This window comes from Grammomys surdaster, unplaced genomic scaffold (assembly GCF_004785775.1).
Source record: "Grammomys surdaster isolate TR1022 unplaced genomic scaffold, NIH_TR_1.0 174, whole genome shotgun sequence".
Classification (NCBI taxonomy): Eukaryota; Metazoa; Chordata; class Mammalia; order Rodentia; family Muridae; genus Grammomys; species Grammomys surdaster.
The window spans coordinates 15124242-15196330 of NW_021604622.1; the positions used below are offsets into that span (position 1 = coordinate 15124242).

The 72089-nt window shown below is 35.0% G+C and overlaps 1 non-coding gene and 1 pseudogene across 1 annotated transcript; both read left to right on the top strand.

Annotated features, from left to right (window-relative positions):
- Nucleotides 1-30660: 30660 nt before the first annotated feature.
- Nucleotides 30661-30788, top strand: LOC114621448. Its single transcript, XR_003711430.1, has one exon. It is a non-coding gene; the product is annotated as a small nucleolar RNA SNORA17 (small nucleolar RNA).
- Nucleotides 30789-32955: 2167 nt separating this feature from the next.
- On the top strand, nucleotides 32956-35364 carry LOC114621376 (annotated as a pseudogene).
- Nucleotides 35365-72089: the final 36725 nt, after the last annotated feature.

Below are 72089 nucleotides of genomic sequence, written 5' to 3' on the forward strand. Positions count from 1 at the left end.
AACACTTTTTCAATCTACTAGATTAAGAAATCAGCCGTTTTTAGCCTGAAGTAGTGAATGGTGATTTTAATGTAGAGAAAATGCATCATGCAATTGATTTCTTATTTTAAAAAGAGATTTAGCCTACTGAGAAATACAATACAAGGACATAGGCAAGAAGAGAAGTTTAACATTTTTTCTCAGACTTGGAGCCAAAGGTTATATATAATGAAGTAAAAACAAACAAACAAACAAACATAACAGGTGCAAGGATTTTCAGATGTAGGTGTAAAAATGTACTAAATAAAGCCATGTAAGCATTTACAATGAACACATATATGCTCTATGAATTTGTCTTGATTAATAGCAGAACAGGTGTTTCTGATATCAGGATAAAGAAGACTTCTTTACAGATATTGAGTGAAGGTGGTAAATTCATTCACTTTAGGCCATGGTGATTTTGAGCCTTTAAGTGTTTATCCGTGTAAGCATTTTAAATATATATCAGGAAGTTAGATGTGGCAAGGCCATGCTAAATAATTAAAGATGACAATTTCAAAGGTCATTTAGCTTGGAAGATTTAAAAAAGATTAATAATCATACAGAGTATATTTTAAACCTAGTATTCAGTGATTTCAAAGAATCATAAAAATTAAATTTTTGAGAGAGAGAGTTCAGAGGTACAGAAATTAACCATTAAATATCTTCTGGACCTTAATGAGATAGTTATTAAGCATATTTAGGTCATTCTACTTTCATAATAATATATGTTATAATTTTATTGCTTTAAATAAAGCAGCTTTATAGATCCTTTAAAATATGTAGGACATCTCTAATACAAATGATAAACAAGGAATTGGTAATAAAATAAAATTGCAAAAATGTTTGTTTCACAAGCAGAAATGGATATTTGGGTGGGGAACATTTACATGGAATTTTGAAATCCAATCTAGTGTGGCATTGTCATGTATTACTCCTTGTAGAAACAACATGTTTATAATGTTTCCTCCTGCACATTAAAAAATATAATCCATAAAATTTAAGTAAAGTTGTAGTCTTGATGTTTCACCAATATATGGTTTTTCTTCATTGGTATGCATAATGGCCTGGAGTGCAAAACTAATCACATTCAGGTTTTTAGGGGGTCTCATTTAAATTTAAAAATATCACTTCATTTCAAAGTTGTTCTCATAACACATGTTTAATCTCAAAAGATGTAAGTATTTTTTAAGAACATGAATTCTATGATTTTAAGTTAAGAGTCTGTAGCTACCTAAAATATTCCTTTAGGCAAAGATACATATAATCAGTTAAAATTATGATGGTATTACAGGTGTCTCAATTTAACACAGATGTAACTATCAAACACAGAAATTTGAAATATTTCAAGATCAGCATAAGTTCTTTTCCAAAAATATAAATTAGGTTTGGGGGACATGACCCCACAGAAGATACACTTCTCTCTTAACAAAAAATTGAAGATAGAAGAATTCAAAGTATTAAAGATTTCATTCACACAAAAAAGTCTCAGCAAGTATATGTGTGCATATATATTTCAGCACTAAATGACCAATAAAAAATGAACACAGTCCTCTTTTGTCTCATAATGCTTTATACATGTTTACATTACTGATCTTCGTTTATGTATTATGATTTCGAGTTTTGTGCTTAAATGGGATTTGTGTATATGTGTGTGTGTGTGTAGGTGTGTGTGTGTATGTGTATGTGTGTGTGTGTGTGTGAGTCTGTGTCTGTGTGCTCTGTGAGTCTATGTTGTATTTGTCTCTCTGTCTGCATATGTGTTTCCCCTACTCTTTTTTCTCTTTCCTTTTTTCATTTACTTTTTATAAGCCATTTGTTTTTTAAAAAATGATAAAAAGAAGGCAGAAGGCATAAAATTTTGGAGGACTGGGGGGGGAGTAGAACAGATCTGAGGAGAAATGAGGAAGTGGAGACCATGATCACAATATATTATTTAAAAATAGATTTCCTATTTAAAATGTACTTTTTCCAAAATATTTCACTCACATTTGTATGAAAGCATATCACATTTGTAATTAAGGATAATTTAGAAGATTTTATTCTGATCGATATACTTATTTCTTATCAAACTTTATGTTGTATTTCACTGTGAAATCTTACAGTAACAGAAAATCAAACTCACTATGTCTCAACACAAGCTAACAATGTAGTTGATGTATGTTTCTACTTGACTAGAATTCTTTGATGGCTTTTATGCATTATTTTTCATTTTAAACTTTTCATTTTAAATTTATGTCATATTTTTAATACATGAAGATACTTTAAATGCGTAAGGATTCCTTTTGTGTGCTAACACAATTGACGTATGTTCAATTGATGCCTCATGAAAAAATATAATAAAATATTTACCTGTACATTACTTCAGATGTTAGTATTCAATAGAAACAAAACTCTTACATATTATTTGAAGATACTACAGGAAATGTTCTGAAATGTGAAAGAATTGTAGGTTCTTTTGAATCCAGGATCACCCTCTTTCATTCTATAAAAATTAGTCAAATACTATTTTTAGATATTTTCCTTAGGGCTGATTTATTCAATAATACCTCAAACTATAGAATCAAAATGAGAGGAAAATTTAATTTATTTTGTTCAAGACATTTAAGCAAACTATCAATTGAAGACCTTGCTCTATCCGTTCATTTAAAAATTACACAGTTTATTAGATAATAGCATTTTGATCTTTGCTATTTAACTTCATATGTATTGAATGTCTTTTAGGGATACCTTTTTATTATTATTTTTCCCAACTGTTCTTATATACAATTTTCATTTAATGAGTGCTATTTTTATACTGAAAAATATAGTATGACATACACAATATAATTTTTAAACCTTTTTATTTTTTATTTTTCTTGTTTTGAAATGACCAAGACTTGATATGGTGAACATTGTCTTCACTGTTCAACAACAGGTATATTCTTGACCTTTTAATGGATGGTGAAGTCTGTTCTTTGTCACTACCCTCAATGATTGGGCATATTTGATCTTTCTCTCAGTCTTAGATTTGCAAAAATGAAATGACACTAGTCATTTGACAGGGTTCTTATATGTTGACTGGCAGCTTACATTACTATGAGTTGGTCACTGAGGTTGACATGATTCTTCCTTATGCTTGTCTGAATCTCCTTTTTTGCTTCCTCTTAACCTTGCCAGAAAAAAATAAGAGAATAATATAATAAAGAGTTTAAGGTATTAACTAGACACATTAACATATTGGGGGGAGAGAAAACAAAATTTTAATGCATATTAAATGTAATAGGCTACTCAGATGGAATTAGGACTTTCATACAAAAATCATGTTATCTTCTACTTGTGTTCAGCAAAATAAAAGTATTAGCATTATTTTACATAGCACATAAAGAAGGGGACACATTAACAAATATACTTGCTATGCCTAAGAAGTACATACTATCGAATTATATATTAACCCAAATGTGAATAGATAAATGCTTTACTTCTTTTAGTTCATTATGGTCCATCAAATGTAAAGGACAGCCTCTATGGAACCAGACAAACCCATGTCTCTCTTAACATGGAGAATGCTGTAAAGCTCGTGGATATGAACTGAAGCAATTCAAGATAAGAGTTAGGATTGCTGTTCATTACGTAGAATACATGGAGGTCACTTGAATGGACTTGGAGCTCTTGTCCAGAATTTCTTCTAATGATGGATTGGTGATTGTGTTCGAAGGGGCTTGAAAACAGTAACAGCCTAAATTATTAGAGGGATGTAGGACCATGAAGAACAGCCTGTTTTCTGGTCGAGCAACAGCTGGAAATCTCGAGACCCCTCAGGGTTTCCTGCAAGGGACAAGCATTTAGTCTGTCCTCCACAAGCGGCCCAAGCCCCATGGGGGATGGGGACAGACACTGGAAGTCCACAATTTAACCTGACAGAAGTAGTCTGCCAGACAATAGGAAAACCATGTTGTTCAATGCAATGACCTGCTAAGAGTTTAAAAGAAATAGTTATAAATAGTAGATAGGTTTGTTGAAATACACATCTGCCATTACAGAAGCAAGTGAAGTAAGGTATTCAAGGCAGAGTAGAATAGGGAAAGAGGTTATAAAGACTTGATACAGAGAAATTTTTAAAAAAATAAAAAACTAGGTTTAATTTATAGTCAGGTCAGCAGGCTCATATGCTAAGTTACCAAGAAAGCACTATCTAAAGAAAGCCTTTAATGTTCTTCCTTCATATGTAGATTTCTTTTTTTTTGCCTTTTATTTATTTATTTATTTATTTACCCTCCACATTTTATTCCCCCATTGTCCACCCTCTGACTGTTCCACATCTCACACCTCCTCTCCACACCCTGTCTCCACAAGGATGTCTTCATCCCCCACCCCTACCCCAAAACACCTCTAAATTCCCTGGGGCCTCCAGTCTATTGAGGGTTAGGTATATTTTCTCTGACTGATCCCAGACTCGGCAGTCCTCTGCTGTATTTGTGTTGGGGGCCTCATATCAGCTGGTGTATGCTGCCTTTTTGGTGGCCCAGAGTTTAAGAGATCTTGGGAGTCTAGGCTGAGACTGCTGGTCCTCCTACAGGGTCGTCCTTCTCCTCAGCTTCTTCCAGCCTTTCCCTAATTCAACCACAGAGGTCAGCAGCTTCTGTCTATTGGTTGGGTGTAAATATCTGCATCTGACTCTTTCAGCTGCTTGTTGGGTCTTCCAGAATGTGGTCATGATAGGTCCCCTTTTGTGAGCACTTCATAGCCTCAGTAATAGTGTCAGGCCTTGAGACCACCTATTGTGCTACATCCCACTTTGGGCCTGTTGCTGAACCTTCTTTTCCTCAGGCTTCCCTCCATTTCCAACCCTTCAGTTCTTTCAGACAGGAACAATTATGAGTCAGAGTTTTGATTGTGGGATGGAAACCTCTTCCCTCACTTAATGCCCTGTCTTCCGGCTGGAGGTGGGCTCTATATGTTCCTTCTCCCTACTGTTTGACATTTCATCTAAGGTCCCTCCCTTTAAGTCCTGAGGGTCTCTCACCTCCCAGGACTCTGGTGCATTTCAGAGGGTCCCCACAACCTCCTAACTCCCAATTTTGCCTGTTTCCATTCTATCTGCTGGCTCTCAGGGCTTCAGCACTTTTCTCTCACCCAACACCAGGTCAGGTTCCCCTCTTCCCCAGACCCCGTACACTTTCCCTCCCAGATCCCTCCCTCCTCACTTGTGATTGCTTTCTTCCCCCTCCTAAGTAGAACTGAGGCGTCCTTATGTGGGCCCTTCAGCTTCTTGATGTTTTTTAGCTCTGTGGACTGTATCTTGGGTATTCTGTACTGGTTTTTTGTGTTTTTGTTTTCATGGCTAATATCCACTGATCAATGAGCACATATTATTCATGTCCTTTCGGGTCTAAGTTACCTCACTCAGAATGATATTTTCTAGTTCCATCCATTTGCCTGCAAAATTCAAGATGTCCTTCTTCTTAATAGCTGAATAGTATTCCATTGTGTAAATGAACCACATTTTCTGTATCCATTCTTCTGTACTGGGACATCTGGGTTGTCTCCAGCTTCTGGCTATCACAAAAGGCTACTATAAACATAGTGGAACATGTGCCCTTGTGGCATGATGGGACATCCTTTGGGTATATTCCCAAGAGTAGTATTGCTGGATCTTCAGGTAGATCTAGTTCTAATTTTCTGTGACACCTCCAGATTGATTTCAACAGTGGTTGTACCTGTTTGCAATCTTACTATCAATGGAGGAGTTTCTTCTTTCTCCACATCCTCACCAACATGTGTTGTCACCTGAGATATTGATTTTAGCTATTCTGATTAGTGTAAGTTGGGATCCCAGGGTAATTTTGATGTGCATTTCTCTGTTCACTAAGGACTTTGAATATTTCTTTAGGTGTTTCTCAGCCATTCCAGATTCCTCTGTTGTCAATTCTCAGTTTAGTCTTATCCCCAATTTTTTGATGGGATTGTTTGGAGTTTTGGTGATTAGGTTCTGGAGTTCTTTATATATTTTAGATATCAGCCCTCTATCAGATGTTTCAATACTCTTAATCTCCAAACCATCCACTGCTGGAGATGGTAAAAGCAGCTGGAACATTTAATGGAGTGCTGGATTAGAGATGTTGTTAGAGGAGAGGGCTAAAGAGAGAGTTGATGGATGAAATGCTATCTGGAAAAGCAAGGGTGTCTGAATTTGAAACAACAGAAAATATGTCAACCAACCTGAGTCTGTTATCACTTCTTTATAACGCCAGTTCTAAAGCAAAGAATGGTGGGCTTATGCCTGAATCCCTGGAACATCCAGGGCCAGCTACCCTGGCTTGCGAAGCAGTAAACACAATACTTCTGGAATGTGAGAACTTAAATCTGAGCTTGCTCACTGATTTCCACATATGTGTACTGGTACATACACACCCATACTTATACACATAAATGTGGACATACATTTATATCACATACATATTCTTTATATTCCTCAGACACACATGCACACATGCATGCACACACACACAAACACAGAAACACAAACACAAATGCACACATAAAAGAAGTGTTATTTATCCTTTACTATACAATAGAGAATATTTGTGACTAAAATATAAGCTATCATAACTCTTGTCTAATTCAGGTAGGCATTTAAAGTTATAAATTATACAAGGACAAGGAAACAGTGGGTTTTACAGAACTGTCCTATTTGGGTAATGTGGTCAAAGAACAAGGGATACATTTTATTTTGATAGTATTTGTGTATTGCTTGCTCTTCATGTTCACTGATTTAATTTAATTATTTTTATTGATCAAGAAATCATTTAAGTTCTTAATTTGATCATTTGTATTTAATTTAAAATCTCATTTAACATAAGATCATGTCCTACAATTATCTTTGTCTTTGGGAAAGTTTTATGTGGTCACTTCCCACATGTCAGTCTCAGTCACAAGGGAACTTTGTGACACTTCCTATCAATTGTTTCAGATTCTTTCTGTGTTATACGACAAAGGGCATCTTATACATTCTTTATGTCATAGAGGCAATAGGCTCTCTTGTCTATTAATTTCAAAGTTAATAAACATTTTCCACAATTAAAAGAATTGGGTTTATGCTGGGGGCCTGCCTGGCCTTTGGGGAATGAGCTGAGATGGACACAGCCTTGGGCCAACGCCAAAAGACTGATGATCTGCTCTTGTATCTGTCTCTAACTGCTTGGGATGCTATTAGCTGATGGCTTCTGGAGACTTAACACTCTCTTCCTTATTCTGTGCCTGAAAACCACTTGTCTTGGCGATTAACACAGAGCAGCAGGGAATTAGGTAAAGGATTTATTGCTAGGGCTTCCTTCTCTGTCCAGGCAGCAAGAAGCCTCTCAGATAACTAGGCTGGTTAACTCTTTGTGAACCAGAGATGAAGGAAAGTAAAAGAATTAAAATCCTTTATACAGATAAGCATGCTAAGATATACACACATTTATATCAAAGCGTAGTAAATGAGCTACTACGAGAAAGTCCACCAGGCTTAATCTTTCCTAGATAGCTTCTGACAGGTATATTAGAAGGTAGAGCTTCTATTTATTAATATTTATTTTCCAACAAGAAAACAAGAATATAAAGTATGATCTGTATATCATGTAATTAATTTTCTAAGAAATACAATTTGTGTCTGTTGATATAAAGAGTGATTAAGGTTTTCATCAATATATTTTAGGGATGAAATAATATAAAACATCATGAATTACTCTTCAAAAAATAAAATAAATCTATTATGTACTTACACAGATGTCATTACTCTGTGCAATGCTCAGATGGCATATTTACCTCTATTATAAAACATGATGCCCTCATAGGACAAGACATGTTATATGATTGTCTCTTTCTTCATTTGAAATTCTTTACCTACTGAAGGAAAGATTTGATGATATTCAGAAGTTTTTAATTAATACTTAACCAGTATCTTAAATATTCTTAAAATAGAATTTGTTATGGAGAATATATTTCTGTTTACAATTCTTTATGTCTGTCACTGAGTTCTACAACAAAAAGGAAATAAGGCTTTGGGGGATTGTAGACTCTTCCATTTTATCCAAGTCATGACTTCTTTTCAGCTAAAAGATTAAAAGCGTTCTTAAGTCAGGTAAACACTCTCTGAAGCTTTTCTAGAAAAAAACTCTAAAAATCACAAGAGAGCCTCAGTAACTTTGATCATTGAATTTTTAGGAAAAAGAAGGCTGTCAGGTGTACTCTTTTTGTAGAACTCAGACCATCAAGAAGAATAAAGGTTTTTATAGAGATAATAATTAACGTCCTGAATAGTATTTACTTAGTTATGCTATTAGGAAAATAGCAACAGAGTATCCCTGATACTTTTAGCAATGAAAATTAGATTCTTTTATTTTATGGATGTAGTAAAATGGAAACAAATGATGTATCAGTAAAATTATGCATTCTTTCATATGAGCATGTGCATACACATTCCCAGAATTAGCTTACCAGAAAACTATGTAATTTTGCAATATGATAACATGAGAAAATGAATATTTGGAGGATTGATGTTATAGATTCAGAGGGTTTTGTCTTATTTCCCCTTTAATGTTGTATAAATTTAAGCATATTTTAGTTGAAAATACTATAATGTTTTATATACTTTTATATATGTTTTATGTACTTTTATATGACTGCTATTTGTTTCTAAAACTAAGAAATCCTTGGTCCTTTACATTTATTTCAAAATCATTATTTTCAAAGTCATTAATTTCCTTTCATGAATGTGACATTCCCTATCTGCACTTAAAATTTACACACCTAAAAATCACTTAATGCATATGTTCCCACACATTTATAATTTTCACATGTATGTACTTTTGTGTGTGTATATACATGTCCAAAATTGTAAAGTCAACATTACTTTTAGTATCTCAAACTACCAAAAGCTGCACAGCAAAAGTGTGCTACAAATAAAACCAATTCATAGCACTCAGCTTGTAAACAATGTATACTGAACTTTACTCAGGATGAATTTTTTTTGATAATCATGGATAATCAGAAAATTATGCAAAACACTTAAAAAGAACAACTAAAAGTATTTATTTCAAAACGTTTATAAAGTAGACTGACAATTTCTGAATATACTGTAAATCATATCAAACGGTGAAATTAATAGCTTTGAGCTTCTGAACTGAGCTACAGAAAGGAAAGGGATTATGTTCCCAAGATCCTTTACAGTCCCCACGTTGACAATATGCAACATAATTGACAGCTGTTGCCTGAGAGTTCTTAACTATCAACTTGAATGTAATTGGTCTGCTCCTTTTAAATTTCATGAGAGGTTTGAGATTTCAAAGTCACTGTAGGCTCATTTTGTGTATGATATCTATGTCTCAGAGTTAAGACACAAGTCACTAATTGCAGAGGCAGCTTTGAACTTTTAGAAGAAGCTTCCAGGAAAGGTAGACTATGATATTTTATTGCCTTATCACAAGTTCTAATAGTAGCACAAGCATTTGTGAGAGAGGATGAGAAATGAGAAAGCTGTGTCTGGAACTGTATATAATAAAATCTAAAGCATTTGAATAAATCTAATTTTAGTGCACGGACCCTCCTAAAGCAAGAAAAAGAATCCAGATAAATAATTCTAACATGAGTGGATATTGACAATTTATATAATATCAATATGAAAAGTATACTATAGGAAGAAGTGAATGGTAGTTCATAGACACATTTAGTTGGTCACATAATACCATATTAAACAAAAACGACTACTCATTTGAGTTTCAGACTTCACACGAAAACATTTATATTTTTCTCTTTATATAATTAATATAGGAATTTGACATGTTTGACTCTTGTGAACAGCTGTTAATAACAAAGGTTCCTATCCAGTTTCATAGTCATTTTCAAACCTGAGGTTTGACTAAAAATTCAACTACATATTGACAGTAATTTCATTCTCCAAAAATATGTACAATGTAATATGTATTTTTAAATTCATTTTGAATAAGAATTTTCATGTTAAAACAAAAAATTCAATTTAATATTTTTATGTAATTTCTAAAACAATGATTTATGATGATTATTACATCACACTATAATTATTTTCTACAAGATTACTCTTGAGACAGATTAAAAAACACGTAAAATGTTTAAATAGGAAATCAGAGATAGAAAACCAGGAGAGCTGGCAGGCGGAAGATACTCAGAGGCCCATCACAGCTATGTGGTCAGCACACATTGGAAGCCAGTATGATATGCAAATATGTACTACAGAGATGAGAGAGAAAAAGAAGCAGAAGTATTTGCTGTCTGATATGAGAGGCATAACTAGAGAGAGGAGGATGGATGTGGTGTGGGTGATGGAGATCAGGAGGTAGAGAGGAGTAGATTGTTGTAAGTAGCCTGCCCTGTCACCTGAGGTCATGGTGAAGTCCTGGTTCCAGTGAGGGCCATGTCTAGGTAAGTGACCATGTAGCGGTATGTATCTGTGTTGTCAATGGCTAATGCTACCAATGGCCATGATGACACTAGGGCCTGGGCTGCCTCCAGGGACCATAATGATGTGCAAGGGCTGTGTAGTGCTGGTTCCACTCCTTCCTAGATTCAGCACTGAGGGAAGCTGACACTGTCACTCCACTGCCATGCCATAGCCTCAGCAAGGGAGAGATATCTGCCTCATTGCCAGCTGCATCAAGTAGAAGAGCTGGCCTAGAGGTTATGAGAGCCAGAGAGCTACTCTTCCCCTCACCAGGAGTGCAGACATCCTACCTGGTTATCACAGTAGAACTGCCCTTGACTTTAGTAGGCTGGGGCACTGAATGATCTAGCTAGGGCAGCATTGGGGAGTTTTCTTTGGTGGTATGGGTGCTGGAGAGTAGGCAGGCTGCTTAACTTAGCTACCACCCAGGCCCAGATCCAGGATGTTGAGTTAGCCCATCTCATCTATGAACTGCTAGAGCAGGTGAAATTCCTGGTGCTGCAGATCGAAAGCTTCAAGATCTCCATGGCATACATCAACAACAGGATATGCTAAGAGAAATCCCAGTGTGGATCTACTATTGATAGTATAGCAGAAGTCAGAGTCCTAGAACCAGATCAGTGACTTATTGCAATGAATATTTGCAAGTAATGATATGAAGACAAAATGGTATATTGTATGACATACTGTGACACACTCCAGCTTTCATGATGTATTATTTTATTTTATTTTATTTTATTTGGGATGAGTGGTTGTAAGGACGGGGGCCACACATGAAGGGATGGGTATATGAGTCAGACTGGGATGCACAATGTGAGCCTCACGAAGAATTAATAGAAATTAAGAAAGAAAGAAAGAAAAAGAAAGAAAGAAAGAAAGAAAGAAAGAAAGAGTAAGGAATTAAGCTAGAATACTACTTATAACATATGATCTTTTAGAATTGTAACAGATAGAAAATAAAACAACAAATCAACAGTTAGATCTAAACACACACACACACACACACACACACACAATTTTTTTAAAGGAGTCTTGTAATGTTCAGTTATCCTAGCCCTGAACGTAGAACCTACCCCAAGTGCACATGTTTTATTAACCTAGCACTAAACACGTTGAATTACAGAGACTGAAAACCACATGTCTATATTTACTTACCTCGTTTGTAATTGAACACTGAACATTAGTTACCTCACGTATTTTTAGAAAATATTCATAATTAAAAGCATCAGTATTTACAGTGCTGAATTTTAAATGAGAGGTTTATCACTATTAAGTTTGAGAACATAAATTGTTTCTGTGCTTTATTTTGTATGAATGAAAGAGCAGCTATTAAAAGAATTGTGTTGCCACAGTAGCTGTGATTTCATACAAACACCACAGAAATGTTGTTTCACAGAGTTCTATTAGAGCCTGAACTCTTTGAGGGAAGCCACTCACTATAATCTAGAAATTTCTAACAGAGAATTGATACATTTTTGAGAAACAATTCTGAAAAATTATAATTTTCTTCTCTCATACGATGCATCCTGTTGACAGTTTCCCTTACTTCAGCTCCTCCCAGTCCTTCTTTCTGCCTCCCACTCCTCCAGATCCACTCCTCATCTACTCCCCTTAAAAAACAACAGGTCTCCCAGGGATTTCAACCAAAGACAACATAAAAAGTTTCAATAAGACTAGGCTCAATCTCTCATATCAAGGCTGGACGGAGCAACCCAGTAGGAGGAAAAAGGTTCCAAGAGCAGGCAAAAGAGTCAGAGACAACCCCATGTTTAGATTCCCATAAGAGCACTAAGCTACACAACCATAAAATGTATGCAGAGTACCTAGGTCAGACCCACAGAGACTCTGTGGTTGTAGCTTCAGGCTCGTGAGTGCTGTGAGCCCTGCTTAATTGATTTATTTTAGTCCCATTCTCCTGGTGTCACATTCTCTACTTTTCTGACTCCTACAGTCCTTCCTCCCTTTCTGTAGAGCTAACTTGAGCTTCATCTATTCTTTGGCTTATGTCTCTGCTTCTGCTGAATGAGGCCCCTCTGATGGTGATTGGGCTAGGCATTGCTCTATGAATATAGCAGAATATCATTAAGAATCATTTCATTTACCTTTCTTTTTTTGTCAGTCAAGTTTGGCTCTATCCAGGCTACCCATCCTCATGTTCTTAGCCAGGCGATCTTGCACATGGGCTTCCAGTGGTAGTGTGGGCATCAAGTTAGAACATTTGTTGGTTGGTCATCCAGACAAGTTCTGTACCATCATTGTCCCAGCACATCGGACAGGCAGGACAGATTGCAGATCAAAGATTTTGTGGCTGAGTAAGTGTGCCAGTCTCATAACTGGAAGACTGGCCTGGTTAGAAAGGATGAACAGTGTGGGCTCTGAATCCTTCATTACTAAGATCACACTCTAGGGGCACTGACATGCATTCTAGAGCAATCTACTGCAGTAGGCTTCCACATCACACCTCAAATGGCCTCCAATTCCAGTTGTCGCTCCTTATACTCTCTCCCTTTATCTCCCCTCACCACCTGATCCCTCAGACCTTCATTTTGATAAGCCATCCCCAGTCCACCTTCAAAATCTATTCTATATTTCTTTCCCAGGCAAATCGATGCAATCTCCCTTGAGCTTACCTCACTGCTCAGCTTCTTTGGGTCTGTGGATTGTAAAATGATTATCCTAACTTAAAAGTTAAAATAGACTTACAATTGATTATTTACCAAGTTTGTCCTTCCTTGTCAGGATTACCTCACTCAGGATGATTTTTTTTCTAGTTCCAGACATTTTCTTGCAAATTTCATATTTTTTAAATAGTTGTGAAATATATTATTTTTTCACTATTCAGTTAACTTACATCTAGGTAGTTTCCAGGCTTTTGTGATTATGAATAAAGCTGCTATGAGAATAATTGAGCAAGTGTCCTTGTGACAATATTGAACATTTTTTTGAGTGTATTTCCAATAGTGATGTAAGTGGGTCTTTGGTTAGATTGATATTTACTTTTTGTTAAGCCATTACTTCAGCCCCAAATCCTCTTTTAAAACCCACTTAATTCAACTAGTGCTGTACATACATACACTGGGACTGGATCATCCACTCCAGCATGCGCAACATATTAGGGATCATGTCCTGGAAGAAAACTGATTCTCTCAAACCTTAACAGCAGTGAATTCTCAATAGTAGTACCTCTGGCAGTAGTGAGGGCTCCATTTCCTCTTTTCTGTTCATTATGAAGTCTTGCCTGGTAGGAAATCACAACTTATTTTATTTTATGTAAACAACAGCTCTACTATTTCCTAAAGTCACTAGAGAATCTGTTTTCTTACAGCAACTTCTTTCCATTAAAGTACTAGTAAATTCCATGTTTCGTTTTAATATCTACACAATATTTGCTTTGTTTATGTTATACTAAATTCCTCTCTTTAATCATTTTGAACTGTAGTTAAACAAATAAATCATAAGTAACATACATCTATTTATATGCTCCAAAACAATTCTGTATGTAACTATAAAAAAATGAAGAAAAATAAAACTCAAGTTTATCTAATGTTCATTCACTTGAAATTGTTACTGTCTAGGAAGGAGTCTTGAGCAAGTTTGTTTTCTGCACTAAATTAAAACATCAAATGGTTGACAAAATCTTAGGCACAGCAGGAAGGAACAGGCAAATATTATTAAAAATGAAAAGGCACATATATAGCAAAGTTTACAGAAATAAAGATCATCCGAAACAGAAATGGGGAAGAAGAATAGAATTCATGTTCTTCCCATCAAAGGATAGGACATTTTTAAAACTATTTTTGGTGCCCTGGGATGATTTCCTTCTCTTGGTTTTGGTTAGTCACCTAAAATAATGAAAACAAAATTGATAGTCCCATAGCTTCCTGTAAACTTGTTCAAGAATGGACTTCATCATGCCAAATCTGAACATCTCAGCCTTTGTCTTTGGTCAAGAGAGTGAGGAAAAAGCTGGAAATTGCCAACTATCTGTATCCATATTCACTCTCTGTCTGTCTTTCTGTCTGTCTTTCAGGGGTCTTTCTAGATCTAATTCACTCCAAGTGTTTTAAAATGGGAAAGCCTTAAAAATAAAGACTTTTGAAGTCCTTTTTTAGTTTAATGAAACAAAAATCTAAGGATTTAAGGATTGAAAATAATGTAATAAAAATTAAATTTCAAAGACTTATCTAGCACATGTCACTAAGTATATTGACATGGTTCTTGCGTACTATGAAACATATATTATTTATAGTAACACTCATTCTAGAATTAATTTCAAACAAGATAACTTTAGGAATATGCTTTGAGATAAATATTTCACTATGAGAGCAAAATTGCAATAATTAAATAAATGTGCTGGGACACACAAATATTTACAAGGATATTCTGTAGTAGACAAAGTAGTCAAGCAGTGACTAGGGGGCTCACCACATGTGGTTTCTTTCTTTAGGACTTGCAAAGAAATAAACAAACAAAAAACAAAACAAAATAACAACAACAAAAGACAAGTGGCCAAGGTTTTTATGAATCGGCCTCATCCATGCTGTCCTTGTTCACAAAAGTGTGCCTACCTGTAGTTTGCTAACACACAGAAAACCGAAGAATATACTTCTAATGGATCTTTAGGGCAGAGTGATGTGCAGCTCCTCAAAAAGCGTCTATAGGCTACCTGACAACAAAGAGAAACTTCCATTTTTCTAATAATCTAGAGACTGCATTAGTTGAGACTATCCTGTCTCATCTAAGTTGATTTGGCAGAATCATAATTGCCTTAAAGAGAGGGCAATAAAGGCATTGAAGCCAGTCAGGCACAATTGTGCAAAGATGGATAATTAATGGGTGTGTTAGGCAGCCATAAGCAGAGGGCCAGAGGGTTATGGGAAAGTCACTAAATCTTCTCAGCCCTCTAAGACCTTCAGAAGAAAAGCAGTAGTGCTGAACGTGGGGTTTTAGTTCAGTGAAACTGACTTTGGGATGCTGTGGTCAGATATGGCCAATTGTCAGGAGAGTCCTGTGACTTTAAGAACTATGATGGTAGCATCAAGAAGCTAAGACACATATAGATAAGCATTTACCCAGATCAGGGAGTAGGCACACAACCATAACTTTTCAATTTTATAGGGAAAGTAGCTATGAAATATACAAATGTTGTTTTCAGCTTATTGTTTCTGTAGTCATCATGTTTAGATCACTTATTAGGCATCATTCAATTGACCTCATATTTCAAATTTGTGACCATCTCCACTACACATACATTATGTTTTCATATTCTAAATAGATCTTTATAACACTATATAGTACATAAAGAAATGTTCCTGAAATAAGTATGGAATGGGTAGTTTAATGGCATACTAGTACATTTAATCCTTGCAATATATTAATTTTTAAAGAACTTACTCTTAATGGTTAAGAGTAAACATGAGACATAAGCTATCAAACATGAAACTTAGCTTCATGACAGTGGGTTGGCAAATGGAAGGATTATCATAGTAAGAATAATAAAAAACTATTATGAACCAGTATTATTACTATCAATTATGCTACTTTAACGGTGACAGCTTGAAATGTAAATAAAAATAGTACATGAATGCTACTGTCTTATAGAGAAAACCGTTATTTGTTTTTAATTGGTAACCTGTACTTTTATTCTGTATTTCCTGACTATGGTTCTCCCTCCTCAAACTCCATTCACAACCTCTCCACCTATACTCCCATCCTAATCTACACCCACTTTGATCTCTTTGCTTTAGATGAATACCAGAACATGTTCTTTGATTAGGAGAAGCTTACTGTTCATCTAAAGCAACCATAAGACATCACCACATTCTCAGTAAATTTATAATTGTACTCAGTACTTTATAATAGAAAGATTTTAACTCTTCCATGGATATTCTCATGTTCAGTGTACCCCTCCCAACACACTTGTAGATTAAATAAATTGTTGCCATTTTACCTGATACATGCACATAAAATTGTGCCTTGACATTCAAAAATACTGCACAAATATTCCCTGTTATGGGTCAATATTCATCATACAGGAAATATTAAAATACCTCTGTATATCTAGCAAATTCTCTCAATTTATTCTTTATAAACTAAAATATTTAACTTTTCCTCTTGATGAAATATAATCTTTTCTCATACAATTTATCCTAATTCCACTTTTCTCTCCATTACTCCCATTTCCTTTCCTATGGTTCTTTCCTTTCAGATCTACTATATTTCTGTCTCTTATTAGAAAAAAATATAGATTTCTAAGGGAGAGTAATAAAATATAATAAATAAATCATAATAAGATAAAAAATTATATCAGAGATGTGTAAGACAAATAAGCAGAAGAAAAAGTCTAAGAGAAGACACAAGAATCAGAGACCCACTTATCCGTACAATCAGGGATTCCATAAAGACAATAAACCAGAAGTGATAGCATATACTATGAGGTCTGATGAAGACCTATGCAGGCCCTATGTTGGCCTTCCACATCTCTGTAAGTTCATGTAAACTATAATCATATTAACTTACAGGTTCTTGACTTCATCCTATTCTTCATCTCCTCTGGCTCTTAAACTCTTTTCCCTACACTTCCAAGGTGTTCCCTGAGCTCTGGTGCGAGGCAGTTTTTGGAGACAACCCCTTTAAGGCTGAGTGTTCCAAGACATCTCAGCATAATATCTGGCTATGTGTCTCTAGAGATATTTTTTCCCATCTATTTCAGGAGGGAGCTTCTCTGGTAGTGGTTGGGCAAGACTCTAATCTATGAGTAAAAATGAGTGTAATTAAGCGACATTTGATCCAAAATATCACTACAGTTTATTTATTCATCTGTTTGTTCTAAACCAGAAATATGTTTTTGTTTTACTCTAGGATCCTGGGTTATCTTGTTTCTGGTTCTTGGTCATCTTAACAATGCAGGGCATAAGTTACACTTTGTGGAGTGAGCCTAATGTGAAATCAGATGTTATTTTTTAAAAACATTTTATATATATTCAGATATTAGCTCTATATTAGCTGTTTGGTGGGTAAAAACATTTTCCCATTCTATAGCCTACTATTTTGTATAAATAGTGGTATTTTAGTTTCATGAGTTCCTATTTATTTATTTATTTATTTATTTATTTATTTATTTATTGTTGATGCTAGTGACTGTGTTAACAGGATTCTGGTCAGAAACTCCTTTTCAGTGCCAATGAGTTCAAGAGTTTTTCTTGATATATCTTCTACCATACTTAGTACATCTGGTCTTTCTTTAGTTTTGTGCAAGGGTATGGATATAGATAAGTTTGGATTTTGCACCATTCATTAAAGATACTATCTTTCTTTCCATGGTGTATTTCTGGAATTTTTTTTGTTTGTTTATATATGTGTTGGCTTATTTCTGGGTCTTAATTTTGATTCCATAGATCGATAGGCCTTTTCTTATACCAATACCATGTTGTTGTTTGCTGATATTGCTGTGTAGTACAATTTGAGGCGATATGTCTGTTTTTGTTAGTTTTATTGATTATTTTTTTAATTAATTTTCAGGATTCTTCTTACTATTCTTGGATTTTCTCTCTGTGTGTGTATGTGTGTGTGTGTGTGTTTCAATATGATATTAAAAATTTGCCTTACAAGTTATGTGAAGAATATTGTTGGGATTTTGATAGCGATTGCATTGATTGTGTTTGGTAGGCTGACAAATTTTGCTATATTAATACTATTTATACATGAGCTTGGAAGACCTTTCTATAACCACACAATTTTTAGGGTTTTCTTTTTTATATATAAGTTGTCAGTTTTAATTTTTTGGATAAGATAAATATTACTTTCTGATTCCTAAATTCAATTGGGTTTAATTTATTTATTTAAATGGTTGTTTATATTAACCAGATAATATTGTTGATTTAGTTACCTAAATTCAGAAGTCATAGGAAAATTTGAAACCCACCTCTTTACTTATCTTATTTTCAATGATGTAATTAATTTGATGTTTAGATTACATTGTGTATGTACATATGGCCAATATCAAACAGTTGTCTTAATTAAATCTAACCAATCAAAAAGAACATAATTCTCCCTCCCTCCCTACCCTGTCTTTCTCTGTCTCTCTGTCTCTGTCCCTCTCTCTCTCTCTCTGTCTCTCTCTCTCTCTCTCTCTCTGTGTGTGTGTGTGTGTGTGTGTGTGTGTGTGTGTGTGGTGTATGCTTCTGTGTGAGTATGAGGCGTAGATTGAGTCTTTTTATTTCTATTTTTTTACTAAGTGAGCTTTGAGGCTGAGCCCCGACTGACCCCTTACCATGCATATTGATTGGACTGTGAGAGCCAGAGAACCACCTCTCTCTGCATCCCTCTATTCAGTGTGTGTGTGTGTGTGTGTGTGTGTGTGTGTATGTGTGTTGCCATCCTTGGCTTTTTGTAGGTATATTTGGGATCTATCTGTACTTTTTCATGCTGGGATAGAGTATAGTTAGTCCCAGAATAACCTGAATTTGTTTTATGTTTCACAAACACAGAGAAATAAGATACTACTGTCATTTTATCATTTCTATACCATTACTTTTATGTTATATACTAATTTTTCTAATTTTAAGTTTACTTTTAAAACAATTTTCCATTTTCACTTCAAAATCAAAACTGTAGTTAAGAATTCCAAGTTATGAATTGTTTTCTTTCTTTTCTTTTCTTTTTTTTGTTTTTTTGGGTTTTTTTTTGTTTTTTTGAGACAGGGTTTCTCTGTGTAGCCCTGGCTGTCCTGGAACTCACTCTGTAGATCAGGCTAGCCTCGGACTCTTGAACTCAGAAATCCGTCTGCCTCTGCCTCCCAAGTGCTAGGATTAAATGCATGCGCCACCACCGCATGGCAATTATTTTATTTCTAAACCTGATAATTTTATCATGCTAATAAGATAAGAATTACACCATTCAATTGTTCTATTTTTAATTCAGAATATTTATTCCAAATCTAATGCAGAAATTGTTGGACATATAACAGTTTAAATTTGGAGGTCTATAGAGTGCAAATAAGGTCTCAAATTGTTAAATATACTAATTTAATTGTAATTTAAACAAAGATAATAAAATGACTGAATGATAATCATATTTAAAGTGGATATAAGTATAAGAGTCCAAGGCTGTGTTTCAGGTGAAGACTTTTTATTAATTTTTAAGCTAATGATGCTACCTCTCTGAGCAGGAATAAATTCATAATTTAATCACATCACATTACATAAGAGGTGCAAATTCCATGATACACTGTGCAATGTGATTCAGTTGCAATAAGTAATCCATTATCTGTTCTCCTGTTTTGACATTGTACACAGTGATGCCAGTAATGCCACCGAGAGTTATTCAGTTAAAGTTGTGACAAGTGCACTGGAACAAACCCAAAAGTCCAATGACAGTGTTTGAGAGAGTACATCAGAACAGGTGAGGAAAAATGGAACCAAGTTTCACTGAGAATGAAGGTGAAGAAAATTCTACATAAAACTGTTCACACCAAAGTTATTGCCAAGTTTGACAGCACTATAGACACAAAAAGATTTTAGTACGCATCAAAAGTCTGGGATAAAATTTCAACACAATCTTCTCCCTCCCAAGTGGGATTGAAGCATCCTCACTTGGGCACTTCTGCCTGTTAACCTTCTCAAGTTCTGTGGATAGTGTCTTAGTATTCTGTACTTTTTTGTCTAATATCCACTTATTAGTGAGTACTATGATGCATGTCATTTTGGGTCTGAGTTATCTCACTCAAAGTAATATTTTCTAGTTCCATCCATCTTCCCTCAAAACTCAGGGGGCAGAAGGAGGGAGGGATCTGAATGAGAGAGTGGAGGGTGAGGGGAAAAGGGGGACTTGTTCAAGAATGGGAGTGGAGGAGAAGACAGAAGAGAAGCCATGAGAATCAGCAGAATGAATGGAAATATGCAACCTCAGGGATTGGGAGATAGGAGGACCCTCTAAAAAGTTCCAGAGACCTGGGAGGGGAGAGACTCTCAGGACTCAAAGGGAGGGAGCATAGATGAAATTCCCAACAATAATGAGAGGGAACTTGTACAGTCTACTTCTGGTAGAAAGATAGGGCGTCAAGTATAGGGATGGGGTTGTCATCCGTCAGACAAAATTACTGACCCAGAATTGTTCTTGTCTAAAAGAACTGCAAGGACAAAAATGGGGAAGAGACTGAGGGAAAGAAGGGTCAATGACCAGCCCAACTTGGAATCCATCTCAAGTAGAAGGCTCTAAGGCTATGTATTGTCTGGTTACAGACAGGAGACAACATGAGTGTCCTCTGAGAGGCTCAACAATCACTTGACTGAGAGAGATGTAGATACCTACACCCAACCATTGGTCTGAAGTTGGAGACCCAGTGGTTGAATTAGGGAAAGGCTGGAAGAACCTGAGAAGGATAGAGGAGTTAATTGTGTACTTGCTAGGTCCCAAACGAAAAGATATACTTAACTGTAGAGTTGAACAATCACAAATAAACGATGAAAGTATAATATTAAATTCAATTTCATTGGGTAAAGTACATGTATAAATGTTGGGGGAGAAACAATCTTGTGTAATAAAATATGAGGCATATTTTTTAAATAGCAATTCCAATTAGTCCATTGAAATATATGTGAAAGTTTGATCGACATTATGATATAATATTCTATTAATGTATATTTTTTAATGATATGTGCTACCTAAAACCAAATGAAAATTTAGACATAAACAAAAGTTATATTGAATATATTTCAGTGAGAATCAGGAATATTTGGAAAAAATAGTAAGGGTTTTAAGGCCTATAATTCATCTTCCAAAGGATTTTATTTATATGAGGATTTTACTTATCCTCATAGTTATAGATTCTTAAATATGTCTTTGTAATAACTAATATAGTTTATAAGTAAGCACTTGTAACTTGCTTAGAAAATGAGAAAATAAGCATTATTTCTAGTTTAAAATTTTCTAAACAAGAAGTGAAAATAATTATAGAAAATCATACTTGTCTTTGACTAATTTTTATAAGATTTTGAAAATCAAAAGATAGAATTGAATATCCCATGGGATAATATAGAAAAATAAATGATTACTACATACAGTATTTTCATAGATTTGTAAAAATAATGGAAAGCTTTTATGTGTTTAAAGTTTTACTTCATGGTGTTATCAAATTATTCAGAGAGGAGGGACACGGAAGGAGGCAACATTTGTGGTGTCAATAAAGGAAACAATTAAAAATTAGGAAAATAAAGAAGTTCTATTCTTCAGTAGAAATATTATAACAACATTGGTAAATAGTAATGTTATTGAAACATAGGTATCAGTCCTAAATAAAGGCAGTATCACAAGTTATGTATGAGAAGAAAATATTTAAGAACACTGTTTTATTTAATTTGTTTGTTTGCTTTTTAATTTTATTTATTTTTTTACACTCCATATTTTCTTCCTGTCCTGGTTGATACACCCTCTGACTGTTCCCCATCCCATACCTCCTCCCTTCCCCCTGTATCCACGATGATGTCCCAACCCCCAACCCCACTCCAAAAGACCTTTAAAATCCCTGGGCCTCCAGTCTCTTGAGGGTTGGGTACATCTTCTCTGAATGAACCCAGACACGATAGTCCTCTGCTATATGTGTGTTGGTGGCCTCATATCACCTGGTGTATGCTGCCTGTTTGGTGATCCAGTTTCTGAGAGCTATTGAGGGTCCAGATTAATTGAGACTGCTGATCCTCCTACAGGGACAACCTCCAACTCAGCCTTTTCCAGCTTTTCCCTAATTCAACCACAGAGGTCAGAAGCTTCTAACCATTGCTTGGGTGCAAATATCTGCATCTGATTCTGTCAGCTGCTTGGTGGGTATTCTGGAGTGCAATCATGATAGATCCCTTTTTGTGAGCACTCCATAGCTTCATAATTGTGTCAGGTCTTGGGACCACCCCTTAAGCTTGATCCTAATTTGGGCCTGTCGCTGGACCTCCTTTTCCTCAGGCTCCTCTCCATTTCCATTCCTCCAGTTCTTTCAGACAGGAACAATTATGGGTCATAGTTTTGACTGTGAGATAGCAAGCCCCTCGATCATTTGATGCCCTGTCTTTCTGCTGGAGGTGGGCTCTACAATTTTCCTCTTCCCACTATATGGGATTTCACCTGAGTCCCTCCCTTTGAATCCTAAGAGTATCTCACTTCCCAGGTCTATAGTACATTCTGGAGGGTCCCATCAACCACCAACCTCCCGAGGTTACCCTTTTCCATTCTTTCTGCTAGCACTCAGGGCTTCAGTCCTTTTCCCCAACCTAATAAATAACACTGTTTTCAAATTTATTTATTTAAATACCCTTTATACAATAAAGTTTGTATATGTTTTCCCCTTCCCACTTACTCCTAGAACATAACAATCATATTTTCTCTCTCAATCTCTTCCTCCCTCCTCCCTCCCTCCCTCCTTCCCTCTCTCCTTCTCTCCCTCCCTCCCTTTCTCCTTCTTCTCTCTCTCTCTGTCTCTCTCTCTTTCTCCTCTCTCTCTCCCTCCCTCCCTCCCTCCTTCCCTCCCTCTTTCTCTCTCTCTTTCTCTACCTCACTCTCGCTCTCGTTCTCTCTTAATCTCTCTCTCCCTCCCTCTCTCTCTCTCTCTCTCTCTCTCTCTCTCTCTCAACAAAATGAGTATCAAAAAATAATGAGGCAAAAATTAAACCAAGGAGACCACAGAAAGAAAATGGAGGCTCTTTAAGCTTCTTGCAATAGCTTTAAAAAACCACAAAGACCCACAACTAGACCGTGTTCAGAGAGGGATTGCCTCTGGAGCACTCAGTAGTACTAAATGTGTCAACTTTATTATACACATTACACACATACATTGTCAAGACTAAGGAATCTTAGGAAGAACAGAATGTGGAGAGATTATAAGAGCAGAGGTGATGGATGACTCCAAGGAAACATTGTCTGCCAGATACAAAAGGACTGATGTCCATATGAACCCAAGATGGCTGACAAGACTCACAAGATCTAACCAAGTTCAAAGTAGACAAAATCTAAGCACAGAGAAGGGGTAGTGGACACAAACTTCCATCCCTTACTAAGAATATTCTTGCAATTGATACCTGTTGTCAAAGAGAAAATTATGAATATAAAAATAGTAAAGAGTTTACGAAAGTAAAAGCAACTGAGAAATTTTACACTGTATAAATATAAAGAGAAATAGTCCATATTTTCTTTCTTCTCAAGAACATTGCAAATATAGAAGTCTATTTCAATTTAAAGTGTTTTTGTTCGTTAACATAAGTAGGGCAAACCTTGATCTGCCTGATGAATGTTTAAATTTTACTGTCTTTAATGTAAAGGAACATCAACAACACACTGTGAAGAAACCTCTGAGGAATGTTAAACTTGCAGGCAGTTTGACAGGAGGGACTTTCCAACCATAACAAGGACATAATTTCTAATTTTAGAATCTTGGCAAATGAGAACAAACTGAAATCATTAGTGGTTAGGCCATGGTATAGTGCTGTTTGTTCCAGTTAAGACATCGAATAGGTAGGTAACAGTTTGTTGCAGTGTACCTGTAGCAAACATTGAGAGCAGCGTGTTGCAGGAAATATAAGAAAGGTAGATGTAGATTTGTACCTGATTTTCAACAACTGAAGTAATCTGGGGAAAGAAAATAATTAAGAAGGAAATTCTAAAACAGTAGCTTCAAAACACTGGATAATTAAAACAATTCTCATGATTTTTGCATCTTGCTTCTACAAAGCATTCAAGTGAGATCTCCCAATACTTCTGATACTTGTCATCTTTTTATTACTTTCTTAGATGTGAATGAGCCACGTTTTTTTCTACTTTACCAAAGATAGATCATGGATCTTTGAGCTCTTCTTTTTTTCTCCCTAATTTTTTGCATGTACCTGGTAGTCTGAGAAATCCTCTGGGGTTCAAGTTGTCCTCGTCATTTCTGGAAGGCATGACTAATTTAAATAGCTATAGTTTCTAGAGCATGCAAAGCACACACCATACTCTGGTGGGTGATTACTTCTAACAAACAGATTTAGCAGAAAACCACCCCCTCACTGTAATTACCAGGTCTACAAGTATTTCCTCAAGTAGTAGATACTCTTGAAAACATGTAACAAAGGAAATGGAAAACTAATCTTGCTTAAAATAAATAGCAAACCTTTAACTGCTCTGCCTCACTGCATCAGTTCTGCAGTAGATTTCCTTCACTCTCGCTCACTCTTTGGTCGTCAGCACTAATTGCATTCTCTTTATTTCTTGTGCAAACAAGCTACAGCTTCAAACGAGCTGATTTATAGTAGAGAACCGAACAAGTTCTTCAGTATCAAAGATTTTTAAAATATGAGATTTTTGAAATAAGGCAATTTTTTGCATAACTTAATGTGAAATGGAGTCTGACATGGAGTACTTACAATGAAGCATTTGAACCTAAAATAATGCAGTTTCTAAACAAGGTCTTATTACATTGTTCCAATGAATTCATGTTGAGTCTATGGAAAATTCACTGAGACAAAATGAATACAAAACAAAAAAGCAAACAAGCAAAAAACAGTATTAAATAAAGATATGTTGCAATGGATACGGGAAATAATGTTGTTCTAAAGGAGAGATGTAAATGGAAAGAGAAGAAAACTAGCAGAATAGAAAGATAATTCAAATTAGATAAAGTAATTTTTTCAAGTTAATTTTCTCCAGAGGTTGATTTTGTAGAAAGTTTTCAAAAAGAACGTTGAATATTGATTGATCTGATAATTAGTGCTTAGAAATAAGTCAGTAGCTTCAGAAATGTATATTATCGCTGATTTACATGAAGACTGGAGTGAGATAGCTTTGCTCTCGAATTTCAATAAAAATGTTATATGAAAGAAAACATAGTACGGTTGTTTTAGTATAAATCTTAAAGTATTGAAGAGCATATGATTTGATTTGAAGTAATTAGACTCATCCACGTATTCATAAAGCAAGCTATTCTCTCAGGTTAATGTGAAATGCCATTAGTCTATTGTGTAAGAATGCTAGAAAAAAGAACTGAACATACTTAAACTCAATACCAGCTGAGTATCCAGCTTCTGCTAGTCCCCTGCTTGTTGGAGTTGAAATATAACTACTTATATTTACATCTACTTCTTTATGCTTTAATGCTTTATTCAGGATCCAGAATAAAATAACCAGTCAACCTCTTTAAAATTTCTCCCCAAAATCTTTCTCCTCAACCATGTGTGTTTGTGTGTGTGTGTGTTTGTGTGTGTGTTTGTTTGTGTGTGTGTCTGTCTCTCTCCTCTCTTTTTCCTCTTCTCCTGTCTCTCTTTTTCCTCTTCTGTCTCCTCACTCTCCCTCTCTTTGTCTCTGTGTCATTCTCTTCTCCCTCTCCTATTCCTGTCTTTCTCTTTTCTCTCTCCTTTCCTCTGATCTTCTCCTCTCTCTCTCACTCTCTCTCTCCCTTTTCCCCTCCTCCTCTCCCTCCCCATTTTTCCCTCCCTCCCTCTCCCTCTTTCTTGCCCTGTCATTCTTCTCTTCTCTTCTTTCTCTCTCACTCTTCTTTCTCTCCTACTCTCTCACCTCCCTTACCCACCACTCTCTTTCTCCTCAATATTTGACTAACTTCTATCAGATTAATTTTTGCAGACAGTACTTCTACAGGCTAGTATACATACACTCACACAAATAAATTCAGCTGAATGATCAAGAGTATTTTTCAATGAAACTCAGTTTTTTATTTATAAAATAAGATTATTATTAACCTTACCAATGCTTTTTGATAATTAAGAATGGCATATAGTTATTTTTTATGATAAATGGACTGTTAGAAAACTCAACACTGTAAACACATTCAATCTGATTAAACTATTCTCCATGTATTTCAGAGAGATGATTACTTATTTCAAACTACATTCCTATATGTATGTTTATAATTTTTTGATAAATACACTATAGTAAAACTATATATTGGTCTTGCTTGCACAAATTGGAAAATAATGGAATATTATAAAAGGCTATTTAAAGAATATAAAAAAAAGCTCTTGTTTTCCAAATCAGTTACAAATTCAATAACTAAAGAATCAAACTATGCAACTTCAGAAATATTATAACATAATTTGATTCTGTAATTTCATGGGTAACTATTTTATAAAACAAACATATATATAGATATAGATACAGATATAGATATAGATATATAGATATAGTTAGAGATATAGATAGAGATAGAGATAGTATATAGATATAGTTATAGATATAGGTATCATATGACATATAATTAGTATTCTTAGGGAGCTACATGTTTAGAAATGGAAGAATAGCTATTCAAACATATCCATAATTATTCCATCACAAATTTAAAAATAAATCTTCATCAAAGTACATGGTATAAAATGTTTTCCAACCACCAATTCTTAATCTAACTTAACAAATTCTATTTAACACCTCTTAAATTTTAGTTGGTTATTATTTTAAGAACATAATGAAGAAATTTTCTAATACTTGTCTTTGATTCCTCAAGTCAATATATTAATTACTCTGTCAAAGACTGACAGGGGAATACTTTTTTTTTTTTAATTTCATTCTCATCAATTCTTTTCCATAGGTCTGACTGTGTTTAATAATGTATGAATATATGAATAGGATCACTCATTAAAATCAATTCCAATTTATTCTCACTTTATATTTTCTTTATATTTTCCTATTAAAAGTTCTGGGTTCGATTATTTTTATCTCTTTGCCATTGACAGCATTTGGATTTAGTTTGTTCTTGCTTTCCCAAGTTTATGACTTGCACATCAAATAATTTATTTGTATTCTTTTTGAAGACTTAATTTAGTTTTTTATAGCAACAACATATACACATATGTGTGTATACATATACATATGTATATGCATAATTTACAAATTTGCTTTATCCTTTGATGGTCCCTTTGTTCATATGACGACACTTTTTTCAGATTCTGGCCTAACTTTCCTTTGTGGTTCAAAGCTGATTCTTTCCTGTTCTTGGACTCATGTGTAGGCTGGCCATAGCCATGTTCAGGTGATATGTATCATGCTGATCTTCCAACTCCTTTGTTTTTGTCTCCTGTGAAACCTTGAGATGTCTCTATTCTCTCCCAATTTGTTTGCATAAAACCTAATATAGCCTATCTCTTTTTGAGCATAATATGTTTTAAGAGAATAATCATGTCAAATTTAGCATCATAATTGTTATTAGAATGATATGGGGTTCTGTTGCCTGCTTGTTTTAGTACCAGTAATACAATTTATATGTCAATTTTTGTTGAGCCCCTGTGATATTGTTAATGATACTTTAAATCCTTATTATCATATTATGAAGAAATAATAATATTTTATACTTTAAGAGTTCTCACTGAATATCACTATCTAGTATAATAATTACTTCACTATCCTGTGATTAGTGGTAAATGGCTCAAATATTGTTCTCCAGAACTCTGCCGCTTCAGTTCAAAACCTTTAGTACATCTTACTCCAGTCAGTCACTTACAATGATGGGGGACATTAGTAGGTTTACATGATTCAATGTCTTATTAATATCCAAGATTACTTTTAACTTTTAGAAATAAGGTTGTATAGTATATTAAAGTGGCAGAAGTTCATTTTGGCCATTGGCATGGGATTTTATTGCAAGAAAGAGGAGAGGAATGTGAGTTTCGTATTATGTGATTATTTTATTCTAAACTATAAAGTATGCTAATCTAAACCAAATAAATGTCACCCTTAGCTTTGAAAAATAGGTCAATTTTCAGCCAATATTAAATTATGGTGGAATATAAAAGAAGTAGTATATAGGGTACCTTCTCTATTATTATATTGGTCATGGCCTCTTCTTTTATAAAACCATATAATTTTATACATCCACCAAGACCAGAAGCTCATTCTGGAACACAGTGTGTTCATAAGAAAAGCAGAATATAAAGCATGTAGGAAAGGAGATGGAAGAGGCTTCTCTAAGATCAGAAAAATACATAAATTTATAGGTGTTAAAGGCTTATCAGTCACACACGTGCACAAATATTCTTCTAAGATCACAGCTGTTTGAGTGTACTTCAACCCTTTGAGACCGTAACGGAAAAGATCTTATTCAAGTTACTTATTTCCCATTGGGAATAAAATGCACAACACTTTTGAAGCAAATCTTTATGAATGGCTATCTGTACTTGAGTAGCTTTTGGAAATTTTCCATTATTATATTAAACTCAATATCCTGTATATCAACACATGATATTCCAGGTGTGTTGATTGAGAGATGTTAAGACTGGTTAGTCTAGCAATTTTCACTTCAGTGTGCAAACATAAATTTACATCAGCATCCACATCATATATAAGTAGAATTTTATTGGAATTGTAAAAATAATCTATATAATATATAAACATGAATAATGTACAAGAGAAATACATATAATAATGGTATAATATATGAAAAGATAATGTATATAAGACACAATTTGAATCCTGCAATATTTTTAAAACTAAATAATATTTTTTAGATTCCTTCTATTACGTGTCATAAGATACTGAAGTATTTCAAATAACATGATTTCTAGTTCTACTAAACTGCACATTGATTAGTTCAGTTATAATGAGATTGACTATTTGAAAATACTCAGTAAGAAAAAAGAAGAAACAGAATCTTTCTGGATTGAGTTTTTCTTTTTTGTCACAGTGTGGGCATTTTTATAGATAATGTGTCTGACAATATGTGTAATTTCTTTTGATCAAGCATTTCGCGTTGTTATCAGTGGATTAAAAGTAAAAATCACATTATTCTGCTATGAATTTTGCCTATTGGTGCCATCAAACAATACAACATACCCTGACGAATTTATCAACATGGTAAAGGTTAAACACTTAGTGACATCTCAAAACAGAATCTGATAATGGGCATAAATAGAGGTAAATTCTATAAGGTATTGTAGTTAATAAGGGAACGCAAACATGTTGTCTCATCAGACACTGTTCTGCAGAGTGTCAAACAATCAGAGCTAAAACAAAAAAACAAACCCAATAAACCACTTTAATGGAAAAAATCCATACTTTTCAATCCTTTCAATACTTTGCAGACTGGAACACTTCATAAAAATAAGCCACGGTATATGTAGTTCAGCAGAATAATGTTGCATAGATTGTATGTTGACTGATTATTGGAGATAAACAAAAAAAACTAACACTTTAATTAAACAATAGACTACGTGTTATTATTGTCAGGGCACAGGAACCTAGATTCAGTTCCCCTATCACAGAGAAATACAGGGAGGATGGATGAGGAAGAGGAGCAGAAAAAGAGGGAGGGAGGAAGGTGAAGGGTGAGATGAGCAGCAAGTTAATTACCGAGGAATAACATTTAGAATTAGGAGATAGTTTAGTAATTTAAAGAATAAATAACATTAATATTGAATAGCAATGATAGTATGAAGGAAAAAAGGAAAAGTTGGTGCTAATGTACTGGGCACATACTATATATTTAGTGGCACCTTAAGAGCTACTGACAGATGAGTAGATTGAGAGGTATACTTTAAGGATTAATGTGCCTCTCACTCACATACACAACCCTAAGAGCATACACTATGAAGAGAGTTGGGAATTCTTTCCTTGTAGTTCACTGAAATGCCAATGGCTCATGCAAGAACAGTCTACTAGCTGATAGATAGAGAGGATTATATTGATTTACAACTCCACTAATAGATGCAGGTTAGATTCATTTCTTTCTGGCAGTAGCCAACAAAATAGAAATAAGATGAAGCAAAGATTTTAATTTTATATTTTCCCAGTGTTGTGTAAACGCTAGCAGCTAGACATGAATAAAATTCTTGACATTTACTCTGACTTACCGTCATTCGTATTTATATATTTACTTTTTTCTTCCCAGTATGCATTTGTGTGAATATTTTGCTACACTTTCTCAAGACAAGGGTTGTTATCCATTTTATATCTTTATATATACAGATTCCTTCAAATATATCATAGTTTCTGTAATGGTGTTTTACAAAGAGCTATCTTTAAATGATCCACACTTAAAAAAAAATGAATGTAACATTTGTCTCTATTATCTCAAACTCGTCTATTCTAATTTTGTAAATTTATTCTCTGAATAGCTTCCAAACATATATTTCAGTATTAGTATATAACTGTCTTTATTTTAGTCTGTTGCAACTCAGAGGGAAGAATGTTATTGTTTTTAATCTCAATGTTATTCAGCTTTTTTTCTATTATAATAAATACTTGAAACTGGCCACAGAAATGTCCCAGGAGTAGCTGCTGTGTACCATGTGCATTACTAGGTGACAGAGAATAGGCTATGTCTGTGCAAAATATTCTGACACGTGAACATTTAAATAATTAGTAGTCTAATGTTCTTAAAAAACAGAAAACAAAACAAAACAAACAAACAAACAAAACACAAGCCCGAGAGGACCACCAGTCCAGTGACTCATGGGCCTGAGAGGACAGACATGCTAGAGATGACAACTGCCTGGTGCCATACTGAACAGGTAGGAGGCATAGCATTCCTGAAATCACTACCAAGACTAAGCACAAAAAATCAGAAACTCAGGGCGCAAGTAAGTGGCGCCTCTACAAGTAGCAAGTAAGTGGTAGAGAAATTGAAGGGAATGAAAAGCAGCAGCATGTGGGCACAATGAAAAGAGGCAGAAATGGAGACCTGAGGATAGTGAGGAGCATCCTGATATGAGCAGCCTGTGATGCCATCCGCATCTGTTAGTTTGAGGTTACCAAGTTATAGGGCAGCTTCAAGCGAAAGGGGAAATGAGTAGGCTTGGGGTACATGAGGTGAAATTCACAAAAATCCAATAGATTTTTTTAAATATCTAAACACCTGAGATAAAATAAATTATTCAGAAGAAATGTTTAAGTTGCTTCAGAGTTTTAGAGAGGTTAGTCCATGTCCATGGACCCTCCTTGTAAATCTTTATTATAAATATTTCAGTAAAGTAACTCGGCAGCTGTATATCTTTAATTTATGCTAGTCCCGAATAACTGTCCAGAGAAGCTGAGGTTATTGAAAACTTTACCTCACTACCTGAGCAGAAATTAAATGATCTATCTTTACTTTCTGTCTATTACTCAGCCCAATCCCGTGATAGATGTATGTTATTATTGATCTCACACTATAGGCTTCAAGTGTGTTTCCATGATCTCTCTCTGTCTTTCTCGGTCTTGCTCTGTCTCACTCTCTCTGTCTCTCTGTCTCTCTGTCTCTCTGCCTCTGTCTCTCTCTCTGTCTCTCTCTCTGTATCTCTCTCTCTGTCTCTGTCTCTGTCTCTCTGTCTCTTTCTCTGTCTCTCTCTCTGTCTCTCTCTATGTCTCTCTCTCTGTCTCTGTCTCTGTCTCTCTCTCTCTCTCTCTCTCTCTCTCTCTCTCATTCTCTCGACCCCTTTTTTACTTCTTTACAGCTCCAAATCATCCATCCTCTTCCTGATCTGAATCCTCTTCTCTCTCCTCCCTTCTTTCTCTGGTTTGCAGAGGTCCTGCCCTAATTTCTATTCTGTCAAGCCGTTGGGTGATCAGCATTTATTGAGACGGCAGAGAATAAATGGTAAGAACTATTTACACAAACTTGAGACAGAAGATTCTTGGTATAAGCATTGCAATACTATGTCACCATTAAAACAATATATGAAGGCAGAGAAATCAGCATTTAAATAACACAAGGGTAAACTACACATTGTCCACAAATATCATGCCTACACTTCCTGTCTGTAGTACAAGAGTGGATGGCAAATGATCCCCATTCTCTTTATGACTGGATGCAAATAAGAAGAAGAGGAGGAATGAAGAAGTGTCCCATGATATGTACAATCACAAAGTGCTTCATCTGGGAAGGCTCCTCAATATCTAAACATGCTCAGCGTCAGGCCTGAGCACTTAAAACATAAGGAATCATAGCAGTCTCTGATGGAAAAATAATTACATTGAGGCAGCTTAAACTTTTTCTCCTATTAATGTGTCACTATAATATGAATTTTGGAGTATAGTATGTACATTGTAGCATTATACCTAATGACTTTACATTGAATATGTAGCCTTAATTACATTCCTGTACATTGGAGTATAGGAAGTTTGCTGAAATGACAAGATCTGGCCCTTGAGAGAAGACTCCCATATTTTCCATTAGCATTCTGCTTTATCTATGGCCCCAAATTTTTGTCTTTTATAATAATGACAAAGGCAATGGATATAGAAAGGACAATTGATTTTAAATATAGCTGGTAAAAAGAATAAAATGATTACTGACACTTTATTAGTAGAGTCTATGATCTGCATCTGAAACATATGTGTGAAGAAATCTGAATCCAGCATTGTCTTTGCTTTCTTTCGCGATGCACAACCACCAGATTGACTGGTGTGACAAGGCTGACTTCATTCTGTCAGAACTAAGTCATGTGACTGATTAAAAATAGATTTATCGAGTCACCCCCGCACAACCTAGGTTTGCCGTGCGAGTCGGACGTGGTCCGGGCCCACCACCCTGCTCTCTACTACCACTCGGCTTTCCCGTCAAGATGCCTGAGGAAGTGCACCATGGAGAGGAAGAGGTGGATACCTTTGCCTTTCAGGCAGAAATTGCCCAGCTGATGTCTCTCATCATCAACACTTTCTATTCAAACAAGGAGATTTTTCTCCGGGAGTTGATCTCTAATGCTTCTGATGCCCTGGACAAGATTCGGTATGAGAGCCTCACAGACCCTTCCAAGCTGGACAGCGGGAAAGAGCTGAAAATTGACATCATCCCCAACCCTCAGGAGCGCACGTTGACCTTGATGGACACTGGCATTGGCATGACCAAGGCTGACCTCATTAATAACTTGGGAACCATTGCTAAGTCTGGCACAAAGGCCTTCATGGAGGCTCTCCAGGCTGGTGCAGACATCTCCATGATTGGCCAGTTTGGTGTCGGCTTCTACTCGGCCTACCTTGTGGCAGAGAAAGTGGTTGTGATCACAAAGCACAACAACGATGAGCAGTACGCCTGGGAGTCTGCTGCTGGCAGATCCTTCACCGTCCGTGCTGACCATGGTGAGCCCATTGGCCGGGGTACCAAAGTCATTCTTCACCTCAAAGAAGACCAGACAGAGTATTTGGAGGAGAGGAGGGTCAAGGAAGTGGTGAAGAAGCACTCCCAGTTCACAGGCTACCCCATCACCCTCTACTTGGAGAAGGAGCGAGAGAAGGAGATCAGTGATGATGAGGCAGAGGAAGAGAAAGGTGAGAAAGAGGAGGAAGAGAAGGATGATGAGGAAAAGCCTAAGATTGAAGATGTGGGATCTGATGAGGAGGATGACAGCAGCAAAGATAAGAAAAAGAAAACAAAGAAGATCAAGGAGAAGTACATTGACCAGGAAGAGCTGAACAAGACGAAGCCTATCTGGACCAGAAACCCAGATGACATTACTCAGGAGGAATATGGTGAATTCTACAAGAGCCTCACCAATGATTGGGAAGACCACTTGGCAGTCAAGCATTTCTCTGTAGAAGGTCAATTGGAATTCAGGGCATTGCTCTTCATTCCCCGGCGAGCTCCCTTTGACCTTTTTGAGAACAAGAAGAAGAAGAACAACATCAAATTGTACATCCGTGGTGTGTTCATCATGGGCAGCTGTGATGAGCTGATCCCCGAGTACCTCAACTTTATCCGTGGTGTGGTTGACTCTGAGGACCTGCCTCTGAACATCTCCCGAGAAATGCTCCAGCAGAGCAAGATCCTGAAAGTCATCCGCAAAAACATTGTGAAGAAGTGCCTTGAGCTCTTCTCAGAGTTGGCTGAAGACAAAGAGAACTACAAGAAGTTTTATGAGGCGTTCTCCAAGAATTTAAAGCTTGGAATCCATGAAGATTCCACGAACCGTCGCCGCCTCTCTGAGCTCCTTCGCTATCACACCTCTCAGTCTGGAGATGAGATGACTTCCCTGTCAGAGTATGTGTCTCGCATGAAGGAGACACAGAAGTCCATCTACTATATCACTGGTGAGAGCAAAGAGCAAGTGGCTAACTCTGCCTTTGTGGAGCGTGTGCGGAAGCGGGGCTTTGAGGTGGTGTATATGACTGAGCCTATCGATGAGTACTGCGTGCAGCAGCTCAAGGAATTTGATGGAAAGAGCCTGGTCTCAGTGACTAAGGAGGGCCTGGAGCTACCAGAGGATGAGGAAGAGAAGAAGAAGATGGAGGAGAGCAAGGCAAAGTTTGAGAATCTCTGCAAGCTCATGAAGGAGATCTTGGACAAGAAGGTTGAAAAAGTGACAATCTCCAATAGGCTTTTGTCTTCCCCCTGCTGCATTGTGACAAGCACCTATGGCTGGACAGCCAACATGGAACGGATCATGAAGGCTCAGGCACTTCGAGACAACTCTACAATGGGCTACGTGATGGCCAAGAAACACCTAGAGATCAACCCTGACCATCCCATTGTGGAGACCCTGCGGCAGAAGGCCGAGGCGGACAAAAACGACAAAGCTGTCAAGGATCTGGTCGTGCTGCTGTTTGAAACTGCCCTGCTCTCCTCTGGTTTCTCACTTGAGGATCCCCAAACCCACTCGAACCGCATCTACCGCATGATTAAACTGGGCCTGGGCATTGATGAAGATGAGGTCACTGCGGAAGAGCCCAGTGCTGCTGTTCCTGATGAGATCCCCCCACTGGAAGGTGATGAGGATGTCTTTCGCATGGAAGAAGTGGATTAAAGGCTCCCAGCAACCCCTGCCCTCTGTATAGTATCCCTGCGGCTCCCCCAGCAGCCTTGACTGGCCCTGACCCACTGGCTCATGTCTACAAGAATCTCCTATCCTGTTCTTGAGCCTTAAGGCAGGAAGACCCCCTCCCACAGAATAGCAGGGTTGGGTGTTGTGTATTGTGGTTTTTTGTTTGTTTTATTTTGTTCTGAACTTAAAAGTATGCAAATAAAGAAGATGCAGTTTAAAAAAAATAGATTTATCATTTTTTAACACCCTATTGCCTCCTATAACGATAATATTTTATCTCATGCAAACATGCTCAGGATTTGAATTATTTACTTTAATTGTATTTCTATTTTCGGAATTTGGCTTGGTGTGGGGGGGTGTCTTATACATGAACTGGTAACATGCATGAGATTTCAAGAGGTCATAAAAACATAACAACTAATGTTGGAAAAGGTTAATTTTTGTGTCAATTGTATAAAGGTGCGAGGATTTTAGAAGAATAGTTTATATGTATCTTTAGTATATTATGATCAAGCTACTAAGAAAGTATGGGTATAAATTTTAGTTAGATCACATGCTAGATATAGTAAGTAGAGTTTGCCCACACCCTCATATGATTTTGACAGAGTATAGTGTGATCAAGTAGAATTAACTTTAAAATATCTCTCATGGTTAACTTTTATTTTCACATTGAATGTTTTATAACAGACAATTTTTATAACTCCACTACAGGCTGCTGATAGTACACAGGACAGGCATAGAGCTACTGTCATTCTTGGATGTATGTCTCTAATTGCAAGTGATGTTTCCTCAAATGAGCTTCTTTCATAAGTATTCTCTACTTACTCGTTTCTAGAAGCATCATGCTGTACGATAGATCAAGTTAAAGGTTAGTCATTATTTTGATCCATGGGCTTCATTTTACTGGTTAGAAAGCCATAGCTGCTATAGATGTTTTTAATCAAATGCATAACTTAGGCAAATGCGTAAAAATGTTTATCTATGTATTAATACTCTTTTGATGATGCTTCTCTTACAAGCTAACAAGAATTGAGAAAATAGAGTGATTCTAGCCAAGATATATAGATGAAAGTTTGCAAAGCCATAATCTATTACTAAAATGAACACTGAAGTTTCTAACATGTAAAATTATACTGGTTTTATGTTATACTAAAAATGTTTAAAAACAAAGGGATCTGAAGATTTTTAATTTTAAGAACTCTATTATAACCTATAGTCTCTGAAAATTGTAGATGCAGAATATTCAACTCTACTCAAGACAAAGGTTTGTTCCCAAATTGTAAAATTAATAACTAATGATGTTACACTTACCTGCATGGGGGTGGAAGAAATGAATATATACAAACATACACAGACATATACAGAGAGAGAGACACACACACAAACAGAGAGTTTTCCAGTGCTTACTATTGGATATATTACACAATACATCTAATGAAATTGCCTTTCTAATCAGTGTTTTGGGAAAAGACTAATATTTACATCACATTTAAAGTTCTTCAATCATTAAATCCTCTTCTACAAGAAATTCATGCTACTACATAAAATGAGATAGTCAAATACTATCTTATTACATTATATTTAAAATATAAATTAATTTGTAGAAACCATTTTTCCTTTGTGATTGAGGATTTATTTTATTTTGTTTGCTCAGTCCTATTTGGGTTTGTTTTAATTTTATTTTATATTATTTTAGGTTTGTAGATGACTCTTTGTCTTATAATGAGAGAGAAAGAAAAGATGTGATTATGAGTGGAATGAGGCCAGATGAGGAGGATCTAGGAGAATTTTGGGAAAGGAAAAGCATAGATAGCATTAAAATGTGGTTTAATACAAAATAGAAAAGATACATATATCATAAATAGACATATTTAGAATTTTTAAATGTTAAAGCAATGCACCTGAATGAAAAGGACAGTCCATAATTTAGTTTCATTTTGTTTCCTAACAACTGGTTATGACTGAGCTAAACAGATGGAAACCATATTCTAGTCTTCTAATTGAATGGTAAATGCTTCCTGTTTGGCTTCTTTTTAAGGATACATAAGAAATTCATTCTATAGAAATCTTCTCATTCAGCAGTGATTCTGGGTTTTAGACTCTACACTCTTTATCCCTTACTGGGAAGCCATATCAGTACTAGTGTGGTCACGTGGTACTTTTCTCCTTTCCATCATTCCTCTTTCCTCTCTGACCAAGATGATGGTGTTCCTTTTGAGTCTCCTTACAAATATTGATGGGTTATTTTTCACAAGACTATCAACATAGTGAAAAAAGAAATTAACGTTCAGTTTCAGACTGATCCTTTCTCTATTTTCAGCATCCTAGTGGGTTGCTTGGAATTAGAGATCACATACATTGCTACTCAACCGTATATTGGGTACCCCTTAAATCCTGTTTAAAATGTGTATTTATAATATTTCATCTGTGTAATATCCTAATTTTAATATTATTTTACTCCTGATTATATTGATATCTTCAACCTGATCAAACAGTAGTTCCTTTTTACTAGATTTAATATGCAAATTTGGGAAAGTAGAAACAGAGTCTCATATTGTAGCCAAGGTTCCAGTGGAACACATGGAAACCCTCCTTTTTGCGTCCTCTCAAATATAAGAATTACAAGTGTGAACTCAAGTGAAATATCACTTGAGTATATTACTTCAGATTGAGACAGGGGCATTCTGATTGCTAAAGCGAGTCTACAGAAACCATGTCAAGTTGACGATGAAGAGTAAGAATCTCTCTGGTCAGGAAGGAGTAAGTTCAGAATTTGGTTGATGATTGAATTTATCAAGTACTATTGATTATTTAACAAGCAGTAACTCTTGCTCTAGTAGGTTTTATCAAAAATATTTGTATGTACAGTGGGTTTTCTTGTATAATATCATATTTTAAACTATTTCTTATGTAAAATCTTCTCAACATAAAAATGAACATAATTGTTGCAGTTACAATTCAATGTATATTTTCCTATCATTCTTTGCACATAATTGTACTTAGGTAATGGGTACCTCATTGAAAACCTGCATTCAGAAGAGGAAGAATAGGAAGTACAAGGTGGACATTAGTATGGGAAAGAATTGAAGGCTCCTTGCTCTGGCAGTGCACTTTATTCCTGTTAGACCATCTGTTAGCATCTGGATTTGCTCTCTGGCAGGAAATATAGTTTTCATTGTCCTCAATGGCCTCTGGATCCTCCTTTCTGGAAGGCTTGTTTTGCTCCGTTATGTGCTTTGTCCACATTCAAGGCTGGCAATGAAACAGATGTCCTTTGTTAGGACTGAAAGCACTCAAATGATACTTTAATGGATGGAGGTTTATTGTTCTGAGGACTTTCAGGGTACGCTTCAAATATTTTAAATTGTGTTTTATTTTGTTTTTTTTGCAATGAGATTCAAGCAGAGGCAACATTAAAATAATTCTTGTATATTTCACTTTTTGTATTATCCATTGGAGGATGTATGAATTTGTTACCTGTGAAATTGTGAAAAATTTGTGAAATTTGCCTGTCTTGTATGAAGACCAGAGATAGGAATATAGTTGGTAGGTAAGTAGCTAGCTTTCTAGCTGCCTATATATTTGATAGAGAGACAGGCAGGCAAATAGATGATAGAAATCAATACACAAAATTATAGGCAAATATGTACATACACACACTTATTCACAGGCACACAATTACTCAAGCTAAAGTATTTGTCACTATGGATAATTTTGAAAGAATTCTTAAATTTCATAACAGATGCCTTAATGCTACTGCTCTTCCTTCTGCCCCGATCTTCCAAAGCCAACGTCACAAAACTGAAAGACATCTTCTATGTACAAAGTGAACTTCAGCACAGACTTTCTAAAATTCATTTTAATAAAATCAAATTTAACTTATAATAATATTATAACTTAAAATTTACAACTTCAATATTATGTGATCTGCCCTATAAAAGAACACCAAAAAAAAAAAAAAAAGGATTTACTACGAATCTCTGCAGTGTTAGAGGGTCAAATTATATGGTCTGCCATGTGACTCTTTGCCATCTGTTGTTGGACCTCATCCATTAAGCCAGTGGCATGTATTATTTAACTTGCATCAAGACAGTTAAATGTAAGATCTGTATTAATTAAGGTTGGATTTAAATATAAACAACAAAGACTCTCAACTAATTAAAAGAAGCCAGTCCACACTTACAGCTTGATAAGCAAGGTCATAATCATAAGGCTTGTCTTGTCTCTGTATCTTCTGAGGGACTCAAATGCTTTTGTTTTGTTATTTCTCTATGAGAAGCTCAGTTTGTAAGGCTGGCATTGTGTCCACACACCAGCCACTGTGAAAGGATGAAGGGTGATGGGAACTTTACTGTCATTATTTTACAGGATCTATAGAAATTCTGTCACAAAATTATCCATTCATTTCATTAACCATGTGACATAATTTGGTTTACACATAGTCACAGGAGAGAGAAAAAGGACATATTTTTAACCTTTGGGTCACAAATGTCTAGCTCACAAAGAAAAGAGAGAATATAGAATATTGATTCTAACCAGCATCCTATAATATTTAAAACATTATACTCCTAAAAGATTAGAAGAAAACATGATTATTTTAATGATACATTGATCTAGAGAGAATACAAGGCAGTGAACCATGAAGGAAGATTTCAAGCCAAGTAAAACATATTAAAAAAAAAAAACTATGGAGATGATTTGTGATGTCATGAACTGATGGTGACTAGATATATTTGGTTCAATCAGATTTCCAATATCTTCATTAACCTCAAAAGGTTTCCGCACAGTATCTTCTATGCCCGTCTTTCATGGGTACTAGAAATTCTGGAAAAAACACGAAAAGGGAATACTTTTTATGATATTGTTATGATTTTCTTGGTTGAAGTTACAGACTATTTGTTCATGAGTTATTTAGAAATGTTAAAAATACAATACAAATCCAGCATGACACATTCATAAGATGTGCAAAAGCATCCATCATCTATACAAAAGAAGGAATGTATGAACATTAATTCTAACTTCAGTGATTTTAACCCAATGTTACAAGATGGACAAATGAGTAAGGCTAAGATAGAATGTGAGAGACAAAGTTAAAGACAGACATGAGGTTAATTGAGAACTAATGAAGTGAGTTGAGAGTGAAAACAAATACAGATCCTCACTGTCTTTCCTAATTCTTTGCCACATTCACAGTTTATCTTCTTTTTCTAATTTATACTGCTTTAATCAGGACAGCACAGTTTTATTATCTGAGTATCTTAAAATATCTTCTCAGTTGTAATGTTTCCCTCATTAATTTCCTTCGGTTTGGCATTTCCACTGACATTTTGAATCCATAAACTGCCTATCTAACAAACGTATTTGATTATTTTAATGTTACAGGTGCATAGCCTAATACACCTGAAAGAAAATCATTGATTTATATCACCCAAATAACAAAATTATTTTCAGGTTTTTTGACAAGCCTCCTCAGATAAATAGGCCTGAGGGAAGATTAAGTGTGAAGTGATTTTATTGGGTTGTTCTGGCTCCTGTGGCTCTCATGACAAATTACCCCAAACTAGGTAGTTTAAAACAAAAGGAAATTTTTTGAAGTGTCTAAGGCAATATGCTTTTATTTTATTTTTAAATTTTCTTTTATTGGATATTTTGTTTATTTACAATACAGATGTCATCCTCTTTCTCCATTTCTCCTCCCTAGAACCTCCATCCCACTCCCCCTCCTCCTTTTTGCTTTCATACCATTTTAATTACATGCATATATTAAGGTCAGTTCTAGGTTGAAGGACTAGCAATATAATAGATGCAAATAGTCAAGTAACAAGCAAGACAATCAACACAAATAGTCAAAGAACAAGCATAGCATTAAACCCATTTACTAAACACTCCCGTGATCTGGAACTTTCTGCTGAGTGTCTATGGGATTCTATAACTAGGCATACTTATGCATAGGTGAAAGGGAAGTATCCATTTACTGGCATAAGGCATGACTTCAATCAGGTATTAAATATGGGGAAGAGGGCATGTTCGTGTTTTTTCTGCAGGATGCTGAAGGAGCATGGTAGCCACCAGAGTGATAGGTGAGACATGCTGATGCCAGGACAAAGAATAGTACTGATCTGTGAGCTTGCTAAGCGCCCTGACAATGGTGACTGGGAAGATGTATTGGACATATAGTCCCGATCCACTTTTGCTTATCTATACCTCTGATGGGACAAGCTGCCTTGCCTCAAGTTTTTAGACCTTGTGGAACAGAGAATGAAAAAGAGAAGTCACAATGCCTCTTGTATTGTTATTAAATGTGACCAGTTATTCAGACTCAATCATGGACTGGTCTAGAATTCAATCCAATATTGGAAATAGAAGTCTTCATTAGGAAGTCTGGTTGTGAACATTTTCAGAGACGTATTTGGAAATTAGCTGCAGTTCTCTATGATGTTATGTTAGCAAGAGATAAAGTTGGGGCAGGATCTGGATTTCAAACATGTGTCAGCACATGCGTTAAGGCTCTTTCATTGTCAAGTTAACAATACTTTTGTTTTTTCTACAGTATTTAATGTAAGTTGCATTGATTGTACACTTTCTAATTGTGTTTGTGTTTTGAAATACGGCATGTCAGTTATGGAGTTCTATCAACAAAAGGAATTTTTATCTGCAACTATGTAATGTGAGTTCATAAAGGGCCTTGCTAAGGGTTTGTTCTGTATAGTTTTTCAGTGCTTGCCATTTCCAGCTTTTGGTAGATAGTAGCATGTCTTGACTTATCACCTATACTAATATGAATATCATGATAAAACCACATTTTATCTATGGCTGCTTGTTGTGCACTGTCAGAGTCTGTCTTCTTCTTCTTTTTCTTCTATATCATGCCATTTTCTGTAGAAATTTGAAGGTCCCCATATTTTTTTAGATGTGATCTTAGTAGTGGAATGGCAATGATCTGGGAAGATTCGGAGGACAGATAAGTAATATAATCAAAATACATTGTATATGTTTTGCAAGTTCTTTAACCATGCATGTATTTTTTTCTTGAAAGAAATTATTATCTACTACTTTCAAGGTTAGAAGAAGAAGCTATATTGATAGCAATGACTCTGAGCTCCTTGCATTCTGTCTTTAGCCCCTCTAGATTCATTTACATCTCCAGATGTCCTGACCCATTACCACAGGAATTTTAAGCCCATAAACTCATTTATCTGTCACCAGTTCAAACTTATTCTTAAAAATGTATACATGATATGCAGCATATGATAAACTCTCAAGCAACATCTGTGTTCCTGTATGGACCTGTGATACTGGAAAATAAGGTGTTTGCTCTTAAAATACAGAAGCGTTGTTGTAATAGTTTACCCATATTCATTCCAAGGGGAGAGATCAAATGTAAATGTAATTGCAACCTATCTTGAAATCTAGCAAGATAGTTATATTGACTTTCATATTCACAGTGACACATTCCTGTCGGGCTCTGCATGCAGTGCCATTCTCTAAGAGCAAGCTATCCTTCCTGTCTTCAGAGTTCATCTACCTAACTCTTTCTGCTCACGGATGCACCAGTCTTTGTTTTCCTACAGGAATCACACATATTGTAGCTAATTATACCTGTAGGCGTATTTCTGGCTTAGAGACATTAAGATGTCTAAAACCTTCTGTCAAGACCTTGTGTTCTATTCCGCCCATGCTGTTGGTATTTTGCTAAGATTCCAATCTATTAGACAGGAGATTTGTCTATGTATATTTCTAAATATCCAATTTCTATTATGCTTCCTGAAAAAAAATCCTCAAATAGATTCACAATTTACCAAGATTTAATGTCAAATTTGTCCTAACTCACCTTACACATTTTGGCCGAAAAAAGTTAACGTTGGCAAAACTTCCCAAATAATTAACTGTCAGTTCATTTTGTTTGTACTTCTTTGTTTATGTCTGACATTTATTTTGAGAAGCTTGCGAAATAATGAGTCAGGTTGTATTTTAGCAGTTTGCTGAGAATCTCCTCAGTTAAGGTTCACCACTTACTTGTCTTTGTATAAAATAGGGCATCAACAAGTTACTGAGCCTTCTGGCTGGAAGTGGCAAATGTAGTATGGACTCATTCAACATCACTGTCATCATGAAGTGGTGTAACAGTCTGTGGGAAACACTCTGAGACTTAAACTGCTCTACCACAGTCAGATGAAGGTGGTAAAACTGCTTTGCTGCTCGACTCAATATTATATCTTATACAGACTCTAGTCGCATCCATTCTCTCTCTCTACTTGCTCCCTAGAACACAGGTTGTGTATTGCATTCTCTGCTGTGTCATTAGCAAATTTTAGATATCTTTATTCAACAGTTATTAATGAAATAAAAAGTGGGTGCCATTCAATATTGCTGATTTAAAGAAGTTACTAAATAAGACTTACTTGTTATTTATTTAATAACATGCAAGGAGGCTTTACTCTTTGCCAAGTAAAACTGACACTATTTAAATATCAATGAAATTATCTTAACCCTAACAATTCTTTAGTTTTACATATGAACACATTGATAGAGGGTAAATTTCTTTGACTTCCTAATGCTTTCATCAGATTAGAATTAACCATTCTGACCTTGGGCTTCTCAACAAAGAACAGAGACAGGGTGGCTAATAGACACCACAGAGGAAGCTGACCTCTACAAGTCAGTGTTTATTCCCCAGTCATTCTTTGGTCAGACAGTTTTACTTTCCTGGAACTGACTAAATAAAGGGTTAGAAGCAAGACCTGAAATGTAACAGAAAAAACATCAATCTCTCTAGAAAGAGGGAGCCACAGTATTCTCACTAGACACTTCTACTGGATGTATTCAATTTTTAATCCATTTGCTAACTTTCATTCCTGTCTCACAGAATGCATAAAATTTCTCATTTAGTATCTAAAAGGTTTAGTTTATGTAGTGGCACAAAGACCTCACTGCTGGTGATTCTGTTTTATTTTAATTTTTCATTTCTAATATTTATTACAAGAGATCCACCTGCCTATCAATCTCCCCAACATTGTGACTTCATCTTTTTAAAAGCTAAGTACAATCATAATGTCTATATGTTCTTATATACCCTTATAGTGGAGCATGGTTGACATATCGGATCTAATTTTTAAAATTATTTTATTTATTTACATTCCAGTTGTTGCGCCCCATATTTTCAGTCCTACCTCCCACATTTATTCATCCCATTCCTCCTTCCACCTTTCCTAAGAGAGAATGCTCCTTACCAGACCTTCCCGTTCCTTGGGGCCTCATGTCTCTTGAGGATTAAGCACTTCTTCTCCCACTGAGGCCTCACCAGGCAGATCTCTACTATATTTGTGCCAGGGGCCTTGGATCAGACCATGTGTGTTCCTAGTTTCTGGCTCAGTCTCTGGGAGCTCCCTAGGGTCTGTGTAAGTTGAGACTGCTGGTCTTTCTATGGGGTTGCTTCTCTTTTCAGCTTCTTTTTTTTTTATTAAATAATTTATTTATTTTTTCTCAAATTGTAGTTCATTCACACAGGGGTTATAAACACAGAAAGGCAGGAAGTGGGAAAGGGGATGACACTGAAGTGTGGGTGTTCAGGGGGAATACAGATATCTTTCAGAACCGGGTATTGGCTGGGTGAAGGTTCAGGGGACAGGTCGCTATGACTCTGCCTATGACTCACTTGTCCTTATCTAAGTTGGTATTGTCTGCCAAGGCTACCTATTTACAAGGTCTATGACTACTCGGGCTGGTAAATTTCCACAGAATCTGCCTGTTTACAATAGCTTATACCCATCTGTTTCAATGTTTTGTTTTTTTGTTTTTTGTTTTTTGTTTTTTTTTTTACACAGACTCAAAACTTGGTGATAGTATACATGTATGACAGGCCTATTTCTGATTTTAGGCCTATGGCTGATTTTAGGCCTTCAGTGTGTAAGCAGGGATGTCCCTGACATCTCCTCCCTTTTCTAAGTATAGAAGGGCTGTGGCAATTCTAATCTTGCGAAGGCAGGGATAGAGGCCTGATCTCCATTAATTGAAGGGGACATTGTAATGGCTCCTGTCCCCCTGAAGTTGTCCAGTGTGGCATGAGGGCCATACCCATCCCGATGTCTTTTTCCTGGAGAGGGGATACTTTTGACATCAACCCCTATGCAGTCAGGCTTGTCCCTCAGGGAACTCAAAGACATATTTTTAAGTTTTATTTATATTCTCTTGAGTGCTTAGCCTCGCAGCCTAAGCAAGAATTCAGATTGCCAATCAGAGGGGGTTCTGGGTGGCCCCTCTCTGCTTGGTCTAGGAGCAGAAGTCCCCTCTTTTAGGTTGGGTGGAGATGGGTTTTGGGAGCATCCTGTATAAAGTAACAACCTCATCTTGAGTCTCGTTTTCCTCCATAGCTAACTTTATAATAATGTTGCTGAACAGAGTTTGCTACCAAATTATTTATCTGTTGTTTCGCAGAGTTAGTCAGCCTATTTGAGGCCCAGTGACCAGCAGAAATAAGGAAAAAGAACCAAAATAGGGGTCCCAAGATGGGAGGAAGTAGGTTTGACAACATTGGAGAAGTTGAAAACCAATTCTTGTACCAGCATTCATCTGTCAGCTTCTTCAATCCTTCCCCTAATTCAACTTAAGTTCAATGGTTGGGTGTAAGTACCTGCTTCTATCTCAGTCAGATGTTCGTATGGCCTATCAGAGGACATCCAGGCTATGTTCCTGTCTGTAAGCACATCATAGAATCTGTAACAGTGTCAGGCCTTGGTGACACCCCATAAGATGGATTCCAAGTTGGACCTCTTTTCCATCAGTCTCTTCTCCATTTTTAGCCCTGTAATTCTCTTAGACAGGAACATTCCTAGGTCAGAAATTTTGAATGTGGGATTGTAACCCTGTCCCTCTGCTTGAGGTCCTGTCTGTCTATAAAAGTGGACTCTTTGAGTTTCCTTTCCCCAGAATTTGACGTTTAAATCAATGGAGGTGACAGTCCTGACTTTTAAAGAATATTGATTCTTCCTTTCTGAACATCTCTCAATTGCCAATAGCTACTCATCTAGGGATAGGACTGTGTTAACCTTGCCTCTCTATCCTGAGACTCACTTCTTGCTTCATGCTCTATTCCTGTTGGAATGCCTAGACCTGGTTTTCCTCAATGGGCGACTTCAGTCTGTAAGCTGAAACAAGTCCTATTCTTTCTTAAGCAGCCTTGGTCAGTGCTTATCACAGATGCAGATGATTTATTCTTCTAGATTTGGCTGTGTCACACAATTTACCATCACTGTAAACTAACAACATCTAAAGCCACTCTGTGTCATCAATAAGTAGAACACCCTTTTCTTTCTCTATGTATGTGTGTGAGTGTGTATGTATGTTCCTTGTGTGAGCTCGTGTGGATGAATATACGTTTGCATGTGGGTGCTTGCAATCATGTATATGTACACAAAGGCCACAAGTACATGTCGAGTGTCTCACTGAATTATTCTCTACTATATTAGACAGAGTGTCTGAATCTAGAACACACATCTCTAGCTATGTTTCTTGGCCTATGGGCTCCAAGTATGTGTGATATATATTCATATGAAACTTCCAAACAATACAACCTATCATAAGTTACCTTGGACTTTTCCCATTAGGATTTTTTTCTCTTTCTCAAAAAGTAAAATAAATGAAGAAAACATGGTATTGTTAAGGTCACATTAATCAGTAATAAATTAGCTTTTAATGTGCTAAATATTAAGTCCACCTTAAAAGCTCATCACTATTCATTTTATGCTTCAGGTAAATGAGTCTGGGAGACATATAGCCAGCTAGGAAGACATCAGTCTTCAATGCCCAGATGTAGCATAAAGGAAATGGACATTACTTTCAGATTACACTAATCTCAGAGGATCTGTATAAGTATCAGCTCAGCCATAAATTGACAAAGAACCTTGTTTGCCCTCACCTGTCGAGAACTATAAAAAAAAAAAGATGTTTAAAATGTTTTTGGAAAATGAATGGATGGACATTTCTTTAAACTGCATTTCTTGTATCATTTCCTTTTCTTGGAAACACCATTAAAAGTGGGGATTAAAGTTTCAAATACAATCATTCATAGTGAAAAATATTGCATCCACAGTTCTAAGCAATCATCAAAAGAGTTATCAGAAGAGTTATACTGAAGATATTTAACTTAATATTTAGGAATACATGTATCTAACATTAAGTAGTAATGTATTTCTGAAATTAAAGTCATTCTTTTTTAAAAACTGTTAAAATTAGCTATATGCTATAAATAAACTGTTTTATAGACTGTATTGCGGGTTCCATCCAACATAGGTGAATCAAATCAGTATCTTAACAATATCCCAAAAGACCAAGGGCCTCTCCTCCCATTGGTTCTCGACAATGCCATCCTCTGCTACATATGTGGCTGGAGCCCTGGGTCTCTCCATGTGTACTCCTTGATTGGTGGTTTAGGTCCTGTGCCATTTTTCTACTCATCTTGCATGTTCTAGAAGATTGATTGCTAGATCTCCTAAAACAGTGACATTATCAAACTCATCATCAGAAGGTTTTTAAACTTGGTTATTAATCTTTTAAACACACATTTGTAGAAACAATACTTTAAATTAAATATATACTGCCTTAACAGAGAATGACCTTAATTATATTGTTATAGGTTTGTTTTATACTGAATGAAACAAAACAAATTATAAAATACAAGCACAGGAAATAGGATTGTTCAATATCATCAAGTTCCCCTTCTGTGGATTTTCTGGATTGGTGCTAGGACATTTATGTATTTTACCTAGACACTTTTGTCTTTGCCTTGCAAGTGATGTGTATGATTAAGTATTCCAATGAATATTGCATGAGAACACCAACTTTCCTCCCATCGGCTGCATGTCACCCGACCTGATAACCCAGACAGCTATACAAGACAAAATAGAGAATGGTTTTAATCAATGAGATGATTTAGAACTAGAACAGACAACGCAAGCAGAGGTGGTTGGTTGGTTTGGGAATGAGGGCTTCCTAATTGATCCTAACAAAAGATAGGCTCCTGTTTTCTTCCAGTGTAATGGAAGAAGAAGCTCTACTTCCCCTACTAATTATTATTCAAAGCAGCATTGCTACAATAGCTCATTTTGTAACGAAAGTAGAAATCTTTAGAAATTTATATTTAATAAATAATTATATTTGAATAGTTCAGTGGCCAAGCTATCTATAAACCAAGAAAGAAATCAAATTTATATGTATTTAAATGATTAATAGCTATATATTTTTCTTTGTTTGTAAGTAATGTAAGTATCTAAATGACTGCAATTTTTTTTCTGAATCTTAGTTGTTTATCAGTGGTTGCTAAATAACCTAATGTTGATGCTAGGGTTGTGAGAATAGGAACATTAGAGTTTCTATATCTCTAATCAGTTAAAAAGTTTATTGTATTCACCTATAAAAACTTGATACTGAATTGACCCAAGGTCTTATCAGGTCCAACCACTGGCAGTAATGTAAATTCATGTTCCTTTGATGTTCATCATTAACAGTGAATTTTGTTCTATTCTCTTTACCTACAAAGACGGATTGGTATTTAAACTTGATGAGTTGTGAATATGAATACGAACTTGTTCCCCTATGATAATCTGATTATATATTATGTAATGTCATAAACCAACATTGACAGTAAAACCATGAAAGTGAAAAAGAGATGGCAAAAATAGCTAGGAAGATGAGAAATCTGCATCTAGAAATGGCAGAAAGAAACCCAAGATAGCATGGGGGATACACTGTGGTATGAGGCACCCCTGGGGGTTATAGAAGTCTCTCAATGCTTGTTGTTGAAGATTAGTTCAGGAGGAGAGTAAAGGATGCACTTTCAAGTTAATTTGTTGAAGTTATACATTAATATTATCGTGTATGCTTATTATATTTTTTATGCAATATTTTTCTTCTTTTCCCAACTTTTATGTTTTTGCATGGGCCATCTCAGGCTATCTTGAAAATTGAAGCTGCATTTTTTTTAAGGTGGGACTCAGTATGTAGTCTTAGATGGTGTGACACTCACAACATAGACCAGATTGGACTCTATTTCACCTAGATCCTCCTGCCTCTGTCTCTGAAGTTTGAAATTAAAGTGTGCACCCTCATGCCAGGGACCTTTAAATTTAATTATTGTACAAAATGTTGGCAGTAAATTGGAATTAGAAAGAATCAAGTAGTTTTGATGACCAGTGTCTAAAATAAAAACATTTGGAAAAAAATAATTTCACACTGAAATTTGAATCCTCCAAAATTTGTATCCCCAAACTATAATTTAATAGAGAATATATTAACCTTGATAAAAGATTATTTTCTATGGGTATTTGGGACATTCTTTGTCCAGAGCAACAAAATGGACAATCTGCTACTTCAATAGTATTTTAAAAATAACAGCTACATAATATAGAATATATGTTGTATAAAATAAAAACCAGGAGCAAAACAAATCAAATTGTCTATCATAATATATAACTTCTTACTGGACATGGTAAGTAGTGGCCAACTGAAAGGTTGAAAATGGAATAAAATTGAAGATAACTTCTCATGTTTTCATGAATGAATATTCTTCCTTCAGGTTTTATATAATTTATTGACACTTTTAAGATATTGAAAGTAAGGCAGTCCAATCATAGGTATGATTTTTAGATTAGACAATTTTTAAGATGGTATTGCTCAGTGGACCCATCTGATTTGAAATTTTAGATTTGAGTATCATCTTGAATTGATATTAAGTCAGCATTTCAATGTATGGATAATATCTTCCAAAGTTATAAAGGCAATCGGCAAGTAAGACAATCTTACTCCAATTAAATTTTGATGAACACATCTCAGAATGACACTTTCTCTTAGGAAAAATAGAATAAATTTTATTATATTCATACATATCAGTTTTTTCTTTATATCAAGATCAATTGTCTTTTGTTATTTAGATGAACATTGCCACAATTTGTCTTCTTTATTACCACAGAGGAAACTAGCATCCCAGGATTATATTCCCTAATATTTCTTACACAATACCTTCTTGAATCTCATTTACATGTCTATGAATGTATTTAGTGTACTTAAGGCTAATTATCTAATGTTTTCTAAATTGTTCAAGGAAGTAAGCCAGACTTTTTCCCTAACTTATAAGAATATTCATTTTGACAGTTGATAGCCTTTGAGATTTCTGTATTAATTACTGTTATTATATAAAATGAGCCTCATATCATTGTGATTCTTATTACACACATTGTAAAATTATGCAGATTGCTTAAACAGTAAGAGATGACTAATTTAATTTACTGTGATGTAAATATATCATTGTTTATGTATCATAAAATAGAATCATTAGACTAGTACTAATGGCTGATTTTAAGAGCTAGTGTTTCTAAATATAGATGACATGGAAAAGTAATGATTTCATTATAAAAATATAAAGTAATATTTATTTGGTTTCATTAATGTTATATCATCATCATCATCATCACCAAATAACGAGTTGTTAAATTTGCAGGGTCAACACACATGGAAAATAATTTGTTAAATACAATTATGTTGATAAATTTGACACAAAAAAGTGCGTGATACTTTTTTTTTTGTGATACTTTTTTGTATCCCAGAGAGACATAATAAAAAGTATTTTAGAATAAATAATTTAACTAAAACAAATAAATTTTCATAAGTTAATGATTTAGGCATAAGGAGTATAATGAATGCTTAAAATTTCTCCAGTGGGTGTTTTTGTTTGGTGTTATTAATCAATTATTTTGGTGTTAAGTATTTATAATATTACCATTTCCTAGGAACTCAAAAGTCTGTCTCAGTGCTCTAAGAGGTTTCCCATTTCGTCTCGCTGAGTAGCCTTAAGCCTAAGCCATATTCTAAAACTATTGTCGTAGTGCAAATATCACAGTTTGACATGGTATTTATAAAGTTAAACAGGGCTTCGTAATTTATCCAAATATTAAACACATTCTGCTGCTAGATCATCCACTAGTCCTTCACAAAGTATATGATTCCTCCAGTTCACTGCTACAGGTATCAGAAAGAGAAGACAGAATGTTCTCTGCCTGAAAGCCTACGGCTTGAAGCACCAAAGTTATGAACTTGGTAGCTACAAAAGTCATGTTTTCTAACATAGTCAATCACTTGTGTCAGAGACGTGCCAGGTGACCACAGCAACTTTCTTTCCTTTGTATATGTCATTCATTCAGATATAACATCTGGACAGCCTTTTCTCATCCTGTCTCTCCTCTTGATCCTTCCTTCCTTCATCTCTCCTCTGTGTCAGATCTACTTCTCCTCCATTTCCCTCTGGAAAAGGCAGGCTCCCGAGATTTGAGGAATTTCCCTCTTATTTGGTTGCCTCTTCCAGCCATAGTATCAGAGTGTGTGCCTAGTCTTACTGTAACTTGGTATGTGGTGACCACAGATCATAACTGTAATATTAACACTAGTGCAATTTTAAAAGACCTTTGAGGCTTACAGCTAGATAAAAGGAGGAACTGGGAAAATTCATAGACATGCTCAGACACAAATTATGGAGGTCTTAGGAATCTCCTAAATCAATACCAAAGAGATAACTTCAGCATTTGACACAGGGAAAGTTAAGGCACTCAGTTTCTTTTTCTATCTAACGAGCTGTGTTCCTTCTCTAAATACTGACAGTACTCTCTTTTCCCAAATTTCATTGCACAGCGTAATGGAATCTCAATTCCATTCACAAATATGTGGATCTTCTTGATGAATTACCCTCATCTCGAAAGATTTTACTTTAACTTATTCTCATGGGTTTTATATTTCTATGAATACATTAAATTTCTTCCTTAAATTTTTGAACTGTCTTTCAATATCTGTCTTTCTAATATATTTCAACTCCAATACCTATTTGGTCTTGAATTAATCCATATACTAAAAACTGTTCGTATAAAATAATATATCTAATAAGTGATAAACACTCAATACTAATTAATTGTTTGACTAACCTCACAATGTACTTCAAAACATTTACTCAAATAATATATGCACGTATTTGAATCCCCAGTTTTTTTTATTGATAATTATTTTTCAAGTTGAAGACCAATCATATTTGGTTATTTGAAAAGAGCTTACATTGAATTCTTCTAACATATAATGATACATGCACTTTATTTTAATACAAATGTAGTCTCTAAGTTTAAAGGATCCATGATTGATATGAAAAGATTCAGTTCATTATTATTAAGTTAAAAAAATGACCTAAGAGCTATTTTAAATGTAAATATTTATAAAAGAATCTTAATTTTTTCTTTAAAAAAATTAACAGTGATCATTTTACATAACTTTAGTCCTCACTTATAGTTATTTATTTTCATCTTCCTAAGGCAAAATTTTGTATTTCTTCCAGGTTTATACCCCCTTTATGATTCTACATATCAAAACTACTTTTCATTCATATATATGCCTGCTGTGGTTGAGTTATGACAGTGCCTCTTCAGTTAATGGTAGCATTGCAAACTATTTATCATTAACCAACCCCCAAAATACTACATAAATATCTGCAAGGAAATAGTTTTTGGTCAAACTGTAGTAATCTATAAGATTTATATTTATCAGCAATACTATGAATTTTGAGAATGAGGCAAAAGTCCTTCAGCTTATTCCCTTGCAAAACATTAACACATTTTTTTCTTGAATTTCATGGCACCTGAAATAACTGACTCTCTTTTCACATAGTACGACTGCTTGTAGATGTTGCAATAGCTGCTGTTCGGAATTATAATGTTTTTCATCAAGACTTAAAGATAATAAAATATAATGTTGAAGCAATTTTTACTAGTATTGGGGGGAAAATGATTATTTTCCACAAATAGCTATCCAAATCTTAATATTGTCAATTTTAAAATAGTATTCCTTACTAATAAGTGAAATATTATTACCTTGTTCCTTAATATTTACAAGGTCTCCAGAAAACTTTAGTGGGCTATTCAGGCAACGAAGTACAGATTTCTGATGCTCCATGTCACCTTCAGTCCTCGCTGGCACATTATTTCAAATGAAACCTTAGTGAGCTCTTACAGATAAGGTGTAGAACAATTTCATCCTGTTTTCTTTATGTGCTGCAGAAGTACGGCACAACTATGACACAACAACTGAGAAATTCAATGCTTTTCTCAAGTGCTAATCAAAATCAAAGACACCACGCTGGAGGATTTTACTGAAAAGGGCTGGCTATGGTAGACTATGGAGACCTAAAGGCTTTGGGAGGGAACGAGGAGGTAAGAGAGATGTCAGGGACATCCCTGCTTACACACTGAAGGCCTAAAATCAGCCATAGGCCTAAAATCAGCAATAGGCCTGTCATACATGTATACTAACACCAAGTCTTGGGTCTCTGAGGAAAAACATTGAAACAGATGGCTATAAGCTATTGTAAACAGGCAGCTTTCGTGGAAATTTACCAGCCTGAGTAGTCATAGACCTTGTAAATAGGTAGCCTAGACAGACAATACCAACTTAGATAAGGACTAGTGAATCATAGGCAGAGTCATAGTGATCTGTCCCCTGAACCTTAACCCAGTCAATACCCTGTTCTGTAAGATATCTGTATTCCCCCTGAACACCCACACTCCAGTGTCATCCCCTTCCACACATCCTGCCTTTCTGTATTTATAACCCCTGTGTGAATGAATTATGATTTGAAAAAAATAAATAAATTATTTTTTAAAAAAGAGGTTTTCGTTCAGCAGTGAGAGGTACTTTGTTCCACTAGTTCAGCGAGAGGAGAGCTCAGGGCTATTTGTTTATGTTGCCCCAGTTCTTGCACAGGCAGATGCAAATGAGCAGGCAGTAAACTCTCACTGTGCTGGAAGTCATCCTATTCAACCAGGAAAGCTCATTTTAGAGTAAAGCTAGCAGACTCCATGACAGTCTGGAAGATGAACTGGACAGGTATGACCTTGTTAAGCTAATGAATTGGCAAACTTTTATAAAGTCTGTACTTATCCACGTTCTCTTTCTTTTGAGCCAATAAATAGCATTTAATATGAACGTTTTCCTAGATAAGAGAAGTCCACTTATAGAGCATGTTAAATTGTAGGCACGAAGGACAGGATGGTGTAAACATAATGGTTCAGTGCCCGCATTAATATTGAACTAAATCACTACATGACTCAAAGCACAAAGTTTCACATTCTCTCTGAAAACATACTGAACATCTTCCTATAATCCAACAGTAAAAAAATCATGGGGAAGTCTTTGCTTGTTTCCTTCAGAAGATGCCATAATATCTCTGTTGTTAAGACATAATACTAATTAATTAAACTAAATTTATGTTTCTGTTTACATGAATTCTAAACCATGTTTATTAATATACTTGCATTTGTTAACATCATAGTCACCTTTAAATAAGCTGTTATTGCCTCTGGATCAAGTGACTTACAAAAGTTTCTATTTTAAATAATCCTAAAATTTCATACAGTACTATTTTAAAACTGTACCTTAAAAAAAAACTGGTATATAGAGAATCTAAACATTTCACTAATTTTCTTAAGTTTCAAATGTTTTCCAAATATTTAATAATGAAGTACAAAAGCTTTATACATTCCTAAACTATTGCTTGTGGCATAGTTTCTTTCCACACTTAAAATTTCCCTATGCATTTTGCTTTAGACAAAGTTTCCTTCTAAGTCCTTCAGTGTTTTTAACTTCTCTTGTGTTAGTTGTTTGGTACATAATAATCTATAGGTCTTTTCAGTAGAATTGCTTCTAAAGCCAGTTAACACATATAATGCAGAGAACAAAAATATTTTGCATTTAAAAATATTAATATTTATTATTGATTAACTAAAATATTGAACAAACACTACTTAAACCATTAATATATAATAATCAAAGTTTAAAAATCAAAAAAATATGAAAAAGATAATTTGATAGGAAACCCCAAATTATGCTAATGTTTCTATTGGAAAACACCATAAATTTTGCTACTCTGTTAATAAAAGAAAAGTAATTAATTTAAGGTCTAAAACTAATGAATTATTTCCACTATGTTATGCTAAATTATGTTATTTAAAAGAAACATGATATTTATTGATATAATTCAGTATTGGTTTTACACTGTTATATGCATAAGTATATAAAATACATGTATTAGGGAAAAATTCTACTTGAAATTAGAAGTGATTCCAAGTTGATTCTGAGTTCAGCAGTTAATGATTATTACAATTCCAAGCTTAAATTTTCAAGAAAATATAATCATTAAAGCTGAGAGCAATTGAAATAAAGCTTTAAGGAGAAATATTTTCATCTGCAAAGATTTTTTTGAACTTTATATTAGTATACTTTTTTGTTTTATCTAATTCTAAAACTTTTCTACCTATTGTTTTCTTGCTTTTGACAGAGGATAAGGGCAAATATTTTTTACATTCATCAACTGTACAAATGGCTTTTTAGTTTTTGATTATAGTTTATTTTTATCCAGCTTTCTAAAAAAAAGAAGTTTTCTTTTGATTTTAGCACTAGATTACATCCATGTTGTTTCTTTCATCTTGAATAAATCATTCTAGGAACATAACCGTCAGAATTTTGAATTTTCAAATTTATGAATATATAACACAGAGATAAAGCTTCATTGAATAACACTCTGTATTCACAATACACTGGAGTTTCTAGCACTGCACAATGAGAAAAAAAGGAATAAAAATGATAAAATCTATAAATACTGAACATTATTTTTATTTAGAAAATATTCAAATGATTATTCAATGAATTCAAGGAGAATGATTGTGAATGTGTGTAGTGGAAAGTATAAATGAACAGAAGGAATACTTTTCATGAACAGTCATTCATAAATCTATTAATATGGTGTCACTATTACTTATCTACTTAGTTAATGTCTTCTTTGCTCAAAGTTATCAGTGAGTTCGTAACATAAAATTTGAAATGTAAATATTCAAAACAAGCTATAAAGTCCCATACTTTTCAGGAGAGTGATGGAATAAAATTGAAAACACCACTTGATTAGACACACTCTTCAAAGAAATGGGGTGAGGAACAGTCAGAGAACAAACCAGGAGGGGAATAATGAATGGATTGTAAAAAAAAAAAAGATATAATAATAATAGTAATAATAACAAAGAAAAAACAGAGATCAAATCTTTCTTCAAGGACTGCGGTGATACCTATACACTATTTCTCAAAATGCCCACACTCTTGAGGTGGAATCCCATTTCTCTGGCTTTAACACCATGCCCAGTACTCCTCTGCCTCCACTTCCATCCTCCTTCCCACCATGGAAACCTGTTCAGTGATATTCCCTGAAACTAAGGGCTTTGAGTTATATGGTATATATAACAACTGTTGGGAAACCCAAGGTTATGTATTCTCTGTATTTTGACCAATTGTGAGTCTCTGTAGTGGTCTCAGTTTACTTCAATAGAAGTCAATTTGATGAACTTCAATAAAAATGGTACTCTTCAGAGAAACATGACGATAAGCATTAGAACATAGTTATAGGCTTTGTTGACTTAGGAAAATGTTAGTAATATTTTAGTAATACAATTCCCCCCTTAACTGTCTGTGATATCTTCACTCTTGTGTAGAAGAGTTATACAATCCCAAATATGAAGGAGTTCTTGATATGTTTTCTCAAGCAATGAGAATATTACCCAATCCCAGCTCTAAACACATATTGGAATAACAGTGAATAGACTTAGTAGGTTTTATTTATATGTTAAAATAGTGTTGTGAATCAGAGAGGGGGTAAGAATAATGTAAATATATCTTCATGCAAGAAATTCTCAACACACTTTAAAATTTTTAAATCTTAAATCACAACAAGAATGTTCAAGTTACCAACCATTTGTCAGTTTGGGGTGTAATATTGTCATAAAGGAAGGCTCCCCAATGTTAGCGGCCATATCAAGGGTGGCCTTGGTTTAGGAAAAAGCCAATTTTTGTTGTGGTGATCAAGAGGCCAAGCTCTCTAGCGAGAGAAATGAGGGCAAAGCCAGGCATACCAGGAACCCTTCTGGAGGGCGTGGAAGTCTAGGGGTCGACCGTAGGGGGAGGCAGGGGAGCTGACAGCTGTGTTCTCTAACTAAACAGAGAAGGGGGAGATGCCAGAAGCCAGGACCCTCGCCCTTACCCTTACCCCCTACCTTTCCCCACCTGCACAATGTCCTCTGAAGCTTGGCAACTGCAAGATCCTGCTTAGCAACTGCAGATATACTCAAAGCAGAGTACCATGTCTTCTTAAGAATAGCAGGGAGACCATAACTCAAGCAGTGTACCATATCTTCTGAAGAACTGCAGGTAGATCATAATTCAAGGCAGTGTACCATATAGACCATGACATGTTTCAAGGCACAGGCCAAGAAGATTTTGTACTTTTCCACCACCTGGACCCTCTTACCCCCTCCCCTTGTAAAACATGCTATAAAAAAAAGCATTTCATGTTCAAAAAAAAAAAGAAATTAAAAAAAAAAAGAAAAAAAAATCACAACAAGATAGTGGCATTTCATTTTGTCACCTCTTAATGTGGACTTACACTTTTTAGGCAATATTTCTCTAGCAATAATGAAAAGGTAACTTGTAATTTATAATATGTGACTTGTAAGCCATTGCATCTTCTTATATTTATACTATGTTTAAGAGATCCTCAATCCACGAACCCACCTTAGTTTTCTGGTTTGCATTTTATGGGATTCCTCCATGTGGGAAAGTTTTCCCATACCACTTCTTGTCTCCACTCAGAACTATTAGTTGTGCTCTTATGAACTATTTCTTGGCTTGTAGACTGCTAGGTGTGTGTTGGATTTCAAAGCTTCCAAAGGGTCATCTCACTAATTGTTATAGCATAGAATGAGAATTCAATCGATCTTTAAGCTAACTGACAAACTTTTTTTTAAATAATTTTTTTTTTTCAAATTGTAATTTATTCACACAGGGGTTATAAACACAGAAAGGCAGGATGTGGGGGAGGGGGTGACACTGGAGGGCGGGTATTCAGGGGGAATATAGTATCTTTCAGAACAGGGTATTGGCTGGGTGAAGGTTCAGGGGACAAGTCACTATGACTCTCTGCCTATGATTCACTTGTCCTTATCTAAGTTAGTATTGTCGGCCAAGGCTACCTATTTACAGGGTCTATGACTACTCAGGCTAGTAAATTTCCATGAAAGCTGCCTGTTGACATTAGCTTATAGCCATCTGTTTCAATGTTTTTCCACAGAGACCCAAGACTTGGTGTTAGTATACATGTATGACAGGCCTATTGCTGATTTTAGGTCTATGGCTGATTTTAGGCCTTCAGTGGGTAAGCAGGGATGTCCCTGACAAACTTAATAGTAAAGGAAACTTATTAAATTCACTGTAGCCAGGAACAAAATCTGATTAGTGCTTCACAAGTCAGCAAAGTCAAGTTCACTTGGAGATTTTCTTCTGAGCCCCATCTGACTTAAGGGAGATGTTTACAGTAAGAAATCTCTCAAGGGTTGGGCAGAGTCAATGTCATAAATTTCCAAATAAAAAGTTAGATATACACATGAGGGACTGGAGAATTTGCTCTGAGGTTATAGTCATTGTTGTCCTAGAGATCCCTGGTTTCTAACACCCATATTAGGTAGCTCACAAACACCTCTAACTCTGTTTCCAAGAAATATGATGGCCTCTTAGGTACTTTGCAGACATTTGCACCCATAAGCATTTACCCTCCCAAAATATACACAAGATTAAGAAATAATTAAAGTAAACTTTTAAAATAACACTTGAAATTTTTACTAAGAATAAAAAGAAAATTTTGAAGTTGAAGTGTGGGAAAAGGTTTCAAGTCGTAGAAGGGAGATATGTTGTGTCTGCCTGTATTGTGTAGCATTCACCCAGCTGAAGCAGGGTTGTTTGCTAATGTGATGATAGGAAGGAAAGAAGGAAGGAAGGAAGGAAGGAAGGAAGGAAGGAAGGAAGGAAGGAAAGAAGGAAGGAAAGAAGGAGAGGAGGGAGGCAGAGAGGAAGGTGCATGTATGACAAAAACAGAGAAATTGAGAGAGAGAGAGAGAGACAGAGAGACAGAGAGACAGAGAGACAGAGAGAGACAGAGACAGAGAGACAGAGAGAGCGTATGCAGTTTCCTAGACAGCAACATGTGACTCATCCTCAGCTTCTCTTTCTGCAGAAAGTAGAGCACAGGCAGAACCTTCTAAAAAGGAAAGAAGTCATTGGATGGATAAGATCAACTTTCACCTGTTTGAAAATATAAAACAAAATTAAGCTTAAAAGAACATGCAAATAAACAATATATTTGTCTAAGTGATTACATGCAGTCAGTTATGATATTATTTTATTTGGGTTTTGCTTTCCATTTCATTATAACAAATTAAATTAAATTAGTCAATTTAATTAATCATTGGAAATACCTCATTCTAAAGCATCTTCTCAGTTTCTCTTTTTCACAGTTTCTTACATATATTCTATGCGTTTTGATTCTATTCATCCTTCCCCAAATATCTTCTGGTATTCCTCTTATTGTGACCTGCTACTTCTTACTATGTAGTCATTAGGTAGCTTCACCATTAGAGAAAATGACACCCTTTCTTTCAACAACCAATATCAGTCTTTATGTCTCCCCCATTCCCCGCTCCCAGAAAATGTATGAATTCAAGAAGCTATGACATTTACAAAAATAGCTAAAAATGGGAAGTTTTATAAAGTGTGTGTTAAGTTAATCTCAACAAGATGAAGCATTTTTCTCTGTGAGAAGTATTTGAAAAGTTACTAGGAATCTACTGGGTTTTTGTACACCAATTAGTTTGGACTTGATTTGGGCTGCATTTATTTGAGAGTAAAACTTAAGTCCATAGAGATATAACTAATCTGTCAGTGAAAATTTTCTACTGTGAGTATACATAGAACTTCATTTAATTTTGTTCATGGTGAGACAATTATCAGAATCTATTTATCATCTACTTATTTATGTGTGTAATTTATCTCCAAGAGGACTAGAAGCACTTTGAAAACTGACAGAGTGTCTGATTTATCTTGCATAAGTCAGGAGCTGACATCAAAATGTTACTTAATAATATCATTGACTGAACATCTCTGTCAAGATTGTTTTCCAAACATCACAATCTCAATGTACCATGTAACCCTTGAGATAAGATGATTTTATCAAACCAGGAGCCTTGACTATCTACACCGGTAGCAGACAGTGTTTGACAAGCACTTAAGATCTTCTTTCTCCTTCTCCACAATCAACACAAATATTAAAATGCACAAGCATAATATTGCATTCATCTCCACTCTTAGAAAATGACTTATTGGCCAACACTATTACCAAAAAGGGAATACACCATATATTAATACAAAGTGGTTTACTTGGTCTGTCTGTTATGAAAAAATATTTATTATTTTCAGTTCAGGAAACTGGATGATAATACATTGTTTGTTCTACCGTTAATCTATACTCTAGTAGGAACTGCTGTTTCACTTTAAAGGAAATAAATTGTGTTTTACTATCTCTATTGTTTCCTTTCTTTGATGAGTGTTTTGTTGCTGTGAAATTGTAAAATAATATTAAATTCTTGAAACTCATTACTTATTGCCTTCAAATTTCAACACGCTTTGATTCATTATGTAGATATACATATTGAGGCACCATAATATGACTGATCCCATATCAAACTGATACAGATATTTATGTTCATGTCATAGGTGGATAAAGCAATATTAGTGTACTATATTTTTGTTTAAAAACTTTGGGGATAACAAATTATTTACTCAAAAGTGAATGCCACAAATTTCAAAACGTTTGAGTCACAACTTTTCCCACGTTGTGGTTGTCTTACCATGAAACCTCATTATTCTCTAATGTACTTCATCCATTCCTCATCCTTTCAATGGTTCCTGTAAGTGGTCGTGGATGGGAACTGTCCTGTGAAACTTCAGATTTGCCTACTAATCATGCCCATTAAGTGTTTTGCTTTTTTAATCATATCAGTCCTAATATTTACTGTCATTCCATGGAGTGAACATAGACTAGCCCTTTTAAACTTTCTTTTATTCATCTTAATCACATCTCACTATAAACAAAAATAGTCAAAATATTAAAATAATAAAGCAAGACAAATTACATAGTATCCTCTGTTTGATATCAGTATGAAAGCCTTAGTTTTATCTTATTATACTTTATTTTGTTACTTTTTTTTAAAGGAATGAATGAATGAATGAATGTTCACCTAACCAGTGTAGTAAAGAGGAACTATGGAACTGACTTTTATACCTGCTAGGAGAGAGAAAGTCAGTTTTCACCTCCAATGGAATGACATTGTATTTATCAAACATTCCAGCAAAGATAGCTTATGTTCATGAGTAGTTGATAAATAAATATGGACGCCATGGTTCCTTTTGTTGTTTTATATGTCTGCTTTTGTTTTGATGCAGTTTTGTTTATTTGTGTTTCTTTTTAGGTGATATCTTCTTTTTCCTAGCTTTTGGCACATTTTGTTGTATAGTGTTTCAGTTTTGCTTTTAGAGAAATAACTTAAAGCTGAGTGAATAGGGAGAAAGAAGATATCTGAATAAAATTGAGAGAAGAGAATTTTAATAGTATTAAATATATTTAAATTTAACAATTATTTTAAATAATAAAAGTTAAAAAAACAGAAAAGAGAGAAAAGGATTTGCTGTATTATTTTTAGTATATCTCTTTCTAAATAAAACAGCTTCATAATGCTCAGACTATGAGTTAAAAGATAAACATGGAATTTATATGAGATTGAGTTCTTTCAAGCATTTTCTGAGGAAAGACCTTCCTTCCTGGGTACACATGAAAGTTGGAAAGAAATGGGTAACAACAAACAAACAAGTAATGAAAAATCCATATATTATTTGTATATTCAGTGTGCCTCAGTGATATAATTAGTTTTATTGGTCATATCTTCAAAGCCCATTTGTAAATAAAGAGAAATTAAATGTGAATGGTGATATTACTGGCTTTGTATTTCATTGTTTGATTTGCAAGAAAACACTCATTTATAAATAGCAAATTTCATCCTAACAGGACTTGGTTTATAGCTCTAGTTTTCATCCTTGATGCATTGATATGTAAGTAGCATCAGTAATATCAACTTAATGATTTATTTGTGTTTATTCTGTAGCTAAGAAGATAATTCAACAACTTTTATCTGTTAATGATTAGCATGAATGTATTAGCTGCTTGCTGAATTATGTATCTCCTTTGAGAATAGAATATATTTCCCTTTACTTGGATTCGTGCTACAGGGCTATCTCTTAGCAAAACACATAAAGGGAAGACCAAGGTTATATATCAACAGCCATGTTCTCCCAGTCTACATTAACTAAAGGACATGTTTGTCTGAATGAAATTTTCTTTCTTTATTTTTTATTTTTCTCACTTTTCAATTTTTCTTTTTATATTTTGATAAAAGCATTTTCTCCTATTTGAAATATTAAATTGATACTTAGTATTAGAATACTTTTGATATAATTTATATAAATTAAGTTAAGAAGAAATTAAGTTTCTATAAATTAAGTTGTAAAGGTATCAATTTTAAAATAGATGTCAACTGTCCATTTGTAGAGAAACAAATATAGAACTAAACACCAGAAACCAGAAATAATTGACAGTAGCCGCAGGAATAAATATTGTGCTATTACACATGAGAATACACTACCAAGCCAAGTTTGAAATTCTATTGGGTATTTTTCTGTTTCTGTAATGCTCACTGTTGATTTCTCAGAAATAACTATATTATCAGTTTGTGCTTGTTACTAAAGCACTGTCCATATCAACCAGTCCTCCTCATTACATATAAAAAATGGCTTACACACACACACACACACACACACACACACACACAAACTTGCTCAACCAATGTCTTCCAAAGATTCAAAAATAACTATTTTTCAACTGTTTCAAATAGATAATATTCCAATTTTAGTTACTTATAATGATTTATCTGACAGATATTTTCTCAGTTTTTCCAACCAACATTTGGTAGTCTTAGCAATCCTACTTTTACCTCTCTATGTGCATAGTTCGTCTCACATAGAACATATTTAAATTATTAAAAGCAATGGAAATTTTTGGCCTGAAATTAGAGACTGCAGTCTTCATCACAGTGGTAGTGAGGTTCAGGTGATTATGGGTTGGTATGAAGATACATTTGTATTTTATCACACTTTAGTGACAATTAGCAATAGACCTATGTCAATGTTCAATTAAGATTTGCCAAATTAATTATAGAGGATATATCCCAAGTAGTATCCATGTCTGCTTTTACCATATATTTAATTTAAGAATGTATACATATATGTATCTATTAGTGTACACATCTTATATCAGACAACTCCAGCTGAAGTTTCACTGATCTGATTTTATTTATAATTTAAGAAGTTTAGCTTGGTCTTGTTAGAAACAAGTGCGATATACACATATTTTATATATACAAAGCAATGAGATATAGATATGTGTATATAAGGCAGGTATTTAGACACTGGGTAACTGTCAAAACTGATCAGATAATAATTACTAAGTGAATATCAGGTGTACCTCAACTATCCTAGGAAATGGGATAAGAGGTTCACTATGATCCCTCCTATACAGGAGGAATTGTATACATTAAAATTTTAATCACATGGTCTGTTCATTCTAATAAAAATGTAACATTTAAAATGGCATGTTAATTAGATTTGATTTCTTGTTAACAACATCATAAAGTAAGAAAATGAATATGTTTTTTAATGTATAGGTATTGTTATGAAAATGAATATTCTGTTTGTGTGATGTTTAATCTCTCATTGTCTTAAGGACTCAAGTAAATGGTCAAATTTGTGAAGGAGTAGACATTAAATGGTAATATGGATATGGCTATGTTTAGGTTCTTTTTCCTTATGATAACATGTAAGTAGTTCTAGTTTCCATGCTTCTGGTGTCATTTTAATGTTAATATTTATTGCTAAGACTATATAGCCTAGGGACCTATGGTAAAACCAAATACTCCTGTTCTAAAACAGGAAAGTGGACAAATGAACAACATCAACAAAAACAATAAATTGATTCCTAATGACATTTTTTTATACTCAGAGATCAGTGCCTTGCTCAGCCATCATCAGAGAAGTTGCTTCTTAAGTCATATGTAAACAAATACAGAGACACAGAGCCAGATGTTATGTAGGGACTCAAGAGACTTTGCAACACTCAGTGCTAAATAGGATGTCCTCATCAAATCCCTTTTTCTTGGGGCTCAGGGAAAACTACAGAAGAGGAGTCAGAAAGAGTGTAAGAACTAAAGGGGATAAAAGACACTTAGGAAACAGGACTCATTAAATCAAAGTGAGCAATTCACATATGAACTCATAGAAAGTGAATCAGCATGCAAGGGGCTTGCATAGATATGTACCACATCATCTGCATATATATTAGTGCATATATATTAGTTCCAGTTTAGTGTGTTTATGGGATTATTAAGTATGCCAGAAAGAATGTGTTTTTGTTGTTGTTCCTTCTCCTGGGCTTTTTTTCTTATTGTTAGTTTTATTGAAAAGTAATATTTTAGTTATGTTTTGTGTTATGATTTTATTTAATTTTTATTTATTATTGTTCTGTAGAAACATGTTTTTATTTGTGTGTGTGTGTTTATAAGAGAAGGAGATTGAATGATGATGGTATGAGGGATGGGAAGGAACTGAGTGGGTTGGGGAGAGAAAAGAGTCATCAGGATAGATTATATGAGAAAAAAACTATTTTCAATAAAAGCAAAGATATGAAATAGATTTCTCTCCATAGAATCCAAACAGAGAAGACTAAAGGAGATGAAAGGGTTTGAGGCCCCATGAGGAGAGCAACAATACCAACCAACCAGACCTCCCAGGGCCTAAACCACCAGCCTGGGAGCACAGAGGGTGAAACCTGTGGCTCCAGCTGTATATGTAGGGGAGGATGACAGTGTCAGGTATAGGTGAGTGAGAAAGTCCTTGGTCCAGTGAAGGCTGGATGCCCCAGTGTAGGGGAAATCATGGGTTGGGAGAAGAGAGTGGGAGGATGGGTGGGGGCATATACTCATAGAAACAGGAAGAGTGGATGGGATAGGGGGCTCCTGGGTGGAGGGGAAAGAGAATTACACCTGACATGTAAATAAAATATCCAATAAAAAAAGAAAAACCAAAAAAAAAATTTGATTAGAGCTTTTTCAAAAGATATAACTAGTAAGTGTACAAAAAGATGCTCACTGTCATTAAAACTGAACGAAACAAATCTGATATTACTCACTAATTATGATAGGTATTATGAAGACTAAAAGAATGCAGACCAGCATAGTAAGAAGATGACTTCTTATGTGGTAATGTAAATTAATACAAGCTGATGGAAAGTAGTGTGATACTTTAGCAAGACCTGATTATTTGGTGAAATAACATGGCTATGAATGGTTCACATCTTTATTTTACATTTAGAAGTCTAGGCCAGAGGACTGTAATGTGTTTGAGGGTAGCCTGAGCTAAATAGTGAAGTGTAGGACTGTCTGAGCTAGAGAGTAAGATTATATCTCAAGGAAAGTAAAATAGAAATAAAAACCAAAACAGCCCATCAAAATTCATTGTATAAAAATACACATAAAGCAAATATATATAAAACTAGTATAATGTATATGGCCTACATATAACATCTAAAACATATATATACATATATCATAAATAACTGTTATATACACTCATATATAATTACACACACACACATACACACACACACACACATACACACACACACATATGTGATTTTCAAAGGAAATTGCAGTTTCAGACCATGAACTTTAAATTATTATAACCTGGTCCCAACAAAAAGTATTAGTTAAAATAGACACCATTAAGATCAATAAACATTTGCCTGTGAAATTTTAATTTGTCCATTTCAATAGCATAAATATTTGTGCTTTAGCAGTCAGTGAACTCTTGAAAAGTATTTTCTATTGGCTTCTCTTTTAAAAAAAGTTTTTGAGATGCTTGAAAAAGTAGTTTTTAATTCATAAGAAGTCAGACAATTATAGTGAATGAGTAAAACTTGGGAGTCAAATTCATTCAACTTTGAAGCACTGGTTGTAACATGAGGTTGGACATTGTAATGGAGAGAAATGGGCTCTTCCTGTTGCTTCACTCTGATTGTGTGAGCATACTTCTTAAATGCCATGATTTTGCTGGAATCCGTAAAGCTTAGTGGATCACAGCAGTGACCCAACAAACAGTGGCCATGATCATTTTAGTGTTAGTTTGGCTTTGGGAATTGCTTTGGAGCTTTTTAATGGCCCAACCACTGAGCTTGTAATTATAGTTTGTTACATAAACTCTACTTTTGTCCCAGATTACTGACCAAAGAAGATGCAGTCTGTCCTTGTGTAGACCCAGATAGGGTAGTAGTTCAAAGGAGTTTTTTATTTGAATTCTCAATCATTTTTAGAAGTACTCAGTTACAGAATTTTTTCATCTTTCCAAATCACTTCAAATGCCTATCTTTGACTGGTTTTGTTGAATTCCTTGACAGATTATCATGAGGTTGTAAGAGAATCAGCTACAGTGATTCCTACCACATCATCATTGTCAACTTCTGTTTACTTGGCCACTGTACTCCTCACCTTCAATGCTCCGGTTTTTTATTGAAACATCATGAATTGTCACTGTTCTGTGAGTTCAATAGTAGTTACTGGTCCAAATGTGCAGATGTTGTTTGGAGTACTCTCTGATGTTCTCTCGTGCATTTTTGAACTCAAATAAAAAATTCAGTTTTGCTTTTGCTTAATATAATTTCCACAATAGAAAATAAACAGCAGGTTGTAAGCTATCAGAATTGTAACACAAAGTGAGAAGTGCATATTGATAATGTAACAGAAACATATTTATTAAAAAGATGCCATGCATTTGAAGACAGGCCAGGAGTGATATATAAAACAATCTGGAGTCAAGAAATAGAAAGAGAAAATCTAATTAAAGTATATCTTATGACCATTATATATATTGCATTTCAATGGGGCATCACTCGACAATGCAAAAGCATAGCTACTTTTGTTCATTCTAACCTATGTAAGTGGGTCATCTTCTAGGCTTCATAGCGGCACTCATTGGTAATTATATTTCACAATTATCCTGCATTTCAAAATAGCTATAAACATGGCTTTTTAATCCTCCCTTCTAGCACACACATAAATATTGTTATTTAATTGGATGAATATATAAATTTGATTTTTATACCTTTTATACGTGTTATATTCTGTAGACATGCAAATCATATATCGATCTAAGGTGATACTGCTAAATTTTCACTATTAAAGATTTTGAAAGATGTTGGAATGATAAGACATCTTTAAACATATCTTTGAGTCCATAATAATAGATATAGTAACTTTTCATGCTACAACAACAAAATAATAACATAGCCATTCTTTAACCCTTTAATTGCTTTATTAATGCCTCAGACTATCAGGGTTACTTCTAGGTGACAATTTCTTTCACTGAAGACAAGATATTTTCTAATATTCAGGATTTTGAGAGTTCATTTTTACATGGAAATCACACAATGAAATAAAACCCCTTTTGGCAGATATTAGTCTCAAGAAGAGCATATCATAAGCCATGCTAGTAACTATAAATTTGTTTAGTAATGGCTGGCATTTCAATCTCCAAATAAGATGGTCCTATGAAATCATTTATTAGTGTGGATCAATCACAGACAAATAATTGTTCCATTGTTAGTCATCAGTTTTCTTACTGAGTCATGTGGTTATGAGACATGACATGCTACATGGATTAAATATTCACAAATAGATGTTTCCTAGTTCCGTTGAAACCCCTTTAATTTCTAGCAACTGATTTAAATTCACAGTTTGTTATAGAATATTTTCTTTTTTCTTTGATATAATACTCAAGCCAATTCAAATTGAGGCATAAGTTACTTATATCAAATTTAAGATACAGTCCATCCTGACAGGAAGTAAAGGCAATGGGAACTTAGATCAGGTAGCCATATTGTATCCACTGTCAAGAAATAGAGCAGGTGTATGTACTCTATTGTTCAGTTCCCTTTACCCACGTATAATACTCAGGGCCCCAGTCAGGGAATGGTACCAGTTGACTCACCTTTAGGCTTATATTAGTAGCGTCAATATAATCCGTCTAGGCTAGATGCAGAGATGGAAATCCCTGGTAACTCAAGATGATATCAAAATGATGATTGACATTGATAATCACAACACCATCCCTTTTCCATTTACAACCCATCTCACAATTTAACCCATAGCCACTGACTCTGTTTCTCCATAGACTCATAAAAGTGTTGTGTTGTAAAATGCACTCAGTCCAACCAAAGGTCCCATATGCTTCAATTATTTTAACACCTTAAGAATCCAAAGTCTCTTAATTATGAGTGCCTATAAAAATGCTAACAAAAACAAATGCAAGTTGGACACAATAAATCATCTATACTCCCTGCAAAAAATGAATATATTTAAGATAAAACATATTGCAACCTTGAACACATTTTACTGAGTCTATTTATGCACCGTGATTATACAAAATGTTTGTACCTATTAATATATTAACTTATTCTACCTAAAATATTCTATCAGATTTTAAATTCAAAATAACTTTTACTTTCCTAGATTGGAATTATGTGTGATATAATAATTGCAGAATCACTATTTAGGGGAAAACAACATCATTGTTTTTTGACATTATAATTTATTTATCATATTTCTCCTTTTCCTCTCCTCCCTCCAAGCCTTCCATATATACTGTCCTACACTCTTTCAAATCCATGGCGTTTTAAAAAAACTATTTGCTGATCTATGTCTTTATCTATGTCTATGTCTATTTCTATCTCTCCATGTCTTTATCTCTATCACCATCTCTATCTCTCTCTATATATATATATTTCTAAATGTAATCTTTTCAGAACATATATTACTATCTGTATTATGTTTTCCCAGATTGCCATCTGACACGAGTCAATCTATTTTACTTTTCTTGTCAGGACTACTTACTTCTCACACTCCCAGCTTTCCTGAATTGCTTATAGTTCTCTGTGTAAGCTCCAGGCTTTGTGAGCACTTTTCCATCCAATTTGACATGTTGCTTTATGGGTGTAACTTCTGATATTACTAAGAGACATTCACACAGTAAACTCCTGATTCTCTGGCCCTTACAGCCTTCCTGTCTCCTTCATTGGCAGTGTTCTCTGATTCTTAAGTGTGGGAGTATCCATTGGAACTGGGCCCTACATCTTTGCATTTTGATTGGTTGTGGTTTTCTGTATTGATCTCTGTTGAGATTCAGACCAGAAACACATGATTGAGGTTCATACTTTACATACCAAAGCAGCCATGGCCTCCAGGTTCTCCCAGGATCCTTCAGTCCTTACCTGTTACAGGGCATGACTGACATACCCTACCCTCTGCCCTGAACTTTCCAGCTGAGGGACTAGGCTTCCCCTCCCTCAGAAACTCTTCTCTTTATAAATCATATCTCTCTCCCTCCCCTCGCTCTCTCCCCTCCCCTCCCTCCTTCCCTCCCACCCTCCCTACCTCCCTCCCTCCCTCCCTCCCCCCCCTCTCTCTGTCTCTATCTCTCTCTCTCCGTCCCTCCCCTCCCCTCCCCTCCCCTCCCCTCCCCTCCCCTCTCCTCTCCTCTCCTCTCCTCTCCTGTCTCTCCCTTTTGTCTCTCTCCCTACATGCATATGTTCTGCCTTTTCTCTTTCTCTTCCTCCTCACCTCTATAGCCCTCCCCTTGGTAACTTTCCTGGCCTCAGGGTGAACTCCCTGGAAAGCAGCCTCCCAATAAATCTGTCTTTATATAACTTTAATTTGCCTTGAATTGGCTCACTTCGTCTTCAGAGCATTACTTATCAGTCTCTGTTACAAAGAGAAGTGTCTTTGAAATGAGACAAGAGTACAATTCTATGGTTGCAGATTGTCATTAAGGATTGTGCTGGTTTAATGAATTAGTGATATGCAGATAATCACGAGTTGGGTAGCACTGAGTAGTTAGCTTTTCCAGCCATAGAGTGAACTTCTTCTCTTTCCGTTTGTTATAGTAGATCATCTCATTATCATGAGTGAAGATCTATTTAGTTTCACATTTGTCATAGACTTTGATAAAAATCACAGGAATGATACTGAGCTGCCCATTGCTCTAGAGTAGGTGTAAAGGGGCTGAATCACATCCTATCATTTGAATCAGATTCTTAGCAGGTTGTAACACAAGCCTCAGTTGTGTTTAGGGCAAAGTCCAGAGGCTTTTACATTGCAGCACTGGAGGTCACCTGGCTGCTGCACAGAGCTCCACCTCTAGGCTCCCGATCAGCCCTGAACAGAGAAGCTCATGATAAACCACTTTGGTTTTACAACTTACTAACCATTAATTGGATTCAGAATTGACTCTTTTGTTCAACACTCCACAGATGACTCATTGGTTAAAATGTATAATATTGTTTTCTGTCATCTATTTTTTTTCATCAGTATTCTTGACCAGCCCCATAAACTCAGCAAGCCAGCAAGCTAACTCTATTAGAATTCAATCTTTTTTTCCCTAGTCACTCTACTTCCAGAAAACAGCTTCTGTATTACAATAATACCTTTTATTTTCTTATTTATTTCAAAGTATCATTATATTTCATAACTTGTATCATTGCTGTGTCTCTCAAAATTATATAATGCACAAGAAAACAGGTTCAGTAACAGGAGAGGCCCACAGGGTAAATTACTTAAAAGAACCAACAGAAAAACAAAGGCTAAAAGTCAGGAACAGATTCACTTTTATTGCCCATGCATACCAACGATAATAATAATGATAATAATGATAATAATAATAATAATTTAGTTTTCTGACAACATAAATAGAAAGCAGATAATAAAGATGGAAAAAAGTTTACTGGATTCCTAACCAAAAAAAAAAGTATCTTAAAATTATATTCCATACTTCAAACAGATAATTACATATCAATGAGTTTCATGAATTTAATTTTTTAATTAATTATTGGTTGGTAATTCAAATTCCTATTAGCTGTTAAATCAAATTTCTATTATATTCTAAACAAAGACATTGTGACATCTGAAATTTAATACATTATAATAATTATAATATGTACTGTTTTTTGCAGAATTTTCTGCTGTCTTTTTCAAAGTGACATGTTCTATGAATTATTTTCCTTTCAGGTAGACCTAAAGAATGGAAGATAATAATAGAGAAATAAACTATTACTAAAAACTACCCATTTGTATTCTGATAATCTATAACTTCTTTCTTTTGGATATTTTATTTACATTTCAGATGTTATCCCCTTAGCCCATCCCCCCCCCCACAGGAACCTCCTATCCCATAACTTCTAAAGTTATTTTATATATTAAAATAAGATGTAGAATATATGAGGCACCTGCTCAACTATCAATATTAAATACATAATAATAAACATACATTAAATAACTAGAAAATAAAATATCATTGGCACCATGAGACTGTCATTACAAAATTATCATAATAAAATTATATTTGTATTATCAAAAACACTAAAATGAATACGAGATGTTATCCTAAAAAATAAAGGCTATATAGTATTAAAGAAATCACACAGCATGTGTAAAGCTGTAGATACAAAGGTCAATAAATATAAAACATCAAAAGCAAAATGAAACAAATGAAACATCAAAAGAATTCACTACTATAATCTTATCTTTCATAGTGAGTGCTGCCACTATATTTTTGCTGTTTGAAACTGTGTAAGTATAGATAAATCTTAGAATTGCATTTTAGGCAGTATGATATCATCTTAAATAATCATTAATTTATTTTTAAATGGTGAACAACACAATTTTGAAACACTGTAGCTATTGACTCAGGTCAGCATATGCTCGTATAATAATCAATAAGCCTGAGGCAACATTGGAGAATATCAATTTATTTTATTTTTGGTGTTACTTCATGAAATGCCAGGC